Consider the following 59,502-nt stretch of genomic DNA (forward strand, 5'->3'; position numbering starts at 1 on the left):
TGAAAAAATAATTCCCCACTCATTGAATAATAAATCTTAATTTTTATTTTCTATTTTACATTTTCCATACACCACACATTTGGCATATCAGGATGATGTTAAGACAGCATGACTGTTGCAAAGGTGTGCCTTAGGCTGCCCACAATCATAGTCCACTCCAAAATGTGCAGTTTATTTTATTTATTTATCTAATTATTATTATTATTTTTTTTTCGTCATCGATGTTGCTGCTCCCAGATGAACTTAAACGGGAAACCGCTGAATGTGGAGGTCCTGAGCTGGTGTGGTTATAATGTACTTAATCCGAAAATGCACAAATGCACACACCCTCAACTGTGGCACTTGTGCTGTGTGACAAAAGTACACATTTTTTGAGTGGCCAGCCTGAGGCACACCTGTGCAATAATCAGTCTCTTTATTCATGCGCTACAAATGTCTCACACCTGTGAGAATTTTTCAGCAAATATAAGACAGATTTGTGTGAGCAATTTTCAAGAGCAATCTGCCTTTTTCTATACAAAGACAAAGTTTTACATCTTTCACTTCAGCGGATGAAAAGTGGAAGCAAAAAGTGAATTTTTATTCATTTTATCTTCATTATATATTTTGGACTTTTCCCTTTTCTATATCAACTATCAGCTCCATTTTTGGTTAGCGGAAGGTTTGGTGGCCTCTAATGTTAAAATGACAACGAACCCCACCATTTGTGTTCCAAATGCGACAAATTAACAGTCGAACCTGCTTATAGCGTTCCCTCCAAACATATACATCCCCTGACCTGTGCTAAATGCCAACTTCACCTCCAGTCTTTGTAGGTCCTTCCCGGTCACTGTCACCATGGTAACAGCATAGAAAAAAAAAAATCTCAGACCCATCAAACAGTGACACCTTACGCTGTCTCCGAGAGACTCGGTTGAGAGGCACATCAAGTGTGAAAGCAAGAGTGAGAAGTTGTTGTTTATTTAATTTCCCGAACAGTCACCACAGTGCCCTGTCAACCCCCCCTCTGTTTATCCAAATCTCACTTGCACACAAAGATATTTCACACGTACGCATGTAGAATATTTCCTTTGTCTCCATCACACCACGGAGCAATCGTGGAGAATAATATAGCCGCTATGTCGGATTCAATGCATGTGTGTCATGCTTTGGCCTCACACATTTATTACGCCGACGCTGTTGGCCTTCCCGCAACTTTGCCAGCCTGTTTGTCTGACGCACACACACACACACACAAACACTTTGTGTTGGCTTTCAGTTACAAATGCTTATCTAATGGCAACATTATTCGCAGAGGTGTGTGGCATGGGTGTGTGCACGTGCGTGCATGCGGCAAGTGTGTGGTGTTGTTGCCCTCTCAAACGCTGACCATTACTGGCAGCACATTTCCTCCGAGGTGATCTGTTCTAGTGACAGGACCGCAAGTATTTTTAGCGCGCGTACGACTAATGATGAAGGAAAGACATGGCAACGAAAGGAAGCGAGAGGAAGAAGCAGAAATTTAAACCAAAACCACTTCAATCTTGCCGACTTGATGTGTTTCCGCCGGTCGCTGTTATGCAATCATCAATACTTATGCGACCATTGTTTACAAGCTTGCACTCACTTCTCGCTTTCATTGCATCGAAACTAGGCTTAAATCTGTTTCTTTGTCTCCTCCCAGGATGTTCATGTGTAACTGCCAGTTTGATTGAAGGGTTGGAAGCATGCAACATTTAGTCCTCATATATTCTTGGCTTCTTGTGATTTTCGACGTAGCACGATTGGCTACGAATAAATAACAGATAATGAATTTATGTGTTACTATGAAAAAGTAAACTAAATTATTAATTGGCCAATTTATACGTCAAGGCGGGTAGTATGTATTTGTGCTGTGCGGAGCTAGGATTTTTTCTTGGGGGGGGGAGTGAAGGGGCCAAGGATATCTTTATTACAAACTCAAAAAGATATTGAGAACATTCTGATTAAAATTATATGTTCCTGTCAGGTGCTGGGGGGTGTGGAAAACAATTCATGGATTAAAATAAAATAAAAAAAGGTTTTAATTCAGGGCGGTGCCCTTGCGGCCCCCCTCTAGCGCTGCCTCTGTTCCCCACCCCCCCTCTTATAATGAAGACTTAGCAGATGCAATGTGTGCGTACAGGCAGCTTCAGTTTCTGAAACTTAACAGAAGACGACAAGAGTTTCCTGTTGCGAGATTTTTGCATGAGGTTAGTCTGGTTGTTGGAGTAAAAAGTATGATATTGATATTACTCATGCTATACTAATATTCCAGTGCCCCTAATTAGGCAAATCCTGCTTGATATTAGCAAATAAAATGGTGTAATCACAAGCTCAAACAAAATTGCCTGTGAAGTTTCCATTTCCTTGTTCAATCTCCCAAAGATGATAAATGATAAAGCTAACACTCTCTCTTACACAGACGACAAGAAGAAACATGGTCGCCACAAAGTGCAATACAACAAACATGAACAGTCAGATGACCAGGCAGTCGGAAAACCGTGACGTGGAGAACTGCCAACCGCCAGTGCTGTAGTGCTCACAAACAAGAAGCAGTTTATCATAAAAATGCAGAAGATGTTATTTCTCCATTTTCTCAAGTGAATTATTTCCAGAGTGAGACCTTTTTGGGTTCTCTTATTGGGTAACAGGATATAAAATACCAAGTGTGGTGGTCAGGACACTCTAGTTTGCTTAGAAAAGTCAGAAGGGCTCAGTGAGCAGAATGTTGTCCAATCTCTCTCTCTCTCTCTCTCTCTCTTTCTCTCTCTCTCTCTCGCTCTCTCTCGCTCACACACACACACACACGCACGCACACCCCGGTTTGTTCCCTGAGTCAGCATTCTGCCTCAGCTCCAGTTTCTCTACCCTTGCCCGACACTATTAGGACATCACTCTATGTATGTGTGTGTGTTTGCGCGTGAGTGTGCGCGTGTACCTTTTGTGGTCGAGAGCTTCTATTGCGTTTACATGCTCAGGTCCTTTCACCATCTTATGCAATACGATATTTTTCACTTTGCGAGTAACCCTGGCCCTTCCTCTGCAATCAGCCATTTTAGCAACGCGTCATAAAAAATGCACGTTGCCCTGAGCGATGCCACAACGCTCCCAATGGGCTTTGCATGTAGTAGTGAGTGACTGTACGCGTGTGTGCGTGAGTGATGTACTGGATACTACTAGTTCTGCAAACACGCAGCCAAAATAGCAAACTCGAGAGGTGTGAAGTAAAAAAGGAAAGGACACTTCAGCAGAGGAGTAACTGACACGGGCTGAGTCACACACGCACGCACACACACAGTCTCACTAGACACTTGATTAGGTACAATATGATCCAATACAGCCGCTATTGCCCGTCCCGTGAAAATGATAATAATAACGCAAACATTGTTGAGTTTCAACGCCATCAGAGGTCTTGTTTATTATTGTGCTTGTAGTTTGCAGAGGTGTAGAACTGCACTGCATCATACTGAGAGTGCTCACAAAGAATTGTGAAATGATCTCTGTCACTGCTTGAATGTGTGTTCTGGCTCCTGTTTTCAGATTTTGGCTCTCTATGGTTTCTCACTTTGTCATTCTGTTTATACCAACAAGCAATACCCGATTCTTGGCTTGAAGAGAGGCAGTATTCTCACCAGGCTTTTTTTTTTTTTTTTTGACCTACTCCCGATTGTTTTTTTCTTAATGGCGAGTTGTTTTAACTGTCAGGGACTCAACAGGGAATGTTGCTTTCTCCCGTTGTCTTTCTTACACCCCTGCTGTCATCATGTGCTTGTCAAGCCATCAGTCCACTTGTGTTTACTCTCCCTGTTCATCCCAGTCACACATTTTACTGATTGAAAAAAAAATTAAGTATCGAGTAGCAAAACAAATGGAAGAGGTATTGGAGCAATTCTTTTCTGTAGTTTTAACATTCTTAATGTTCAGACGAGGGTATTGGCGAGGGTGGATTATTGTAATTTCGATGATGTATGTCTGCCTTTGCTGATGTTTCTGCCGCTCTCCCAGTCCTTTCTCTGCTATGTGACCCAGAAGAACCTCCAGTAGCCTTGAATGTGACTCGACCAGTTTTGTTGATTGGCATTGCTAAGCCTGATAGCTCATTAAAATTTTGGCTAAAATGGCAATTTAGTCTTGATTCCACTATAGGCACAAACCGTTATGTGGTGGCAGCCCATTCATTTTCTATTTAATAAAAAAAAAAAAAAAAAAAATGCGGGAAAAACATGTTTTCACTTTGATTCACATCTCTTTGCGATTAGGGTGTTGTAGTGTGATTGCAGAAGTGAGAATAGGAGAGAAAGAAGGATTTAGGAAATGATACCAAAACGTTTGTCCGATGAGGCGCCGAATCATCACAAGAGCACATGCACGCATGTGAACTCACACACACGCATACAAAAACAACACACCATGTGATCTGTTGATGACTGCGGTAGTCACACCCTCCTACTCTCTTGTTTGATCACAATCTCCTTCCTGCTTTCCAGTCCAACTCACTCAAGTAGACATTTTCACAAGATGATGCTTGGGAAATTATTGATTGTCACGTGTGTTTGGTGAGCATGTCGGATAGTGATTCCCCAAAAGATGCAATGCTGTGTAATATGCAAATCAATCTATAAAACCGCGGCAGTTGGTACGTAATCGAGTCCCCAAAAAAATAATCTTTTTTATTTTTATTTTTTTCCATCGTTAAAGTACTTATAAACACAGTACTCAGCTCCGAACAATAACATGAGAGGTGACCCGGTTAAATCCTGCAATAATCGAGCCAACCAAAGCAGATATGTGGTCACCAAGGCAATAGTATTGCTCTTCTTGATTTTTTTGTGATTTTGCAAAACATTGTAAAATGAGGACTCGTCACGCTATAGCGTTTTGAACTTGCACTTGAAGTATTTCTTGCTCAACATCGCATCAGGTTCAACCAAAACTGTAACTTGCAGAATAATCCTGCTAAGAGTTTTACTAATTGAGCAACATTTAACAAAATTTGGTGCTGTGAAATATTAGTTAGAATAATGAGTTGATTTAATAAGATGACACTCCTACTCAAAACCCTCACCCGATTGGCCAATGACGAAATTCCCATCGCAGTGCCTCCAAGTATTTTGGCAAATCAGAATAGGTGATGTATCATGTCAAATAATAAATGTAATTGAATTGCTCCCTGAGATGGAATCATGGCCCGGTAAGCTACTCATGTGACGTGACCTGACCTGATCTGACTTAACCTGGCCTGGCCCAAGGTCACAGACATTTGCGGATTACCCCTTATGAATTAATTGGAGAATCAGGCAGACGATTTAATCATAGTGGTGCAGTACAAGTTAAAAACAATCTACGCTGATTGCGTTTTTTAACATTTTTCATCTATAGAATTGCACACGTTATAAAATGTGTAATTAATCTCCGTCTCACGGAGAACAATATGCTACTACGCGGCAGCCAGGAATCTGCCCCCCCCCCTCAAAAAAAAAAGAGAAGCGTCGCCTCCGTCGTGACTGTGATGAATTCTAACCTTGACATTGCACCTGCTGCAACTTGTCAGTGCTTTCTCACATACCGGGACAGTGTCCCTTGCTTTAAGCAGGCACACCTTTGCCTTCATCCCTCCTGGCCTGGGATTGGCCGACGAAGTTAAGAGGCTGAGGTGTTGCAACAAATAGCAAGAGCCACAGGGCCGGTCCATTCTGCATTCTGCTCAAGGGAGGTTAACGAGCCAAGCCAACGGGCTGTCCGCCAAACATGAGCGTCAATGCCAAAGCTCTCACAATGAGCCTGACTGTATTACCACTGAGCTCTGTCTAATTATACACTCCGTTGCAGGTACGGGGGGGTAAGTTTGCAAGTGTCAGGGAGCACTTGTAAAGCAATAAGGGAAGAGTGAGGTGAGGGGAGGGCTGGTGAGATCAAGCGAGCCGGGGAGAGAGAATGCTCTGACAGGGAGACAGAAAGTGAGGGAGGGAGCGAGAGAGGGAAGGAGGGAGGGAGGGAGCAAAGAGGCGTTTAGAGAGTGAAAAGAAGGAGAGGCAGGGACAGGATGAATAGAGGAAAGGCTGAGCAGTAGCGAGGAAGAAGACCCAAAGTGGATATTTCTTGATGCCCGCTTCTGCCGCCAACCTGATCCAATGAGTGAACTCTCCAGAAGCAGATACGCTCAGGCACCCAGCGAGGTATGTCACCGCACTACTTCCTCTTCTGTGTGTGTTTGTGAAGTACTCGGTGAGTGAAACTGTGTCAGGAACTTTGAATGAGACGCATTGTTGTATGTCGACTGAGGCTGAATTATGTACAGTACGTGTCACCGCCACAAACATGTCCAAATCTTGCTTTTGTCTATATGTGAAATGATGAATGTTCACCAGTCACTCAAATAAGATGGCACCTGTGTGTGTGAGGATGAATGTGTGCTATTCAGTCATGTAAGCCAGCACCTGCATTTGTGCGTGCATGCATATGCATGTGTGTGCGTGTGTGTAGGCGCGTGGTGGGGAATAACCGAGAGAGTGTGAACAAGCTGGTGAGAGTGACTGATCCAGAGAGAGCGAGCGAGAGCGAGCGAGGGAGGTGGAGGTGCATCACTCAGCCTGATCAGGACTTTCAGAATTAGAGCAGTGGGTTTAAATAGACCTGGTCCAGAGATAGCAAGGGGCCCACAGGAGCTGTGTTTAAACTGGGAAAGTATACACGGGAGATTGGTCAGAGTGGGACAGGAGCAATTTCAGAATGAAAAATACATAGGAAGGGTTGTTGCTAAGTTGGAGATCTTGTTCAAACTTGTACAGGTGCATCGCTTGAGTGTATCAAGTCCAAAGGGAAACGAAGAACTGGGGATCGGGTTTATTTCATGCAATGTGTGCAAACAATATATTGAAGTTGAATAGAGGCGTGGAGAGAATGCGCAAGGAAAGAAAATCTTGAAGGCTATTTTTTCTTTTGATTCATCAGTTCATCATGCTTTTGAGACAGTATATACTTATATATATATATATATATATATATATATATATATTTTTTTATTTTTTGCTTTCCTCAACAACCCAACTAATTTCCACACTATTAAATAAATTGATGGTGTCTATTCATACTATGCATATATATATATATATATGTATATATATATATATATATGTGTGTGTACTTGTATATATATATATATATATTTTTTTTTTTTTTAATTTATTTTTTTTTTTTTTTAATAGTAATACTATGTGAGCCTTACAACATTTGTGCTCTCTGACTTAATAGACTCGTGCCAATCATAACCATTTCAAGAGGTACATGATTTCCAAAACTGAGTCCCGTTGTTCAAACCGTAATGGTGGAAAAGAGCTTTTCAGGAAAATCAATACACATACGTAGGCTGAATGGACTTTTTCTTAGATGTGAGTCTGCCCAGGAATCAAACGGGGTTGAGTAGCTGCTGGCCCTTTAAGAGGTCTATTTTTGCAGAGGCACACATAAAGCCTGCCGCGCGGCACACAGATCGTAGTGTATGGGCCTCACTCGTGTGACACCACACCACACATCCCAGTGGACCGTCCGTAACCTTGTGACTAAGTGGCCGCGAGAGCGAGCGATAAAAGTCGGCGCATGTGCTCTCTCAGCACAAGCTCAAACAGGAACATCATCAAAAGTCAAAGCTACAGGTTTTGCATCTGACAAGGAGAGTCAGCCCCCCTTTTCAAGTGGAGCTCTCTGAAGCCTAAAAGTGATAATGAGTGGGAGCCCGAGATAAAAAGACACCCTTATGCACACTGCGCGCAAAGTGTGCCAACATTCCCACATACTTGTTTTGATATGCAGATAGCACCGAAAAGAAATCTGAAACATCCGTGCCCCCTTCTTAAAAACACATCATTCACCCTAGTTTACTCACACCCACACCATCCACAAAATAAAGAGTGCATCTCGGAATATTTCATACACTCAGAAGTGCGTACAGTGCTGTACGCCCACGTCAAAAAATACTTACACATTGTCGATATGTGAACTTAAAATAATCATCTCCTTATGCAATCTGCATGTTATATAATGCATGGCCTGTCATTATCACAGGGCTCCTTCACGCCCTGCTGTGCTTCTCCACCTACCTACCACACGCGCACACGCGCACACACGCACGCACACCCTACACCTTGTGTTGACAGTCATATACTCTACTCAAGCACTCTCTCCGGCTTTGATGGTGTGCTCTCCCGCAGGTCTGCTAGATGAGTGAAAAGGAAAGAAGGTGAACATTGCCAAGTATGTGCAAATGGATTGAAATTGGGTTTACGTCTATTGAAGATTTTTTTTTTTTCTTTCAGTAATTTTAGAAAGCGACTCTTATTTCGCTACTTTTAAATGGTTTCAGTGTTTGCAAAGTCCACTGTTAATATGCTTAAATTTTGTCAATAGACGTAATAATTTCGGTAAGATACATTTGTTCTTCTCTACTTTGCTTCGTTAACTGTCGCGCGTGTAAACGCTTTTCAGAGCTGTCTTTTCTTGTGTGAAGCACATTGAGTTATCTTGAGTATGAAATGTGCTATAGGGCCACTTTTCATTGCATTGCCTTATGCCAGGTGTGGGCAAGCTACGGCCCGGGGGCCACATACGGCCCGTTAAACGTTTTAATCCGGCCCGTCGAACTTGAAAAAAATTAAATGAATTAATATTGTTAATGTTTTATTTTCTAAACACTGTGGTTTTTCAAAGACATAATATATTGTTGTAATGCTTTTGTTCATTTTCATTTAAAATTGAATGTATTTTTTTTTCTCTGATGAGGTGAGCTTACCAAAACACTCCATCCATCTGCCTCTGTCAAATTTTAGAACCCATTGTGGCCCGCCAATCAAAAACTTTGCCCACCCCTGCCTTATGCGTATACATAAGGGCGTGTTAAGGATAATGGCTTTCAAAGTTTCGGGGGGTGTGGTGGCCAATGGGTATTTGGGGAGTTTCCTGAACAGCCAGTCCATTAAATAATAGTTGATGCCCATTCTTCTGGGGGGGGGGGGTGCTGCTGCTTGGCCAATGTTCCCTAGTCCGCGGTCTTCCAACAATTTGCTGCACTTGTGAATGGTGACAAATACTGTTTTCCCTTCGAGAAGACACAGGTGGGCAGCTGTGACCACACAAATCCTTGACTCAAAGGTTTCTGTATGCGTTGCTGTAGCGCACTCTTTGCTGTTTCTTCGACCTTGGCTCCCTCACCCATATGTACCACCAAAGCAACTTGATTCCTCCTCCACATCTCATCCACAATAGTTCAGTGACCTTTGAACCCTGCCACCCACAGCAAACACCTACACTCGTTCAGGACACACTTGCGTGTATGCTACAGAGTTGTGTAGTTTTTGTACATCCAGACAGCTCAGACATACATGTCACAGTATCTTGAACAGTATTGGTTTGTGTGTCACTGTAAAGAAGTAGTTATATCCGAGACATCCTGTAGAATCTATGGCGTCAATAAAAGCTCTTTGATACCCTTGAAATGCTTTTCAATTTCAAATCCTTTTTTTTTTTAATGCCACTGGATGTAATCCGTTCACACACAAACATATTTATTGACCTTTATCAAGTTCAGTCTCTCCTCTTTTAGTTTTTGCTCACCAGCACAGATGATCAAATGCTTCAATAATAAGTCCAAGTGGTTTAAAAAAAAAAAATAACAAACGTGTCTGATTTGATGTTCAGGGCTGTCTATTATAGCATCGGGGATGAATATGAGCAGTGACGAAGGCATTCCAGACAGCTTCTATGCAGACAGTCTAGACAGATTCTCTGTCAGTGAATGGCACTCCAGCGACCAACAAGAGACCTGGCTATGGTCCCTCCATGGAGTTAACATCACTGTCCTTGCTTACTGCGTGCTGACATTTTGCTGCTAAACCAGGACGATAACATAAGCCCAATTTGAGTGCCACTTTCCAGGGGACAGCGCGAAAAGAATTTAGAATGGCAACAATACAGACACACACACACATTCATTGAGAGTCGAGACACATGAATTCTTTCGTAAAATCTGCACCCATCACATTCTCAATGAACTTCCCAACATCCCCTAAATGTAAGCTACTCATCTCAGAGTAGTCATATCAGAGCCCGGGAGTTGTGTTAGTCATGTCATATACTAGTGGAGAGGTTCACGCTAAGAAGGTGTGCTTTTAAAAATTGTGGAAAATGGAAAGTGATGCCACGAGCACATCGAAAATGCTCATCACATATATAAATATATATTATTGATGTCAAAATTAAAGCGTTAACTCAAGATTAATTTTTTTTAAAAATTAACGTGATGAAAATATTTTCTCTGTTTTATTTTTTTCAAACATTAATTTGCACAACTTGGAAAGCCAAATTCCAATATAGCTGCACATGATCTCAGAACAAAACACCTTGCTTAAGTTACCACTGGGCCTTGCAAACCAACTGCTAGAGTGTGGTGCTGTATAAGTTTTGAGAATTGTTTCTAAAAAAAAAAAAAAAAAAGAAATCCTGTAAAGTTTAGATCGCATTGAAGGATCACATAGTAGTAGAAAAAATGCGATTAATCGCAATTAATTATGGATTTATTTGCGATTAATTAGTTAAAAAATGTAATCGCTGGACAGCACTAATATATATATATATATATATATATGCACGGTCGTCATGGTTGGTTGAACTTACGTGTGAAACGAACGATGGTGCACAGAAGGAGAGCAATCACGCTACACCGGCAAAAAGTGCAACAATGAAACTACCTTCAGCAGACATTTAAATGTCAAGGAATGACAACAAGCTGTTGCGCCCACTTAAGAAAATGTCAGCTTCACAGATTTGCAGAATGCTTGCTAACTGTCATGGTGAACTCTGCAAGAACCTGTGCATGTCGCTTGCATGTTTGCAACCATTTATTGGGTCACTCCCAAATGCCACAGTTGTCTGTGGAGGATTCACAGGTTGTACGTTTTGTATATATTTTTTTCTGCTTCTGCGGGCTGGCTGACCCCAGTGCAATTAGATGAGTCATATTTAACTGATACTGCATAAAAGACAGCTTAACGAGTCATCGCTGCCCTATTTATAACCTAGAGGCTACAAGCCGGCACTACCACAAGGTGGGATTTCCTCCCAGAACTACACTAAGCCTGCCACAGGCCGTACCTGTTAGGATTGTCTCGGATTAACCCAGCTATACATTACAAGCTTCACTCTCTCCTCTGCATCACTCAAAAATGTCCCCACTTGCAAGGGAACACACATTCCCTGACCTCTTAGTGTAGAACTTCATTGAATCATACTGAGTGATTTTGCAAATATCTTGTAGTCCGTTATTTTTTTTCATATATTTCAATCTGATGGTCCACTAAAAATACTGCAAAATCAATAATTCAGGTGTTGGTCATCATTTGTAAGGGTAGACGCTTTTTTATTATTTCATTGCAACAACTAAAATAATAATAATAAAAGTAATAATAATAACAATAAAAATAACGATAATAATAATAATACAATAATAATAATAAATTAAAAATACAATAATAAAAATTTAAAATAATAATAATAATAATAATAATACTAATAATAATATTAATAATAAAAATAATAATAATAATAATAATAAAAAAAAAATAATAATAATAATAATAATATCATGGTGGACCACATAGTGCAGAAGTGCAGGTATCAATTCCTGATCCTGCCTTCCTGTGTTGAGTGTGCCTGCGTGGGTTTTCTCACATTCAAAAGACATGCATAGTAGGCCGATTGATCTTTCTAAAATCGTTACTAGATATGAGTGTGAGCACAGATGGATGTTCGTTTTTGTGTGCCCTGCGATTGGCTGGAAACCAGTCCAGGGTGTAGCTCCCATATTGCCTGAAGACAACTGGGATCTGCTCCAGTATGCCCGCGAACCTGGTGAGGAAAAGCAGCTCAGAAAATGGATGGATGGACGGATGGATGGCCATTAATAATAACACAACACTTCATGCAAAACATGATGCCAATGATGCTTTTCAAGAGGATGGCATGTTCTGTTTGAGTTTCTTTGTTAATTTGATGCCACTTGCAGCACCTGATATTTGCATTTAAGTGTTTGGAATGAATGTGCAGATGAACGCCCCCCCGCCCCAAAAAAAGAACATACATGTATGACTCAGTAGTCTTGCTCGTGTCCCTGGGCACATGCAGATTAACGTGTGTGTGTGTGTGTGTGTGTGTACATGCACGCGCGCGCATGTGCGTGCGTGAGTTGATGTGTTTATAGTAACTCTTGAGCCATAAGCCCATCCTCATTGTGGTTGAGCCGGCTACAGGCTGGGCTTCCTGTCGAAGAATGGGTCAAATCTATCTTGTCCCTCGTCTTTCTCTTCCGCTTTGTTGAATTCAGCGACAAATTTTTGCTGCATCAGATATCCATCGCTAGAGATCCCTTGCATGACCTCAAACGGGATCAGATTCCTGATACAGGACGAGGAGAGCAAAAAGGAAATGTAATTATTTGTTCAGGAGTGAGTCAACTTTTGTGACCGAATGTTCTTTGCATTCAACTTTCTCTGGATCGTGGCCAAAGAACTAAACAACCAAATTGTTAAACTCTGGTTGAGATAAAAGCCAATGACTTTCAAACATAAATAGCCAAAGAATTGAATGTCCAATCAGCCAATGTGGCACCCTCGTGGGATTTTATTATTATTAAGCTTACAAAATAAATTGAATGGTGTCATTTTTTCATGTTTCATTTATTCAATTTTATGTCACCCAATTTAACATATCAAGTGAATCAATTCTTCATTTGACTTTTCTAACATTACTGCGTTACTTTGAGTGTTAACTCATCATAATCTCTCATAGTCTGTTGATCATAAAACAATTTATTACTGCCTGCCTCTTTGGGCTCGTGCGGATCATTCAGTCCTGCAGAATTTGTTCCATTCCAGCAGTAGCTCTACAAAGCCTCTTTGTCCCACTTCATAGCCAAGTTTGTTTACAACCGGTTTGCTGTCTGCTGTGACTTGGTGTGTCGCTTTTTATGCCCCAGGCAAGGAACATTGATTTCAAACTAGTTCACCTTGCTCCTCTTTGAGTATTTAATTAATTATTAATACTAATACAAATTTGAATTCACTCCTCTCTTCTTTCCTCACAGTAGCAACTGTTTGACTTGACAATAAGGACTCTATTTTCATGACTGGCATAAATCCTGTGAGGCGCGTGGCATGACTCGGTAGGGAGGCTGGTTTAATCCCATGCTGGTAATTTCACAGGCAAATACAGGCTGACGGATGTGAGAGAGGGAGGGCTGCGCAGCTGTGAGGGGATTTTTTTTTTTTCGAGCTTCTGAAGCTCTCTCTCTCTAGTACAGTTTTTTCACTTTGCAGAAACGGTCAATTCTTTCAAACTCATTCACTGCCAGCATAGGTAAAATGAATGGACTTTTTTGACGTATATACCCGTCAATGGGAGTGAATGACTTTTAAATACTGTTCTGCAGTATTAACTTCAGAAAGCTTCTCTAGAACAAAAAACATACACGGTAGGATAATTGAAGCCTCAGATTTGTGCACAGGTGTCAAGTTAGTGGCTAGAAAGAGGACCCAAACTCAGGGAAGCAGGATTGTGAGCGGACTTGATTTAATTCAAAGTAAAGTGGCAAACAGAGTACTTGGGGAAACAAAAACATTAACAAGAATCAAAGTAACATAATAAAAGGTTGACTTGACGTGGACTTGGGGGGGGGGAATAAAAAAGCTACAAAATATGGAATGGGCGAAGCATAGTGAATAACTGACAATGTCACAACAGAAGACAACAACCGGACAAGAAATGAAAGCAGCCAGGGAACTAAATACAAACAAATTGACGAGATAACAACGAACACCTGGACAAGCCACAAAGGGTTGGAGGGAGCTGATTGGCTAACACTAGGGAGTTGACGACAAGCACGTGTGGACACAATAATCTTAACGAGTCAGACAAAGAAACATAAGTAAAACCTGAAACTGAATGCTAAACCAAAAGCATCCAAAACAGATCATGTCAACAGGTATAAATGTGGATGTGAATGGTAGGTGACCAATCCGAGACTTTTTGTGAGGTTAAGCAAGGCAGAGATTGGATTACAGCTAGCACAGGTCTTTGTTTTCTGATATTTCAGCACAATATTAATGCTAATCCTTTGTGTTTCAGTGGCTTTGCAAGAATACATCCATCCAGACATTTTATGTACTGCTTTTCCTCACATGTAACAAAAAACATTTAGGAATAAAAACTCTGCCTCGTTTTTGACTAACACTGGCCAAAGATGTGTGCTTTAATGCTGGTTGTTATGATGTAATAGCAATGTAATTTCTGAGGTGGTACTTGTTGCAAAACGTTTGAGAACTACGCTGCTACAATTGTGCAAGGTATTTTGCCTCTTGCTGGCTAGGTTGCGTAACAATGTTTACTGTCTCACCTGGCGTTTGTGTGATAGGTTGTCTGTGCGCTGACTGATCATAAAAAATTCAAAGGCAACTGGGGAAAAAAAATTAAAAGCACGAAAGCAGTAAAATTAAATGACCCATTTTTGGAAAAATACATTAAAAAACAGGTGGTGATGAACAGGGTGAGTGTTTAATGGTAAAGATAAAAATCCTCCTCTGCTATGTAAGCATCATTTAGAACCAACACATGGAATGATTAGATTCTTCAGTGAACCCGACATCAATCAAATGACTAATCATATTTCCACTGACTGGCATAGAATTGACGCAACAACACAGTCATAGCGAAAGAGGAAAAGAGGTGCTCATTGAAGGTTATTTAGTATTTAAGAGTACTTGACAAATTTATTAAACCATGACCAAATTTAAAATTTGCACTCCAGCATTGGTAATTGAAAAATGTTTCTTTAATGGCAAGCACGACGATATGTAGAAGTTCTTATTGATATTTGAATGGTAAAATAAATTTATTACTGTTAGCACAGAATTTTCTTTGGCCTCAACAATAATGATGTTCTACCAGGGGTTTTGCTGATGTTTAAACGTTTACAGCGATGAAAGCAATTGGATTCCATTTTAACATCTCAACAAAGAAAGAACTTCTTAAAGCCTCAAACGCCCTTTACAAGAATATGTTGTATGCGATTCCACTAGTCGGCATTCCGATTAATATTGCGTTTGTAAAATATGAGTTACGCAGCAAAATGCTCCGATTTCTATCCAACAGGGCTCAAGTAATGACCAAAAACAGGTGAGCTGTGATTGGTCGTTACTTGAGCCCAGAGCAACTGTGACGTAATTTTCAGACAAAAGCAAGTGGATGAAAATGCAAAATGGCAGCCCCTGGGAGATCACTAAAAATTGGGTGGATTTTTCTGCTCAAATGATATTCCACAAACGCAATATTAATTAGAATACCGTGTTAAGACCAACGACGTTGCATTGAACATAAAATCTACAACACAATACAGCTTCATTTGTACAGCGCATTTCACAACAACTGCAGCTGTAACAAACAAAACACTTTGCATTCAGTGTAACATAAAATAGCAACAATTTCAAAACAGACAGTGAAAGCTGTCAATTAATACACAAATTAATAATAGTAGCACATATACGGTAGACAGCAAAAAAACATCAGAACAAAAACAGTGAAGAGCCTCATTTTGGGTTGAAAGACAAAGAATAGAAATGCCTTCAAACTAATTTTAAAAATGGGCTAGAAAAGTCTAGATCCTCCTCTTAGCCCTTTGTACCTCCAGACAGACAGACAGACAGACAGACAGATAGATAGATAGATAGATAGATAGATAAATAGATAGATAGCCAGCTAACTAGATGGATAGATAGATAGATACTAACAGTCAACCAAGAAAATGCACCAAGCCTAAGGCATAAAAGCATACAATAAATAAGTTAAAAGTTCCTGACAATGGTAACAAGAGCAAATGTTAACAACATCCGTTTGACAGTCTAATGGCGGCAGGTTCAAATGACCGCCTGACTCTCTCTGTCCTCGAGCACATGGAGAGGAATCTGTCACTGCGACTTCTTTTCCGAGCCGCGACAGTGTCATGCAGAGGATCGCTGCTCTTACTCCTACCTCCCAAAAATGAGTGAATATTTGCCCTACTGCGCTATAGGACAAAGGCTCACTCCGTAAAATGCTCAAATGTAAAGTAACAAACCCACATAATGAACACGAGAAATAGCAGAGCAGACACACACGGACGGGCAGCCCACACAGATTCGCAGTACATCAGCTTCATGCAGCAATCACTTAAAAATGAAAGTAATGCTCACCATAAATGTCAGACGAGACGGTTGTCGCCCTACAGTAAAAATATGTCAGCGTGTCCTTAAGAGCTGAGATCGTTCCAATCCTCCTCCACTGTCATTCCGCGCTATTCAAATGCACTTAAACTGTCTGCATGTTTCATCGGAGGATGAATAAAGTGTAAATATTTTTTGCTGCGTTCAACTAACACAACTCCTTTATGATGAATGTATCCTTCTCCAAAATTATTTCACAAGCTTTGGTGTTTTCCCTTTGGTTATTCGTGTTCCGGCTTTGGTTTATTGTATTTACTTGACTGTTTCTGACTTGTAGCATTCAATGAACTACATTGCTGTCACTGATTTAGTTTCATTTTAATAAGCCACAGCAGCCGTGCCGATGCACTTGTCTTGACTCAGTCACGGAGGAAAATCATTGAAAGCTCTCCTGCGGCACTTATTGGTGCGCATGAGCCTGCGCGTTTGTCACATCAAACTAAATGCATTCGTCAAATGAGGCACTTTGTGGCGGGCAAAAGATGCAAAAGTAAATGACAAACTTCAGAGAAAGAGGGAAAAAAAAGTGTGCATGCGTTATGGATGTCAAGTTTCCTTTTGAGTCACAAGCGTCAGAGAAAGGCGAAATCTGAGAACGTGGGAAGAATGAACCTGAGCATATTTTGGTAGTTTGCAGTGTCTCATCACTTTGTCACTCTGCCTTTCAGCTAATGATTCATTTCATTGGTGCAGCGCAAGATAAGATAAGATAAGGTTCCACAACTATTTCTAATGAGTGGCCGACAGTCAGCCACTAATTTTGCTTCTCCAAATAGTCGCTAGGTGTGAGTCTGAGCGTGACCCTCGTGAGGAGAAGTGGTTCAGATAATGGATGGATAGATGATTGTCATCGCAAAAAAAAAATAAAAATAAAAAAAATAAATACAATTTCATATCTCAGGACTTTTCAAAGCAAAGACGACGTTTCCAGGCACAATTTTGTTTGTTACCTTAGTTGTGAATCACGAGTCTCCAAACTCTCAAAGAGGACGAGTTTATCTCTCGGAACTCTTCGTGTAAATTTGACTGAAGACTGCTTTACAATAGATTTGTTCATAAAGCTTTGACATTTGGCGATTATTACACCACAATTATAAGTGTACATTGTAGACATATTATATTGATGATTTTATTGTCTTGCAACATTAAAAAAATGTCAAAAAATATTACTCTAACAAAAGTCACCAGACACGACTGGGTCACATGACCTTGCTGGCCCGCGCTCAATTCCTGTACCAATTACTCAAAGCTCTCATGACATGTTGAAATACAAAATCAAAAGAAATCCATTTATTATTTCATTTGCTGTCAATCACATCCTGGTATAACACCATTACACTGAATTTTAATTCTTCCTATCGTAATTGGAGTGAATCGTATCATATTGTATTGCATCGGAATAGCATCGCGCTTTGTGAATGAATTATGTGTTATTCAGAGGCAGCGTATCGAGATACGCATCATATCAGCTTCAGCGATGAAGATTGCACATCTCTAATAAATCAGTGGCTAAAATTAATGAATGGATCGATAGATGACCTCGCAAGGTCATGGGTTTGGCTCTTCAGGCCTTCAATATGGCATCTATGCAGTCAATGCGCCCGTGTAGTTGCGGCCGCGCAGTATTAAGTGCAGCATCCTTGGCTGTTTGCCTTTGCCGGTGTGTGTACGTGTGTGTGTGTTTGTATCCCTCAGAGTGATTAAAGCGAGTGGGCGGCAGCAGCAACTGGTCTGCCTGTGTGGCTCGGCATGGCAGACATGTTTCTCACTGCTAGATATTACTCATTTCCTCAGTCGTTTGCACACACACACACACGCACACACACTTGACACACAACAGAGACGAATCGGGCTCTCAGTTATTTCCCTTGATTTTGCTGGCTCGCCTGTGCCATTTCACACACAGAGAGCACAGGGTTGGGTCGCTGTATGTGTAGCTGCTGCAGATGTTGACAAGTGTCAGTGTCGCCGAGTAAGGAGCTGAAGAGTGGGTTGACCCTCTGGGACGTTTGGGATATGAATGGCATGCTACGCTGGGATGTCTGCTCAGTTTTGCAGTAAGGTCAGTCTCTCGTCACAAGCTCCATCCAGCCGGCTGCCTGCGCCCACGTCAAATTTGCGCTCACAATGGACGGCTGATTGACAGGCCTTACAGAGAGAACCGTGAAAGCAGAAAAGGCGGGATGAAGTGGCGCAATTAGATACAAATCTTTCATCCTTACAAATTGAATTGAGGCATTTTACTTCTAAGTAGGCGATATTTACAGACAAAAAAAAAAAAAAACTCTTGGGATGAATTGTGCTGATTTTTTTTACCAAAGAAATCAAAGTGTAATGTGAAAGAGTACATAACATTGCTATGATCAGCGAGATTTGAGACGGTTTAGCACTCCCACAGCAAAATGACTGCATCGAAAGAGCAGCTCTATATGCATGTGCGCACAGTGTAGGAGTCTTCTTCTTTCAGAAGACATTTCTCAGCAAACTCCTCCACATGCACAATATTCCTTCTTTGTTTTTTCGCATACTGGTTGGCAGGTTTCAAGCAGGTTTATTTAGGGAAACGTTTTTTTTTTTTTTTTTTTATTGGGGTTATTGAAAGGACAACGATGTTCATTTCTGGAGGAAAGAAAATGCAGATTAATTAGTTTAGTTTAGTTTAGTACAGTTTAGTTTAGTGAATACGGATGGACCTGAAAGTGCTACTAAAGAATATTTTGAAAGGTGATGATCGATTGGTCATATTCATTCAATTTAATAATTTAGTAATTAGTAATTTAATTTTTGGAGTATGATGTTCTCCCTGCCAGCGTTTTTAAAAACGATGTAGTGTTATTTTCTCCATTTTTTTATTCATATTTGATTGTCCATCCAGCCAACAGTTCTGAACAATTTGTTAGACCACACCCTTGAGTGGTCACCAGTCAATTGGAGCCGGACACAAATTCAAACGATATAAAACACATTAAGAGGTAAGGAAATGAAAGCTATTTACTGTTGATAATACACTGCTGAGAACGGAAAGTCATTCCAGGTCAGAAAGCTTAAAAAAAAACTAACTGAGAAAATGTAAAAATGTGCCATGCTGTTATCAGGGCAAAAGATAGTTTGAAGAATCTAAATTCTAACACATTTTCTATTTTTTTTTTTTTTCGTTTACCAAATAATTCCAGCAATATTTCTTTGCAATGTTGAAGACTCATGTACATATTATTGAATAATTTCTGGAAATTAGGGCCATGCAAAGATACGGACAGCCAATCACACTGACATTCACAAAGTGGGAACTCAGTGTGAACTGAACCAAAACTGATCTATATTTGATTGCATTGCATTTATTTTTGGAAATGATACTGTTTGTAAATTCTTTTTAGTTGTGATGGACATTTACCGATACCAGGTTTGATTTTTAATTTAAAATTTTTCTTTTTTTTTTTTTTTAAACAAATCACATTTTTTTTCCTATTTTAACTTGTGCAGAGGCTGTCAATACCAGTCATTGATACTTAAGGCAAAAATAATCGCTCTCCTCCTTTGCGGCGATTTGACACATCTGCAAATCATCTTCTGCGTGAAAAAAATAGATCTTTGTTCACAGACTTTTGTCATTGTGCAAAAGGACATTGTATAAATATCAATAGCACTACAGATATCTGCACTCGGAATGGTAAGTACCTACCCAAAGAGGAAATACTCGTCCTGGTATCGGTCTGCAAAAAAATTTGTATCAAACATTTCTAATTTAATGTTTTATCTTTTGATTGTCAGACATTTAGAGGGACAGGATGAATTTACAGTACAAAATTGGCTGTTAATATTACTTTGGCATCTGCGGCACTGAATCTCACACCCACAGCGAACTGCCAACTTTTCAGCTTTCCACTCAGATGCATAAACAGCTTGCTTGTCTCCAACACTTAATCTGTTTTTGGACCTCGTAACTTGTTTAGCAACAGTTTACCCGCCGTTCGGTGGAGTATCCCTATCTCACCTCTCTAACCGACAAGATGCGTGAGCAGATGCAGTTGCCATGGTGACAGTATGGCGGGTGGTGAGATGGCAGTACTGTAGATTGTTATCGGGTGAGCGTGGGGCCATGAGGCAGCGTGGCGCTCTGGCTGTGGGGACGGCGGGAACAGCTGAGATGACAAGGCCGTAATGAACCGGCTCATTTTGATGGCGGGGGGGGGGGGGTGTCGGTTGGTGAAAGAGAATTAGACGAGCTCCCCCGCACGTCTCACTGAATGAAACAAGACTGCAAAATGTGACACATTCGAACACTCAAACACACACAAAAAAACCTAAACAAATAAACACATTCGCACATTATCCCATATCCCGAGCAACATGGCGTGCAGTCACACAGTTCTCGCCTCTTTTGACAAATATTTCGTTGGCACAGACATGCTCACTATCCACAACAACTGGTGCCGTCTCTGTCAGCTTTTGGGTGGGTGGTGACCAGCTTTGACTGTCACTGGGGGAGCGAGCACGGCCGGCTGTGGGAGTATTTGTGTGTCTGTGTGTGAGAAAGTGAAGCGCCTTCGAGGGGGGTTGGGGGGATATTATGTTGGGATGGTGGCCGGGTTTGGAGGGCGGTGGGGTGCCTGTCGTAAACTTCTATAAACTGTCGACGGGCGTCATGGGGATGGTACATTAAAATATATCAAAACACATCTCCGTAGTCCAATCATTAGGAAAGATTTTGAGATGAAAACTCCATTTGTGTACATCTGCGTGTGCGTGTGCGTGTGTGTGTGTTTAACACACAAATGGATGCATCCGCTTCATTAGCTGGAAAGTGTATTTTTAGCCAACATGTGGGAGTAATGTGTTTGAATGAAATGAGTCAGTTGGATAGTTTCAGTCCCACCACAGTGCATTCAGGTAATGACTAATTAAGCATCAAAAGTAAAAGTTCCGTTCTGACCTTTTGAAATTTGGCAACATCTGATGCCAGCACCATGCACGTTGCCCATCCTCATGCATCAAGTATTTATAAGCTCTAAAGTTTGGGAGTAACATGCTACATTTACTAAGTACAGTTTGGGATTAATTGTACTTTTGATTCTACTTTTATATTTGCACTTAGGGAACGGCGCTTTGAATTTGCTACTTTTACTCTCGACTTGCTTGTGCCAATTTTTTTCTTTTGGTTTGTAAGAGACTTCTGCCTCAGGCGCTGTCACCTGTTTTAGCAATCCAACGTCATCGCTAGTGAAATTTGACTCCATCTCACCAATCAAATGAGGCTCGGCAGTCGTATGACCGCACTTAAAGCCTCCGCCGCCCCTCCCGCACACAAGCCAAGTTCTGAAAGTGACTCATTCACATGAAGCATGCCACGGCAGAAACAAAAGAGGAAACAATGGCGCGTAACTCAGTCAGGAGACATCTGTTGACTTTGACGACTACAAAAAAAGTTGTTGTCAGGGTGCTGTCATTTGTTTGTACATTTGAATCTACCTGATCTCGACTTCAAACTTGTGCTCTTTCATGCGTGTTGCAAACAAAATAAATTCAACACCATTTCTTGTGGCTGAATTGAATTGTTTTTAAATTATTGTTGTAGTTACGGTGATTATTCACCAGTTCCTTCCTACATCAGTGGTCTTTGCATTGTTACTCAAATAATTATTTGGAGGACTATTTCGTTATTTTCGCTTGACGAATATGAAACAAAAGTGACAGACCTCCTCCCGAAGCACCATTTTTGACAATTCTACTGACCTATCTATGTCGTCCTCTGCAGGTGAGCGCCTTCAACCCTGAAAAATCCACCGTGATCTAACAGTGATGCTGTGCCACAGCCTTCCCCTCTGTCTGTGCCCCCCATTCTCCCGTGAGGCCCATGTGACCTAGCCTACGCCCACACGTAGGGGGCACCCACTGCCGCTGGAGCCCACCCATGAATCCCAGCCCTGACCGCGGCAAAGAGTGCCTCCCTCCCAAGAAGAGGGAGTCTCGGCAAGGGTCGTCAGAACACTACCTACCCCCGCCAGATGAATTTAAGCCCCCTGTGCCATTTCGGAGTCGGACCACCGCAGGGCGAGGGGAGAGCAGCAGGGAGGTCGGGGAAAGGCAGCGAGCTCTGACTACCCCAAATCCTCATCTGCTCCACACGCCTCCACCCTTACCTGCACCCGCAGCCTTGCCCCTGCCATGGCCCTTGAGCTACACATCCTCGGTGTCCCTTCCGCTCTTTCAAGGGCATGTTGTGGAAAGGAGGGGCTCTGGTTCTCCCGCCTGGAGAGATGATCCCCTCTCAACACCACTGCCTCACCACTCCAGGTGGCTTCGAGCCGAAGGGCCCCTTTCCTCCCCGTCCTCCTCTTGCTCTTTTAAGACTCCCTTCCCAGCTGATTCAAGAGAGATGTGGTCTTATATTAACAGCGGCCGGCGAGATTACAGCTCGTCTCTCTTCTCCCCGTCCTACTTGTTTGGCCATACCTCGCTCTACCCTCAAGAGCCAAGTTTAGTTGAAGCCAGAAACAGGTACCTGGGCAAGAGGCCCAATGGGCTGGATGGGCCAGGCAGCAGGACTGCCTCTGCCTCCAGACATTTGCTCCCAGGTGATTACGGACATGATAGTGGAAGAACTAGACTGAACACGAGTCCGCAAAGCTCGCATACTAATGGTGGGCGTAGACAGCAGGAAGATTTGACCCCTCACGCTCAATCCGGGGGCCCGTTTTTTTCGGACTCTAAAGCTCAGGAGGGCCACGAGCCACATTCCTCACTGCAGGACAGACATCGGCAAAGAATACCGACCAGCCCTCACCCTCTGGGACAAGACCCCAGGGCGGGTAGAGAGGGATTACCGGACACGGTGGGGGCCCTAGCGGCTGAAGCTCACCTCTACTACTCTTTGGGATCTGTCTGCCAGCCGAGCCCTCAGGCCTCGCAGTCCTACCCACCTTACAGTCCCTCAGGAACACCATTGTATAATTTGCAAGCAGAGCCAGGCCCAAAGAAGCACAATCCAAGGAACTCCCCGAACTCGCCACAGGGTCTACTGAACAGCCATGACAGATCACAAAAAGACCCCGACAGAGACCAAGACAAAGACAGCGAAAAGACTCTGCAGAGGGACAGGGAGCGAGGTAAAGACAAAGAGAAGAACCCGAAACATTACAGGGATCAGTTTCACACCTCACCCCCTGCACTTCACACATCCCCCCCTGCGCTCCTACCTCACTTCACCAAGGGTTCGCTCATTGAGCTGGCCAGCGGGCAGTTGAAACAGGTGGAGGAGCTGCAGACTGAGGACTTCTTGAGGAGTGCTGATACATGCCCTGAGTTCCATCTCAGCACCTGCACGGTGTTGCTCATTTCCCCCAGCAGTGCACAGGGTGTCAGTCAACTACAGGTCCACCTCACAGATCGCAACACTCAGGTAAGCAATTTAATCAAAAATAGACTTTTTAGGTCGCTATTGATGGCGCATTTTTTTTTCCCCCTCTCGATCAAGCGTCTCCTGGTCACTTGAAGTCCTTTCAAGAAGGGATAGGCAACTGGCAGATTCTGGGTGGCCCCTTTATTATTCTCCTCCTTTTTGGGGGGCAACATTTTTTATTCATTTATTTTTACAAACCCAAGAAATTCTTCAAAAATTGCAACACCAAAAAAACGGGAAAAATCAATAATATTTAAAAAATATTGGAAAAGAACTGTAGGGGTCAAGTGCAGTTTTCAGTTGTAATATCACCAATCACCACTAGATGACACACAAGTCCTAGTTGCTCTTACACTGGGTCTTATACTGCCCTATAGTACAATGTGAGTAGGCCTGATAATTATTTGCAAATTTGGAATGATAAGCAGGACAGACATAGTACCTCATTAGTATTAACACTTTGAGGTCGTTGATTTTTAAGAAGTTTTTTTAAGAACAAATGCACCAATGAGTTCTTACACATAATGTTGATTTCTTGCTTAGCCATTTTGTACTCTCCTGGAATGGCAATTTTTGTGCAAGAGAAAAAGTTGTCATGCCTGCCTTAATGTTCCAACATTTGACAACAATAATTTACTTTAAATATCTGATCCAACTTTTGCTTTTCCGAAGGAGTTATTAAAGGTCCTGGTGGAGTATCCGTTCTTTGTCCAGGACCAAGGCTGGTCTTCTTGCAGCCCTCTGAGAACAACTCAACTCTATGGCCTTCCCTGCCGCCAGCTTACAGAAGGGGATGTCTGCCTTGCTCTCACTCCCACACCCAAGCATCTCCACCGGACACATGTGCGTTCCTCCTCCAGGGTCCAACGCACGCAACACTTTTCCAGGCCTGCGGCGGGAGGGTCAAGCAGCTCACACAGGGAGAAAATGCCACCTCCTCCGCCTCCTCCCCCACTTCCACAACACCCGCCTCCTTCCGGGCCTCCGCACACTCCGGCTGCAAAACCTCAGACTCAGGAGCTCGGGCGCCCTCGGAAACGGCGCTGGTCAGCCCCTGATGTCCTCCCCTCGACAGGAACTGATGAAAGCCTCCTGGATTTACCTCAAGGCTCCAAGCTGATGAAGTGGCAGTAGAAACTTGCACATGCACACGTTCACCAACAGTAAGCACATGTATAAGCGCCATGTCTCTGTTGCTCCCACTAGGGATGCAGGTATGGGAAAAAAAGAACAATCAAAAATTACGGGTGTTCACACTGCTCCCCTAAGGTGGAAATATGTCTACTTGTTGCACCCCCTACTCCCCCCCACCCTTTTTTTTTTTTATTTCCTTCCCTTGGCAGTGAAAGGATCCGCCACTGAAAGATATCTGGGTGGCTCCTTGCAGACACACTGAAGACATTAGTGAGACAATCAAGCACTTGTCCGTGTTCACTCTGTTTATGTAACGGTCGTCCCACACATATATTTACCGACAGTGTGTCCTGCAGGGTATCAATACTTCAATCAGTGTTATGAAAATAAGCGCTATTAAATATATATATTATATATATATTATATATATCTATATATATGTATTTATATATATATAATATGTATATATATAATATATGTATTTATATATATAATATATGTATATATAATATATGTATATATAATATATATATTTTATATATATATATATATATATATATATATATATATATATATATATATATATATATATACACAGATATGAACAAAAAAGTTACTAATTATCTTACATGTGTACAGTGAGTATGCTAAACAGACTTAATGCAATTTTGTCCAGATATGTTGTGTTCGACTTCTCTTTTTTTTCTTGCTTCTCAACCACTGTGTACGCGTTGGTCTGGGCAGGCAAGATGAATGTAAGAGCGCAAGCAACTCTTTGCCTTCTTCAAATCTTATCACCTTCAACGAGTTGTTTGTCAAGGCATTACTCTCCAATATGTTCTTAACATTATGTCTGAGAAGAGATGGGAGAACACTAATGAAAACAGCGTTTGAGACAATCACGCCCGCACGGACAGATGTGTACCGTATCCTACACACTGTTTTTCCATTAAAAGCTGAATAGTGGAAAGAGTGCAGTGAGGCAGAAGAGTAATGGTGCTAATAACACGTTGGAACATGATGCTTTGTGGATATGCTCGACCCCTGTGTACTGTACACTTGTGTTTCCATTTCATTGTTATGTACTGTATGCAGTATGTCTGAAAGCAGGGAAAATGATGAAAGTATTTTAAACTCTGATACGGGTATCTCCTCTGATTCAGCACACTCTTTCACTTTAGTTTTTTTGTGACTAAACCATCCCTGTTAATTATTCCTTCTAAATGTCATAGCTACAAAATGTATATTTTTTAAAATTGTGAATCTGTTATATGATGGTCGCTAGAAATAAATGGAAAAAAGCTTCATAGACTTAATTAGCACTTGTGATTTATTCCCATTGCACAACTGGGGTTTAAAAACGTGTGTTATGTTTTAAAAATCTGTCGTCTAACTGAAAGGCAATTGCAGCAAAGCCTGGCAAGTCAAACTCAATCCGTCGACCTCTACTTGTTTGGCTTCAGAATTGCTTTGATGACACATGACGGACACGGTGATGAAGGTGCAGAGGGTGTCTGCTTGGAAGGTGACTCACCACATGCAACACTTAATTCATCTCACTGTTTCAACATTTTGGTTGAATGTAAAAATGTTTAACCAATAACTTGACCGGCTTCACTGCACTAAAACGCAAGCACCCTTAGAATGAACATAATTGGAAATGCATAGAAAAGATGCAAACATAATCACACATTAATTTCCCTTATATATATATTTGGTGGCGATGTCTTCCATAATATGGTAAAAGGGGAAAATGAACCTTTTGCTGGTTTATTCCCCCCCTCCTGTAGGATGGTTGTCTTTCTGACCTTCTTTCCCTTTAAATGTGACAGAACTGTCCAGCTTTTCATTTATCTCCACCAAGTTGAACTTCTGCAATAGTTCTACAGCAAACACAGGTTCCACCTGGACAGGGCAGAGGATTTGTGTTTTACATAATCAGTTTTGCAGCGACCTCTACCGGCGAGAATAAGTCACTACAACTGATTTCGCATTATAGCATTCATGAAATAAATACAGAGAGGAAAAAAAAGGATTTGTCTGATAATGAGTCAAATCAAGACATCTGTGGGTTGACACACCTGTAGCATGATGAGCTTTTGGGTTTTAGGTGTTGTTGGGTCTGGGTACTCCTCTCCAAAGCAGAGTTCAATTCTATAATTGGGTGGTGCTGCCTTTCCTTGTATACACCCCTGAACATCTATAAACACATTTTTGTCAATCAGGCGTTCAACAAATGTTTTCAAAAGAAAAGCCAAGTTCCCTTACCATTAAGAAATGTTGATATTTCGAGCAATTTGCAGGTCTTCTCCCGCTCCAGTTTGTTCGGCCTGTCTGTGTGCGGGGCCGTGGGGCCGCTCCAGTACACTCTGCCCTGGCAGAACCGTTTGATGAACACCCCATCAGGGGCAGCCCATAAGAGTACACCCCTTTCCAGGTGGGAGAGAAGACTGTTTATCGCTTCCACCGTGCATGACGGCATGTGTTTGTTATTTGGGGAAGGGAAGTAGAGCTGTTGCGGGGTGCAGGGCCCGTATATGCGCTCACTTCCTAAAGGGGCATGACCCTGCAGGATGAAGCACCCGTCGGGACTCTTGGTGGTACACTTCACCACGCTTCGGCCCCGGTACAACAGTGTCAGATGCATTCGAAAATCTGTGAACACAACATGCAAATTAGCAGGATGTTCAGTGATATGTGGAGTATTCTTTTCGCCTCAACCTTTCTTACCTGATATGGTATTTACAGCGGTGCGGAAAGTCACTAAAGCAGAGTGCTGAGAGTGACTTGTTAATCCTGTGAGCTCAGAATACTTGCGTTTCATCGTTCGATCATCTAGGATAGTTGAAATAAAGAGTCAACATTTTTTTGTACCGCTTAGCTCTCTCTAGCCTGTAGTTTCTCTCCATGCCCAATTATATGAACCAAGGAGTAAGCCAAAGTAAATTATCATCTAAATAAACAACTTTGTCCCTCTGATGGAAGCTTCATGTTATCATCATGTTGCATTTGAATGACTATTCGTGTGTGAGTGAATGTCTCCCTGCTTGGAAAATGGTCAGTGACAATCATAACTTGTCAATATTTACAATTGCAATTCATTAATGGCAATCAACACTGACCTCAGCCAATCCACTCAAACTACGTTAGCAGGCATGTGGAACGGAACACTAGCCCATTAGGAACCGTATTGAAGCTTGTAATGTAACAAATAGAGGAGCAAGTGTGTTGAGTGTTTCTATCACTTCTCCCAAATCATTCACCACAACAAACATTGAAAAAAAATAATAATAAAAAAATTCGATCACAATAGTTAGCATACAAGCTAAAAGTTAGCCGAAAGTCTTCTATTTCTTCTAACGACTACTCTCTCTTCTTCTGCACTGTGGAACTGCGCTGCCACCCACAGGTCAGTCCTGGTACTACAACAACTAACTATTTTGATCGCCAAATGTGGGTGGAGATATCTTTTTGTGTGCGTGTGCGTGCGCGCGTGCGTGTATACGTGAGCGTGGAGTCTCGTGTACTTCGAACACTTTAACAATAGTACTCGTGTACTTCGAACACTTAAACAACAGTACACGCCTGCTAATTTTACAGCTTTATGAGTGTGTCCCTCGCATTTGTGAAAAAATAAAAATAAAAAAGGATCGGTGTGAACGACCCAGCTTTTGACTAATCTGACCAATGTCAAAGATTTCAATTACCTTACCAACAAACAAGCACACAGACCTTGAATGAACAATATACTTTAGATTTTATTTTCTTCATAAACCTTTATTTATTCAGGTAAATTAAGAACTGATATTTTGTAATGCCCACCTGTCTACAGGCAGCAGAGTAAAACTTTCAATTTCACTTTCTCACATGCGCACGCACACGCACACACGCACGCGCGCGCGCACACACTTTCAATTCCAACTGAGCAAAAATACATTTGGCCTTGCTACAACTTTATGGTTAGTTGGCATTGTAAACATTTACTTCGCTCACATATAAATGAACACCTTTCCAACTCGATCGGTCGTAGCTTTTTTGACTGTTTGTGTAACTAGGTGTGTAAAAGTGAGTCTCTTACGCGGTTGATTTTTGGCTTCTGGCTCTTCTTCGGAAGCTTGAAATGATTCCTTTTTGACAATAAAACACAGAGTCACACAATTAATTAAACCCAGTAGTATATCTTCAGCAGAGCAACAACAAGGAGCATGAACTTTACAATGTGACTATGGCTACATTGGACGTTTTTCTGTCCCAAAATGAACTGTGTGAGAATTACCCCGGCCATATCATTGCAGATCATTCCGAATCAATGGAGTTTTTTTTTAAATATTGGAAAATATTTTTGCTGACCAAGTACAGGGATTGATGACATTTTTGCGCCATTGTTATTTGTAGGTTGTTGTTGTGTTGACCAAGACGAACCTTTTTGTCTTGGAAAATGGGGCTCCTTGGTGATGTCTTAACTTGGGTAATCATGTGATCCTTATTCTGTGTAGACTCTGTGAATAACCAATAAAAAGGAGCGCCCCATGAAGTCATATATCATTTCAAATATTCCCCCAAAATATTCCTCACCATCTTGGGAAGCCTCTGCGCCCCGTTGGTAGATGCGATAAACTTTATAAGGCTCAGCGGCGTCCAGTTGGCTGAGCTCAGGGACCACTTGGAAGTCTGTGCTCTTGTGCAGTGCACAGCGCAGACGAGTCTTCCACACGGCGGGGTTGCCCTTGTCCCGTCCTTCCCTATGTTTGCCCTTGTGCAAGGTCCAGGCCTGAACACATCGGTAAACATGTGTACACAAAATTCACTTCCATGTTAATTCGTTAACTTGGGTTCTTGACAGAATTTAAAAACATCCAAATATCTTTTGCAATGTAATACAGGAGCAAATGATTTCTCAATAATTAATTAATTACATTTTCAGTACAATGGAGGTTGTCAGTTCAATCTTCACTCACATTGTCTATGAAATGAGCTATGTGAGAAGCTAAATTGCCTAGAGTGACTTTTTTTCCCCCCAATTCAATATGCTAGTGAAATTTACTCAAAAACCCTTCTTGCAAAATGTACTTAGAATGTCTGAGTGAAAAAAACTTGACCAGATTTTCAAGTAAACATCACTCCCCATTTTTACAGTGTATGCTGCTTATCCGCAAGACCAGGGGTAGGCAAACTTTTTGTTTGGTGGGGCACAATGGGTTCTAAAATTTGACAGAGGGACCGGACCAGGAGCAGATGGATGGATATAGTGTTTTGGTAACCTCACCTCATCTGAGAAAAAAAATGCATTTAATTTTAAATGAAAGGGAACAAAATCATTACAACAATAAATATGTATTTGAAGCCCCATAGTATTTAGAAAATAAAACATTAATAAGGTTTATTCATTTAATTTTTTTCATGCTTGGGGGGCCGCATTAAAACGTTTAACGGGCCGCATGTGGCCCCCGGGCTGTAGTTTGCCCACGCCTGCTCGAGACTGTGCCTAGAGCCTATTGGCGTTATTAATATTACTATTATTTTCATTTGTATCATTTTTATAAGTATAGAATAAATAACTGCAAACAATAATATTTCAAAGTCTTCAAGACATTTCCTGTACTTTCTGGGTGATTCATTACTTCCTGCTGTTAATGTACCAAAAATATGTTTATGAGATCATTCTGTCGATGTCGATGAGAAGGAAGCGAACGAAAAAAAACGAGCTTTTGCCATTGAGGTACAGTTCGTTATATAGCAAAGCAGCGTGCAAAAAAATAGTTGAAATGTAACCTTGAAGAGAGCAGCGTCATCTGTCTGACTGTAGTCCTTCTTGGCTGCGTGCTTCCAGGGAATCCGGAACATTGTTTTGGACCGGTCTTCCCAACACAGACCCTCAAAAGCGCCACTCTCCACCTGAGCTATCAGCCACTCTTTTAAGCGCGTCTTGGGCCCTTCTTCCATCTCAGCACACTTGGCTTCTCACGGTTTCGGGTCCGACTCGGTGCAGTCGCTCTGCTAGCCGAAACGGATTCAAACCAAGTGGCAAAGCAAAGCTAACAAACTCAAGTTGATCCAAAAATGAACGAGAGGGGCCCGGCGCACGTATAGAGTATTGGACAGCACACGGTCTTTTAGTTACCGAAAGCGAAAGTTTAGTGGGCGCTGAATACTTTCGGTTTCCCATTCGCAAAAACGGTCTTTTGTCATTTCCAACATAAAGGCACATATCACATGCGAAGGTCACTTATCAGAAATGAGAGTAGATATTTGTGCAATTGGTCGAGGTGACGGGATTGTTGGATAGCGTTCGACACTGATTGTTAATTATAATTATGACAAGTCAAAAAATATCTTGTGTGCGTGGAGGGTGGGATCAAAATGTATAAATGGAAAAATGGGAGTTACACTCAATATAAGAATAGAACACGAAAATAAAACAGTTTCACCCTTAGAGCCCTTTAAATTTACTTACGTGGGCATAATTCAACAAACATTTGCAGTATGCTGTTTGGCCTCTAGGGGGCAGTGTGTTTGCATTTACTTACCTTCTCTTGTCTCGTACCAGCAGATGCCAGTGTCACCACTCTTTAATTCATTCGGAAAGAACGGTGAATTTAAATTAACATGCACACTAAAATCACTAAAATCTTTCATTTGACCTTGCACGAATATGAACTATTTTTGTATGCGGTCCATTAGCCCTATTCCTATACCAATAATAGAGACAATCTTGATTGAATGAAACGCGGTTGTCACCCTCATAAAATAATGGCCTAAATCATAAAATAAATAAATAAATAAATAAATAAAAACTCCGAATCTACTGATATTTTACTATGTACTGATATTAATTCCAACTGAAGAACGAGGAGGTAAAGTCTAAATTGTTTTTGATAGTCACACTTTCAGGTAAATAAACACAAAAATTACAATAACCATCAGCCGTACATTAGGTGCGCAATCTAAAATTATCAAATTAATAATCAGTATCCAAAATCTCCCTTAAAATACTACAATAACAATGGTACATTTTGATTTAAACTGTCATGATGAGAGTTGTCTGTAATATTTTGTCGAGAGCTAAACAGGGCCACCAAAATAAAAGAAACTGTCCTACACAACATCGCTGCAAAATACAACCACCATAATCATCGTACTGTTAAAATTAAATATCCCTCTGACTGATTTTTGCCATTGACTTCTTCACTGCATGAGGTTGACAGGAACACGCATTTCATCTGTGAAAAAATTGGAGATGCAAATCTACCATACAGATTTCTTATTAGATTTTTCAACTCACTTGTGCAATTCATGCACATTAAATGCCCAAAGAACATTTTAGACGTCTTTGCAAAAAATACACCGCCTTGAATATGACAGTTTTTATTACAGCAGAGAACCTGAGCACGTCAGGAGCACAAAACACTGCGCGCACAATCCCCACAATCCATGCCATTCCCCACCTCCTCCCTCAGACAATTTGTGAGAAAAAAAAAGCTTTCAAGTTTATGTAGCAGCTCCGACTGATTAAATAAGTCACTGTTTCCATGACAAATGTGCGCATAGTCACGTCAGAGTCATTTTATGCTTATGTATCCAGCCATTTTCTATACTGCTTGTCCTCATTAGTGTGGTGGGTGAGCTGGAACCGGGCCCAGCTGACTTCAGACGAGAGGCGGGATACACCCTGGACGAGTGGTCAGTCAATCCCAGGACCATTTTATGTTTCCTTTCCCTTCCAAGTTCTTTGTGTGGGAAAGCGTCACAAACACACAAACCTGACTGACTTCTCAGGAAATAAATACACTATTTTCTTAGTTTGACAACATTATTTACAATTCGTTTGTACAGTTCATTAAGTCCTAACTTGAGTCCAGGTTCTCTTGTAAGAAATAAACATCTACAGCAAAAGAAGGAACTAACACAACCGAAAATAAACAAGATTGTTGATGGGGAATGAATACACGGCTTAAAATGTTTTATATACACAGTAGAAAGCACAAGTGTGTGTGTGTGTGTGGGGGGGGGGGGGGTGCGTGTGTGGGTGTGTGCGCGCGTGTACATCTGCGCACACGTGTTTGTGTGTGTGTGTATAATTTAAAATTCCATTTCAGCCACACAACACAGTGTTTACTTGGAGACAACCCTGAAGATGAAACAAGAGCTTTTTGCGCACAGGAAATTGTCTTGGACCGCATGCGCTTGTGCCAAAAGTTGTCAGGATTGTGTCTGGCTACGCGTGACATTGCGTGTGGGGGTAGGGGGGTGCGTGTGTGTGTGTTGTGACTCGTATGTGACAAGGTGACCGGTGTCTAGTGGCAGCCACAAGCTCTGACCACCATGTTGCGGTACTTTTTGAGGATGACATTGGAGCTGTCGTCAAAGTAGAGGACTGAGATGGCGTGGAGCTGTGTGGGAGCACAACAAGGCTTTGGAACCGTGTCCGGGTTGATGAAGTGAACCTGTGTGTGCCAGAAGAAGAAAAAAAAAATAGGCGGTCATTTTGGGGAGGTTTTGGTCCAAAAGTCAATTCAGCATTGTTTTGACCAGGTGTGAGCAAACTACGGCGCGGGGGCCACATGCGGCCCGTTAAACATTTTAATCCGGCCCGCCGAACTTAAAAAAAAATTAAATGAATAAACCTTGTTAATGTTTTATTTTCTAAATACTCTGGTGTGTCAAAGACATATGTTTTGTTGTCATGCTTTTGTTCACTTTCATTTAAAATTAAATGGATTTTTTTTCCTCTGATGAGGTGAGGTGACCAAAACACTCCATCCATCTGCTCCTGGTCCGGCCCCTCTGTCAAATTTTAGAACCCATTGTGGTTTGCCAATCAAAAAGTTTGCCCACCCCTGGTCTTTACAGTGATTAGACTGTAAAACCTGCTCAAGATTACTCACGAGAGTTTGCACAATGGCGTGGTTTGTGGCGTTCATGTATGAGTTGAGTGGGAAGGCGCACTCGCCCTCGCAGTAGTACGCCGCGTATCCTTCAGGGGCGATGATCCAGTCCTGGGCATGGGACAGGAGAATGATGTACAGAGCTGACACAGAAGGAGGCCGAGATGTGACATTCGATTGCGAGGAGCACGTACCTGCCACCCGAGATCTCGGAAGCTGACGTACAGCTCGTGCTTCTTGCACGCCTGCTTCTGATCAGTGCTGCTGTTTTCTGTGGAAGGAGTGGTGGAGACATTTGTCTTTCTCAAACAACAATTAGGCACAGTTGAAGCAGCGCAGATTCAAATCCAGACATTTCAACATTCGCTTTCGGAAATCATCTTCAAATCCAGCAACAATTTGCAAGTGGGCCACCCAGATCAGAGGTCACGTTACGGCAGCTTAAAGTTTCGCCCGCCAAAAAAATAATAAAAATGCCTTCAAACACATCGTTTGGTTTCCAAAACCTTGCGGAGTTCATTCGCCAAGCAAAATGTAAGAAGAAACACTTTGCAACGTGCAAATTCTGTGTTACACTGCTTCCTGAAACCACTGGCACAATGTCCAACTTTTATTGGCACATTGAGCAGAAGCGTAATGTGTAGTCAAATAACTTAAATTAACTCCATTGGGAAAGATAGAACCCCTTATTCTAAGACAATAAGCAAAAAATAGTTCTCATATACCCGCATTTGTTTTTTGCTAACATTCAGAGCCAAGGGCGCCAAATATTATAGCCAAGTTAGCTTGCATAGCATTTTTCAAAAGCAAGAAAAAAAATAAACAATGAACATCTATGTTTGTATTTTTCAAGCCCTGAGGTGCTACTTAGGACGTTCTTATGCAATATAAATGTTATTCATTACACCTGCAAATAAGTTGAACGTTAGATGCTTTTATCGTTTGGCTCAACAAAGAACCTGAAAGCTAACACTGCGTTAACTTGTACGAAGTCAATAACACTGAGTGAATATAGTTCATAAAATTTGTTGAGTAACAAATAGGATACTGGTCATTTCGTTCTGATTTATTAGATTTTTTTTTTTTTTTGCAATGCCCCCCCCAACCCATACAAATAAATAAAAATAAATAAATAAATAAATAAAAAAAAATATATATATATTTTTATTTTTTAAATTTTATTTATTTTTTTTGTCACTGCAGTTTCCCACATTTGCGTTGCAGAACAATAGTTGACTTTCACTCTAGTTCTGCTGTCCTGTGCTGCATTTCTGCCCAAGAAGATTCCAAGTTTTCAGTGAATAAAAGCGACTGGTTCTCATCATCCACTTAGGGAGGATGCTGGTCAAAAAAACTTCCAAACAGGCTCATGTGTTTGTGGCCCCGGTTGCCCCGCAGCACACCCCAGATGTGCTCTGCCATAAAAAGCCTTTTACCTCCTCGTAGAGAACATGGGCCCAAATGCTCTTGTAATGTTCGTGTAAATAAACAAAGGCGGCCGAGGGATACTCAAATCTCTGGCATTGCGGTCGAATGTTTCAGCCGTTCCCATAAACATGAACCTCTCACACCTCCAGTGAAAGGTCATGCAATATGGATTGCATGTTTTGTCTTTGTCAAATGTTCTGACTGTTAGTTATGCGTAAAAATGACTGCTATGTTGGTTGTTAAAAACATTTTGAAATGATTGAATTTACTTTGATAAATGGACAAACTGGCAGGTTCCTGGCAGGCTTCTCTGCAGATGAATTTTGAGATATGATGTAATGTTTCATGTAATGAGTATAGCGCACAGATTGATTTTGTATTTTTTTGCATGTAACCGTATCATGTTCTGTGTGGTTTACTCCTTCTGAACGCAGTTTTGTCGATTACCTGCAATGTTGGCCACTCGCAAGGCCTCTTGACTCTTGGCCCCTTTGGAGCGATTCGGGTTCCGCTGCTTGGCGCCTCCTTGTGCTGAGCGAATGCTTCGCAGGTGCACCTCGGTGGCTTTGAAAAAGGCCACCATGAATGGTTGTTTGTTCTGCGGCCCACTCCGACCGATCAGCCCTGCGGCTCGAGGGTTTATACTGTCGCCTGTAGAGGGTGACACAGAAAAGAGTGCAGACAAATCATGGTCATTGACAATGAAATTAAGTTGGAAATGAGATGTGTGCTTCTCATTTGGAAATAAAAACCCACTTGACATATTGAAAATTACTTATTTAAGTTCCAGCACCCCCGCGACCCTTGTGAGGATGGATGGAAGTTTTCCTTGTCTGTCTCGTTAGGTTTTTGTGTCCCCCTGTGCTCGTCACCCCGTTGTCTCAGCAACTTGTGTTTTGTCCCCATGTTTCCTCATTTTGTCAGCTTGTTTGAATTTAGTTCCCTGCTTCTTTTCAGTCTTTATTGGGTTAGTACTTCTGTTAGGTTTCTCTGTCGCTTCCAATTTGCCGAGTTCCAGTTTTGATTTGCTACTTTGTGTTTATATACATATATGCATACAGCCAGAATGGGGGCGGAGCAACCCAAAACCTTTGATCCTAGAATTACTCTAGAGTCAATAGTGAACATCAAGGCCTTCACTTCCTGTTTGCATGTTGTGCGTGCGTGTGTGTGCGTGCATGTGTGTGCATGTGCCCCCGTGCTTGCACAGATGAATGTGCATCTGATCACCGTTTGGTGGTAAATCAAGGCTCCTGGTTGTCGCCGCCGGCAGACCATTTAGTGTGCCTGTCTACACATGCTCGCCCGTAACTGCTCATAGGCAATTTCAACACACAACACACACTCATAGTTTGCACGTTCCCTCCCTTATCATGAAAGCATCTGTTTTCCTGGCCAAGCATGTAAAATCCCGCCAACCTGTGAGAGATCATGTCATTAATCACACTCATGTCATCAACGCTGTTTGTTGACAGTGTTTTCCGAAGACTAACGAACCAGCATGGCGATGACAACCTCAAGCGGTTATATTCACAAAAAATGTGGCAACGTGACATCCTTCCTGCAAGCATGCTAACCAGGCTGCCGGTAGTTTGGGGTTTGACGGTATTATCTGATTCCCGTACTTTTATTTTGATAGGAGGGGAATCGCACCTTTTAATATTATATATATAAATATATATATATATATATATATATATATATATATATATATAAATATATATATATATATATATATATATATATATATATAAATATATATATATATATATATATATAAGTGCTGGAGAGTGATGAATTTTTTTAACTAATTAATCACAAAAAATGATTAATCGCGATTATTCACATTTTTCAACTATTTCTTTGCGAAGCTTGTAACAGATATTTACTTGAATTATATATATATACATATGCTTGTGGCACTCACCATTTGTGCCCTCTAGAGCCAACTGCAGGCCCAGATTTCTACCCGGGTTGAGGACCCAGTGGTTGCTGGTGGCCGTCACATCAAAAACCAGCCATCCTTCCTCCGCAGCCCAGATGACTCGTGAGTCCAGGAGAAAAAGGTCTGACTCTCTGTGCGGAGAACACAGAAGATGAGAGTGTCACAAGCGGCAAACCACAAGTAGCAGTCGAGAGATTTTGAAGGAATGTCAAGCAAAGAGGGAGGCCGGGAGAATGGAGCAGGGGGCGCTCCAGATGGCGATGCCCAAGGGAACACTTCATTTCTTTAATTGACAATAATGACTTTATAAATGACTGGCCATTCATACACCACACACAGTCCATCACGGGCTGAAGTTTTGTAGCAACATGAGTCATAAGTCCAAAGGCGGAAAGACGGTGAAAGCCAGAAGGAACTCCAGGAGGAAGAAAATAATTGTGAAAAAAGTCCAAGTCTGTGAGAAATTCAGCAAGCTGGTGCAAGGTCAGTCACATTGTTCAACCAAGGACCTTGTGATTTTGTCGCCTTTCTGGAGAGTCAAATCTCTTGTTCTTTATGCAGCCATTCATGTCTCTTGACCTATTTTCTAACCAGGCAGATAGTGTGTCACAGACATTTGATTCGTTCATGTAGACGAACACACCACTTGTGTTGTTCACTATAGGACACTTTTGGACAACAGAAAAAAATCAATAATGACAATAGAGTCAGTCTCTATATTTGAGGGGGGGTCAAATTGGACACACCAGTACATACCGTAACACATATTGAGACAAAATAAAACTACTCACCTGTCAGTATATTCCTCCAACACTTGGTAGATGCTGATGCGAAAGGTTTCGTTATCAAAGCGTTCATGAATGAAGTCTTTATAAATACGAAACTCAGCAGCAGTGACAGCCTCGCCTTCAGGAATCTGGGACAGGTCAAATCGGAATTCTCGATGATGTCGTCGCACCGGTAGGAATTCCTTGTCGTGCTCCACTGCAAGAAGGAAACAAAAGTTGACTTCAGAGAACTCGGATCGCATGCAGATCAGGAATTGTCGTTGAATGGCAGCGGTTGGAAGCTGGTGAGTTTCTCGACGGTCGCTCCTACATGAGGGGCGAGACGCGATACATCTGGTGAGCACCATGATAAAGACGCAGGCACACTCTGACAAGTTTACGAGGGCAGCTCTTGTCCCTCCATCGGAGAGGCATCCAGTCCACCCCTCATCTGGTTCTCGTGAGTTGAGAATCCATGTTTGGAGTACTTAGTTCAACTCATCTCCACAACACTAACCACCCCATTGAAACCCCGTTGGAAAGTGACCCAAACTCCCCCCTAAGCCACATCACCCCCACCACCCCTCAGCATGTTCCTCTTATGTCCCGGCAGGACGTCTCTGGGATCAGAGCCTCAACTCTCGATAATTCTATCCACTTTTCGTCTCTGATTCACACTCAGGCAGACCTCACACACAGCCACAAACATTTTGGATCAGCGCTTCTCAAAATGATTCCCAGGTTATCTTTTCATTGACTTTCCAATTGTCAGACTAAATTGCATCCGTTACATGTTTTGTCTTCATTAGGGTCACAAGTGAGGTTGAACCTGAATTGATTGCCAGTCGATCGCAGAGAAGACTAATCTGCTCTGGACAACACAAATGTGCTGTATATATAATCTGTCATTTTTGAAACACAATACTTTAACGCATTGACTGCCATTGACGGCTAAATACGTCAAAAATCTTTTTTTTTTTTTTTTTTTACTTGGCTGGTAGTGAATGAGTTAATGTTAATTTGAGTCACGCGCAGGATCCATATATAAAATGTGGGTCTTGAATTGAAAATGTGCAAAGCGTTTTCAATGTTTTATTTGCTCTAATATAGTGTGTGGCGTTTGCATGTTCTCCCTGTGCCCGTGTGGGTTTTCTCTCTGGTTTCCGCCCACATTCCAAAAACATGCATGGCAGGTTGACTGGACACTCTAAATTGCCTCTAGGTATGAGTTTGAGCGCGGATGGTTGTTGGTCTCTGTGTGCCCTGTGATTGGCTTGCAACCAGTTCAGGGTGTCTCCCGCCTACAGCCCAAAGATAGCTGGGATAGGCTCCAGCACCCCCGCGGCCCTTGTGAGGAGAAACGGTACATGAAAAGTGTGTATAAAATTTGCATTACATTCATTTACAGAAATCTTCCCAACTTCTACTTTAACTTTCTCCTCCATGCCCCCTCTTTGTTGATTTAAGCTCCACCCATCAGATGTTCTTTACTACATAACAACTTTCTCGGCAAAGGCAGAGCGATTTATTTTTCAAACCGACATCTCACTTACGCTCAGGCACATAAACGCCGCAATTTAATGAGAATTTCTGATGACGGCACACATGTTCCAAAGCAGATGTTGGCAATGTAAGTGTGGCATGATGTCATCATTACGCATGTGCCACTACACATGCTTGACACATGCCTGTGCAGAGTTGTTTTACTCTCAGTGCACCTGCTGCTTCCTCTGCTCTAGTTGCTCTGATGTTTTTTTTTCTTCCCCCCAGCAGACTCCACCTCTCATTTCTTTTATGTCGCTTATAAACCCAGTCAACATTCGGAGAGACTCCAAATATGTGCTTGCAACTTTAAACACTGTCTGCACCTTAAATATCAACATTTATCATTTAGAGCTGGTGTGGGCAAACCTTTTGATTGGCGGGCCACAATGGGTTCTAAAATTTGACAGAGGGGCCGGACCAGGAGCGGATGGATGGAGTGTTTTGGTAACCTCACCTCATCGGAGAAAAAAAAAATCATTTTAAATGAAAGTGAACAAAAGCATTACAACAAGATATATGTATTTTAAAAACGACAAAAAAAAATTAACAAGGTTTATTGATTAAATTTTTTTTTCAAGTTTGACGGGCCGGATTAAAACATTTAACGGGCCGCATGTGGCCCCCGGGCCGTAGTTTGCCCATGTCTGATTTAGAGCAAAGCAGCTCCCAAAGTAGCCCTGCTCTATAACAGCTGAATTCTTTTGAGAGACATTAGCCTCCTCAGAAATGTCAAGGTACGAGTTTGTGTAGTTTGCGGCAGCATCAGATCCAAGTGGAGCTTTAGCCGAACCACAAACCTGCTCTGACAATTACAGTAGCATGGCACTCATTAGATGTGGGAAGCAAACGTTCAGAAACATTAATGACTTCCTGAAGGCAGGAGTGTTTAGCCATTGCTCCACCTGTGCTACAAACGCACATTCACACGCACGCACACCGCAAACAAAGTAAACATACCCACTCTTACTGCATAAGTGTGCAGAGGGTCCACATCATGCACACACATGGGAAAAGTATCACAAAGCAGTGCCTGTGAAGCAGACAGCCTTGTGCGTCACGGCACAGATAGACAATCATTATGGCTTTCTGTAATCCATAATTACAGATGCAACAAAAAATGCACGCACACACAAACTAAAAAGCTTTCATCATTGAGACTGCTATCTGATTTCCTTTTCATCCAAGCTTCTGATTAAGCAGCGTGAGCACACATCATTTGACGTGACGTGACCACATATAGCAAAGCAAAACAAAGATGATGAATGATGCAATATAACTCCCGATCTGTTTGAGTTGTAAATGCACCCGGCAACCGCAGTGCCAAGACATCATTTTCATGCTATAAAGAAATGATTCCTGTCGTCAACGACCAGCGTGTTTTGTCTAAGGCCCACATGTCTATCACGTGTAGGGCTGTAATTATACACCAAAATCAAAATGAAATTAAAAATAACTTGATTCCTTTGCTGACACTCTCAATTTAAATGTGGATATTAGCACATTAGGTAGTTTATATACAAATTCTTTAGACCCATCACCGAAACATAACTGATCTCTCGACCGTATTTTCCGGACTATACTTTTTTCCTAGATTTAGAACCATGCGGCTAATACAATGATGTGGCTTTTCTGTAGAGTTTCTTTTCCACCAGTAGGGGCGCTGTATAGTTCAGAAAATACGCTATAAAAATCTAGATTTTTTTTTTCTTTTGGGTCTGTTCTGTTTTAATTAGCAAAGTTGTTGCCGTGTTCACAAGGCACTGTTTTAAGAATCTGTTATGGTACATTTATGTCATTCACAGCACAAAATTGTTCTGTACATGCAGTAAACAACTCTTTTTTGTCTACAGAAAACTGTGGCTTATAGCCTGGTGCGGCTTGTATATTGTTTTTTTGTTGTTGTTTTTTTTTTATGTATTGTTTTATTTTATTTTCCCCGAATGAGTTGCTGCGGCACATATACAGGTGCACCTTATAGTCTGGAAAATACGGTAATCAGGTTTGACCAAACTCTAGTATGTCCTTTTTAATAATAAAAGTAAAAGAATATAACATTTGCTTCAAGGATCGCTGTGTAACATGTGCAATGACAAGACTCATCTCCAAAGCGCAGAAATCTGTCTTGCTTTTGTGTCATCAGGGTAAATAAGTGTGTACTATGACAGTTCTCCATTTAAGGATCCACTACACTGAGATAAGAAGCTAAAATAAGCCACTCAGCACCATCCAATGGTTTTTTAAAGCAAACAATTGTCTGATTCTCATCTGTGTTCATTTTTTAAGAACAAAAATATTGTATCAACTCTAGAAAAAAAAAAAAATCATATTGTTTGTCCGTCTCCCCTTTCTCCTTCCTCACTCGTCCCTTCCCAGACACCTCGGCCTCCGGAGCAACAGCAGACAGATCTGACGGCTCACATTAGCCCAAGTGTCTGCTCAGCACCATCACACCCCTCCGTAGCACCTTGAACACTTCCGCTGCATGGCAGGGGGCCCAGGGGGATCTCACCCCTGGCACTGCCGCACTTGGGCTTAATCGTCACCCCCCCCCCGCTCGCCCCCCTCACTATTTTAATGCCTTCCGATCCCTTGAGTTGTCTGTTCCACAACATCCCTGTGAAGTTAATTAAGTCTTACAATACAGCTGAATCCCATGATCAGTCAAATGTTGATCATTTTCTGATGGCAGAAACTGGAACATTCACAAGCCATGCATATTTGACTGACACGATAAAACGATCCGCATCTTTTTTTTTTTTTTTTTTTTCTTCCTCTCAGTTGCCCTGACAATGTTTTAATTACAATCCGGAGAACAAGTAGTAGTCATAGTTTCCACGAGCTTGCGGGAGAAATCGGGATTGCAGAGAAGGGACAAGTTGCTCAAGATGTTTATCCTATAAAGTTTAAAGAGGGTTTGATCTTTCAGTCAACCGCAGTCGGGCGATTACTGTGTCAAGACACTTCCTGCCCGCTGCTGACGACTGATGACATCATGCCCGTGTGATGTATTTATACTGGAAAAAGGTCAACGGACTTTTACGTTGGAACTTAGTCACACTTCAATCATTAATTAAACTCATTGCAGCATTTGTGCACAGATTCACAGAAGCGCATGCACGTGTGTGTGCGTGTGTGTGTGTCCGCCTGAGGGCGTGCACGTGCCACTCAGACTACATGTGTGCAAGTTGAGGCAGTAACCACAGGAAGAAGAGTCTTTTACTTGTGGTCAAACCAAACCTTTATGAGTTCTCTAGCCTGCAGGCCGTCTGCAGATCACAGGTCTCGGCCTTTCTTGTCTCTCAGCGCAATCATCAAACATGCTTTCCCTCTGCTGCTATAAAGCATCGAACGAGGTTCCACCTCATGCTTCACTGGGCATCACTGAGATTTACGGTATACTCCACATGGAACAGCACGGAACACAGAGAACATGCCGGACTGCTGCTTGTTTAGAGATGATCAAGTGCAACCGCATGTTTCAATGACTCTTCCTGTATCTGCAGATACGTAAATGTAACAGAATGACATCCTCATAGAGGAGTTGTCTCTGTTGACCATTCATGTGCTAACTTGCCCAATCTGTTCTAGGGAATGTTATAATGGATGCAGTAGGGCGGTATGTTCAATCAGAGGTATGAATTTGCTGGAAGGGGATTGGGCAACACCAGCCACTCCTCAGTGAGACCGAAATAAAAACGCTTAGACTGTTTTTTTTTTTTTAAATAGTAGTATTATTTTGTCGTTTGCACAATGTTGCATCAGTGAATGTCATAAATTTTAAATCTGACTTGAGATTTTGACAACAAGCTCGCGAAACTCTCCATTCATGATTTACTACTTTCCTACCATCACCTAAGTAACAAGATCGCGCCAAAATGGGTTTTGTCTGCAGGGTGACTGTGTTCTCCCTTAGATACAGGGTAATAAATTCTGTCTGAGAGGTGGTCAGAGTAGAGCCACAGCTCCTCCCCATTGAGAGGAGGCCAATGAAGTGGCTCGGGCAACTGGACGCCTCCCCGGTGAGGTGTTCCAAGCATGACCCATCGGTAGAAAGTCCCAGGTAACACCCAGGACATGCTGGAGTGATTGTGTCTCATGGCTGAGACTCACCCCAGAAGTGTTGGACAAAGTGGGAAATCTGGACGACTCAACGCAAAGCTAATGGGAATGCGGGGGAATTTTAATATGAATTGGCTGGCAACCAGTTAAGGGTGTGCCCCGCCTACTGCCTGAAAATTGCTGGGATAGGCTCCAGCACGCCGGCGACACTGGGACATCATCATCATCATCATCAAGATATATCAGAATGACAAGCAAATAATCAAGTGAGAAACAACGAGACAGGTAAAGACTGAGGGCGTCTGGGGTCAGAGTTCAAGAGGATGACTAAGATCCGCTATAGGAACAAGGTGAATAGGGGGCTGGATTTAATGACGAACAGAAGCTTTAAACCTGCGCTGGTAAAGTGAAATCATCCCAACTCCATTACGGAGGAGCTCAACACTTTCTTTGCTCGGTTCAACAGCAGTACCCCAACCTCCCCTCACCACGCCATCACCATAACTGACCAGCTGGTGACCTCCATCTTGCAGTGGTTTTGCCAAATTCCAGGAACCATACTTAAACAAACTCCTACTACGCAATTCCCCCAATTGTAGCCAAATTTGAAACAGATGGGCAACACAATATTACCAATCATTTAGTCTACGGCTCTGCGCCATTAAATGTGGGCGAAGCAATTACAACGCAAAACTCTCATAACTTAGCTCCAAAAGGTCACAGATTGATCAAATCTGTTGTGTAAGATGAAAAACCTGCACTGAAGAGGTCCATATGTAACTTTCCTCAGTTAAGTTACCAATGATTCATTCATCTGACTTCCGTGCAAGCAGCACGGGTATCGCTCCCATTCAGTAACAGTGCAATAGGTAATCGGTCAATCTACAGCGGGTGCTTTGTGATTGACTGACAACCAACCACAACCAACCACCTGGAGTCTATCTTGGGATAGACTGCAGCTCCTGCAACTCTGATCAGGATGAGTAGCATAGAAAATAGATAGATCGATTTAAATTTGGTTACAGCTAGGGGTGAAAGAAAAATCGTTTTGAATGGGAAAATGAGTCATTTTTAATTAAGGCAACACACGCACCTCATGTATTGATACATATCAATCCGTCGTTTATGACCGATGCAGACCAGATATAAATCGGCAAGATGTTGCTGATGATTTGTTGATTATTTTAATTGAATTAACTTGAATAGTTAACAAGCTTTGGAGAGCTTTTCTATAATTACATATCCCAATAAATATGACAAATGCTGCAGATGCACCACATCAAATTGTAATCGCACCCAATCAAGCTGAATTGAATATTTCCACTTGAAAAGGTACCATTCCTGAATCGTATCGTACCCCGGTCTCAAATCGTTTTTTTGTTGGAGCGATGTGTGTCTTTCCAATAAAACACAGCACAGATTCTTGGTGACAGGAAATACCCTAAAATGACGTGTCATACATGAGTCAAGTCCTCCAAAGGCATTCATTGAATCACTTTCTGCCGGGTGGAGCATGGTGGCCCACGTGGTAAAATTTGGCATTTTTATAGCTACTACCACACCCGTCGCCAAGGGTGGGCCACAGTAGCCCGGGACCGCCCACCAAGTATCTTGCCTGTAGAATGTCACACTGTTGCACTCGATGCACGAACACAGTTGTTTACGGTGGAATCATAATTGGGCCCCACAATCAATTTTATATGCCCCTCTCAAGACGGACTGCTGGCAATGAGTTTGGCTACAATCCAAATTCTCCAATTGAATTCAAATTTATAATGGGTATTGGTGCCCCCTTGAATGTCAGCTGTCATGCTAGCAGCGCCCCTGAAGAATGGAAAATTATTGTCGCTCTCACTGCACTCCACCTGCTCCAACCTTTTTACATTTGTATCCGGTGGGTTTTATGATGGGAATAGTTTCTTATTTTCCTCACTAAAGCAAACCTATTTTTTTTTTACTGGCACTGCCCTCTGCCTGCATGAAAGTCAGGCGAGTGAATCACTACACCAACAGCGACCTTTCGCGCATGTGTTTTTATGTTCTTTCATTTTGTGGGCCTCGGCAACCACAACCAGCTCAACCTTCCTTCCTGTCTCTTCTTATGAACTTTTGCATTTACTTTGCACTCAAGCCAAGATTCTGCAACCCCATGCGACATTGTGACCGTCTCCCAAACATATTTTATTTGGGCCATATTTGTGGTGTTAATAACACCAACAGATTTTCAACGGCCAAATATGGCATCTTTCTTAATTTCATTAAATTAATTTGTACATGTTTGTTTACAGAAATGGCGAGCGGCCCCGTTGCTAATGGAGCACATCGAATTTAGGTTGAGGAAGTGTGCACCTCGCCAAAAAAGAAATGCCCCTCCCCTGTAATTTCTTTCTGCAGCCGGGTCTGACTGTCTGCAGCGTTGGCTGAGAAAGAACGCTGATAATTTTGAACAATTCAACACAATATTTCAGCTGCACACAGTCATTTAAGCTATTTTCTTTTTTTTTATCACAACCCAGTCAAGAGACATGGAGTCAAAGGTCATATGGATGTAGCCTATTAATATACCTAAAAATATTTATTCATTTTTGAACAATTGGATCTTTCAAACCAAAATCAATAAAATGCCCATGATAAAATGAGTAAAACCAAGAAATGGTTGAATATTTGCTTTAAGATTAATCATTTTAATAATAAGAAGAATAACAACATTATAGCCTTCCCGTTTTAAGGCTACAAATAACCGATGTCACGTTTCCTCGCCATACCATTAAAAACATTTGTTGCTGCTCTTGCGAGCTTTGATCTGGTCAGCAGAGTCTGGTCGGTATTATGGGGCTTCCGCTAAGGCAATGTTCTGCTAGGAACTCAAACACACATAACACAATGCTTGTGACCAGGCAGGGAAAGTGGCTGTGAAATAGTGTGTTTTATTATGCACAAACGCATAAATGTGAGAGCACATCCTGTTCCCAGAGATTGAAAAAAAAAAGTGCCTGATTTGCTTTGAAGGAACGCGATGGTTTTCTGATATAACGCTTTGCTTTTTCACTCCACCCGATTTCTATTACCACCTACGAAGAGCGGCTCTATCAGCTTTCGCTTAGTAGTCATTGACATGCTGGGGAGTTTGATATGCTGCAGGTCACTGATAAGCCAAGGCCGGAGTAACCCAGATGAAAGAGAAGTGGCAAAACTGGTGTGAATAAAAATGGACTGAGTTTTCTTGTGCTCTTTTTTTTTTAAATATTGTTTTTATTCGGTTTGTTTTATGATTGAGCATACGTTGTTGTGTGAGAGACAATTTCTGCCGGTTTACTTCCAAATGTGTACAGGGCAGAAAAACGAGAACCAACATTCCTGCCAATGAAGAAGATCTTGTCGTTGCGTACTCCCAGATGCCATTTTGGACGCCTTGGTTCAACAGGTGAATCGGATCCAGAAGAGAATTTTTTTTTTCCTGGAACTGTTTTGACAGCCGCTGGAGATGTAAGATTATTTTTCCTTGTTTTCTGGTATTGATTTATCCACCAGCACGCTGCATAATAGATCAAATCGTGGCGGGCATTAAAAGGAATGACCTGACACATTTCTACCTACTGTAACATTCCATTGCATCTGCTCACTCCCCACTCTTCACAAGGCCGTAAAACATGCCCTGAATAACACTAATGAGCTCAAAGAACATTCCTTTTGGGCATCCGAAAAGTGCAAGCATGTTTCTTCCACACTTAAAAGGTGTATATTTTTAGTTTTATTTGGCGAGGTCTAGGAGTGATTTCATGAACTGAGGAAGGGATTGCAGTCAATCGCTCGCGTGTGTATTCTGCGACCATTTGACGAAGTTGAATTCGAGCCACATTGTTGGAATAGATGGACAAAAATATGTGTGTATTTATGAGGGTGGGAAAGTGAGAAATCGAGGGTGTGTGTGTTTGGGCTTCAGAGAAAGTGTGTGGATGTGTGCAAGAAAGAGGTGGGGAGTGGAAAAACACACAAAAGAAAGTGTTGAAATGTTTTATGTCTGAGTGCACGGGAGGCTTAAACCTCAGGAGACGAGGGCCAGAGCTTGTAGATTAAATACAACGAACCCCATCGGGGGCTGTGTTAACTAACCGATCCGGAGCTGATAGTCAATACTATCAATATTAGTGTAGGAAGGAAACGAGGGACAATGGGTGTCATGTGGTCTTCTTGCGTGCGGGATGGATCGGAGACAGGGCCAGACATGATGGAGGAGGTTGCAATGAGGGACTCTGAAAATATCAAGTTTCTCTGCACAGCTGCTCTGGCCTGCAGACAGTGGGAAACATCTATATTAACCTCTGCTCCACGTGCAGCCCACTGCGGAGGAATGCGAGGAGGAATAGGCGCATAGGTGGGGAGACAATGGATGAATGCATGCCTTTGGTATGATTGGAGCGTGCAAGTGCCGAGAGTTGGTGACACAATACTGTGGCTCAAAACTTCGATGAAATCTCACCATATGTATTAGTTATGAATTTCACTGCATGGACCTTGCAACAGCTTCAGGTGGCAGGAATAACAGGCAGACATGCAAGCGCAAACCCCTAAGGGAGTGAAGAGGTGGGATGGTGCAGGTAGCCAGGTGTTGGCCTGTCAGGTCACCACGGTAACGCAGAAGATAATTACCTGCTGAGTCGAAGCTACACACTTCCTCTCTGTCACAACACACTAGTATCATTTCAGAATTGCAAACTAGCATTTTGCAATAGCCAAGAAGCGCAAAAGCATGTAGGGTATTTTTTTTTTGCTCATTTTTGGAAAATACATCACATCTGGCACTGATTACAGCAGCACAACACAGATATATCTGCTGTCGTGTGATGACATGATCCATGATGATGACAAGCTATTACTTTTTAAAAGGCTTGTTCAGAAAAACAAATCACCCACTGAGAGCGCAGACACACGAGCTGCTTTCTCTGTCTTCCATTCCAAACACAGAAACATACGAGCGCACCGTGACACGCATATAAACAGAATGAGGAATTACAAATTAAAGCGACAATAAACTGAACAGCATTCTTTTGAACTGCAGTGAAATACACAATAGAATTATTATTAATTCAAATAATAATAACAATAATAATAACAATAATAATAATAATAATAATAATAATAAAATAGTAATAATAATAATAATAATATTATTAAATTACAATGCGAGTCCATTGAAGTCATTACAAAAATCAGCTTCATCGTCTGTTCATAAATTTAATAACAACTAATGACAATCGTGACTGAAGTCTACATACACTTATTACCACACTCATCTCAGGGTACGTTTATTTGAATTGCAGGGAAGCTGTGACTAAAATCTTTTATGTCAATGTGTTACAGTAAAAGACGATGACTCTCAGCATTCCTCCTCCTACACAAACACAGGTGACTACGTTGGTTCTGTTTCAGTCATCCTGGACACCAAAGTCAGACTACTTAATTGGAACTCTGCGCGGGAATGTACTATAGCTTGGCTATTAAAACCTGAGCTGAGTGAATGAACTACGGTGCACCGTTTCAGAAGCACTGGCCAAAAGCCCTGAAAGCTGTTTTGTTATAGATGAAATACTTGTTCAATACTTAATTAATTGCGGCTGAGCAATAATCCTACCATAGACCTCTACAATCACTTTAAACCAGCGGTGGGCGGTCAAGGCCTTCGAGGCCTTCTCTGCTGCCCTAAAATAATCAAGAAATCGTGATCATATTCTTCACATTCATATTATATCCCAGTGTTGTATTTTTAGGTGAGAGTTTTTATCCAATCAGAATTCACCTATCTCATGTTGCCAGGCAGATTTCAATAATACCAGTAGCGCGCACTATTTGTCCGAGTTCTTCAGGTACATTTGTGCAGGCGTCTCTTCTGTGTGAGTGTTGGGGCGCATACAGTTGATAGACAGTTGCGAGAGCCAATCAGATCACGAGTTAGTTACAGTGAGGCTTCTCACTGGCCTTACGCTGAAAGTGATGAACACGTCTTGTGATTGGATACTCACTCGTGAGAGGGTAGCGCTATCAACAATATATTTTGGGTTTTTTTAAACCACAATGGCCGAAGGAGGGATAAATGTGGATTTAATTGCAGATACACTTGCAAGGCAATTTTCAAGACGGCCTTTTCAAAAGAAGCTAGGTCAGTCGTCCGTAAGTGTGTGTATGTATATTATTTCTCCAGCTGTGGTGTCATAAATGTATTATAAGGTATTATGAGGGGGATTTATTCAAGTCAGACTAAGTAGGACTTCACCAAAGGCCTCGGTGTGAAATGGACGGCCCGCCAATGCGTTAAACGTCAAGTACCCATCTACCGACCCTGGATCTACCTTACATTCTTGAACAGGGACATCATTCTTAACAGTTTCTGTTAAAATCAGATATGTATTGTTGAAATGAGCCGACAATTCTACAAGGCGTCCGTATACGCTGCATAAAAGGTATGCTTTGTTAAGTGCCCTCTTATAGCTTCATGTGCAACATGCGCGACGTGTTTGGGTGGCCCAGGCTGCGTGCATAGTGCTGTGCATTCTAAACGTATGCTGTAAGCCATTTACACAGCTGGCCTTTCAAACGGAGGTGACTCAGCGAGAGGACGTCCCTGGATGGGGGGTCTGTCCCAAAGCCCGCACCAACCCTCGCTGGCCTCTCACGCAAGCTGACTCGAAAGAATTCTTCCCCCTTCTGGGTGACAATCAAAAAAAAAAAATGATACGGTAGAGCAACTAGGATTTCACGGAATATATTGTCGGCTTACTGGAAATAAATACACTTTAGTCTGTGTCATCAGTGTATTTAGACCGACACTAAAAGTAAAGTATAAACCAGTGCATTAAAAGATGCTTTTCAGGAAATAGGCTAATGCACCTTGGGACAAATGCCCGGGTGACTTCCCAAGAGCCGAGGGACTGTCTTTAAATAAAAGCCACACTCATTCTACTGTCAGGCAACCTAAATGAAAATAAAAACCGCAATGAGCAAACGTGGAAAGAAAGGAATTTGGAGAGGAAATGGACAAGCCGTCTCATTCTCCCTTACGCTCATTGTGAAGGCAACCAAACAAAGTGTACCTGTTGCTTCTAAGCAAGCTTCCAGGAAGTTGATTGTATCAAATGTGGCAATAAAACCCCATAGGCACGTCCAACACATACGGGAGTGCCCCCCCCCCCAAGAAAAAAAAAATAATAAATACCACATGAAATTCATAGTGGCCGAGGCATGTCGTTGCTGACATATCTCACAATCAAGTGCAAGCGCCTCTCTCATCTTTCTTGCTTCTTCCTCATCGTACTTCTGCATTCACCCTTGGCTGCGCACTTTGCGAGGCCTTTTGAATTTAGGAGTCTTTTGTGGTCAAATCCATCTGTGTTGCAGCCTGTCAAAAATAGTCACAATGCAAGCAGCTCCCGCAGTAATTACACAGTGCAGCGGAGAAGCCAGTGTCACCTCCCTCTCTCCTGCCAAGATGCTCCGACAATGAGCTTACCAGGAGTCTAAAAGTGCAGCCCTGAACTGCATTCGCTTCACGGAGTTTATATTGACTTATGAACGTTTTACTTTGTACAGAAATCCTTAATGCAATAGAAAGATATCCTCTTCGTTTACAGCCTCTTTGTGTGACCAACTGCATCTGACTTAATTAAGGATGGCTCATAGTTAAGCGTCATTGTTCAACAGATAGGGGCGCCTCTGAATCACAGTTTGAAGGGACAACCCAAAGCACTTTGATCCCGTTTTACTCATTCTTTAGACAACACATGTTTGACATGGCAGCGATCTGCTCCAACATCCATGGTGGCAGCACCTGAACGTTTGCTGCTGCACAGCTGTTGAACAGAGAAGCCTGTAAACTTCAGTGGGAGTATTGCTGTTCTCCTTCTCGTGCACACCACACAATGTCTGAAGATAGCATGAGGAAAGTGATCAGTCAAGATGGTGATTTATGACAAGCTGCATATGCAGACTTGCAGATACTCGTGTTTGTGAAATTTGAACTGACACAAGTTAGTGCCTTTTGGCGTGCCATCACTAAAATGTGTATTATGGGAGTACATTTAGACTTGCAAAGGAAACGAACCAAAAATACTTATGTGAGGAGGAGAAGACATCCTACCTAGATTGACAAAGCTCATGACCATGTCTGCATCATTCAGGAAGTTGTTGTCTTGCAGGCTGGCGATGGGGGGTGCCTGCGTGGTGAAGATGGGCTTGTACGGATAAGAGTATCTGTCCTCGTCCACCTCCGTGGACATGGCGTTGTACAGGTCCAACATAAACATGGGAGCAGAGTTGTGCTTGCCGTGGAGGTGCGGTCGCGGCCGGTGCGGCAGCCCCAGGATGGAGAGGATCTCCCGCTGCATCTCTCGGCGCTCCTGGCTTCTCAGCCGGCGGTGAATGAAGCTGGAGTGAAACTCGTTGTCCACGGAAAAATTCGTAAAAGTCGTGTCGGCCACCACGCAGTAACTCCAAATTAAGAGCAAAGCTGGAGCGCGTCTATCCAAAAGCGGTGCCATAGCAAAAAAAAAAAAAAAAAAAAGCTGTGCGTAAAAGTCTCTCGCGCCGCTGCCAAACGCTCCAATACGGTGCACTTTTCAATATCCTTGATCAGCTGCCCTCATGTTGAGGGACATTCCCCCGAATGGATCAACTCCTTCGACTTTTCGTCCTCTAAATGACGGCTGTTTATTTTTTTGTTGTTTTTTTTTTTTAATCAGGCGCGCGTGTTCATCCGTCGCTCGTTTTTTCCTCGCAACCTGAGGAATTGCACACTACGTGTGCTGTTGACTACAAGTGCACAGTGGAAGTTGACGGCTTTAGCCAGGAGAACAAATTCTACAGACAGCTGTGATGGGAGGAGCAGGAGAAAGAGATAAAGAGGGTGGCAGCTGAATGAAGACGTGGGATTTTTGTTTCCATGTGCAGGATTGGTTCGCACAATGTTTCAATCATTGCACTTGAATGAATGTTGCTGCAAAATAGTCATGACTAACGATGTTGATATGACTTTTTTTTTGGGTCTGTTTTGTATAATTCAGGGGATTTAGTTTCGCTGCCCCCCCCTCTTTTTTTTTTTTTTTTTTTACAAAGCTTAATTGGGTCTTTGGCGCAATGCAAATTGGCATATGCCCCAAAGACCTTGCTTTGTGGACCCAAATTAATTTTTGACCATATTCCACACTTTGTGCTATGTGGCAGGAAGTTTGTGACAAAGGCAGTGGTGAACAGCCACAGATTACAAAGGAGGGTTGCAGATGTTTGGCAGCTGCTTCCACGCTCCATCTGCCCCCAGTGCCCCAGCACCTCTTAAACACCAAACTTTTAAGGAGCGCCGCTGACCCTCTCGTGAGTTCTGTTCTGACACAGTTGAATGTATTTCAGATGGCTATTGCAGGACAGAACTCTTAAAACATTAGAGAGTGGAGTTTCAAAGGCTCCTCTTCAGATGCTTTAGGGCCGCCGCTCGCCAGAAGATTTTTATGACAATAAAATTAGAACTTCAATCGCACAGCAAGCGAGGCTGCCAGACAGCTTTAGCTTTGATTGTAAACAGAGGGGGCGGGCAGAGAGGGTCTTCGAGTCCTGTCCACTTGGCTCACCTTCCCAGGCACCATCTCAATATGCGTCTTTTTGTTGTCCTCAGAAAACGATTTGCTTCTACTTTTCCAGTCTCATTTTGAAGTTGCGCACCAGTTCTGTCCTGCACACCCGGATAGCTGCAGATGTTTACAAACAAGACAGTGCTTCAAGGGTCTGGCTATGTTTTTCATCCTTGGAACACTGATTTTCATTTGCTCTCACATTCTCTTCTCTCCATTTTCATGTTGGCTTGTTGAGTTCAAACCTCTAACTTCCCCCAGTCTTTGGCTTAGTTTTTGCCGAGCCGGGAGATGACAATCATGGACGGCACAAAAAGAACAGACCTCCCTTTGTTTGCGACTCACCAAGCCTGGTGACATTCTCAGTAAACAGTGGGCACTAGACTCAGGCTAGACCGAGTGTGCCTCACTCAGAGGTCCTTGACAGGGGGACAGAAAGCAGAAAAGGAGAGGAAACTGCGCTTGAAGTTTCTATCAACAACCCTCAAAACGCTTCGTACAGCTGCATTACAGACCGGAGTCTCCTCTGTCACAAATTATCTTTTCGGCTGTGGGCAGACACGACCTTGCAAGACAACACACAAATTGACAACAGACATGTTTATTTTCAGCCAGGCATCATTTTACTCACAGAACCGGTGTTATCTCAGCATTTATCAGCATAGTGTTGTCTAGAAAGGAGAGGCTGCTGGCTGGATGTTGCGCATATGTTCGCTCAACAAGCATGTTCATCTGTGAGTGTTTTACAAATGTGTATTCACTTCTTTGGCTTTTTACTTACCACTATTTATCATAATTCATATCAAATTGCTATGTTGTTATTGGTTAAATTTAAGGTTTTATTTGTGTGTGGGGGTGGTATTATTGATGGTTGCATATCAAATAAATTATTTGAGCAGATTTGGTTTCGTTAAAAAAAAAAATAACATGCCTAAAAAATGTTTTCCAATAACCCAATGCTTCTCAATTATTTTCTGTTACACCCCCCCTAAGCAAGAAGAAAAAAAATTAGACCCCCATCCCACCACCCACTCTCCGCCACAACTATAAATAATTGCATTTTCGTTGCAAGGCAAACCTACATCGTAGAGTTCATACTTGCTGCACACAATGGGCAAGGAGAGCACCACTGCCAACTACTGGAGTGGATGTGCAACTACACTTTATTGTAGTACGGCAAAAAAGCATCACACGCGGCCACCTCAGCATCGCACCGTGGCCCCCCAGGGGGGCCCGCCCTACTGTTTGAAAAGCACTGCAATAACCTAAGTGAAAGTTGGATGTTTCCATTATAACGGGAGAATGTACGCATGTTCTGTGATTGAATGAGTGGATAAGATGATTTTGTTGGACTGGCCATGCGTATTCCTGAGACTTTGCCATTGTCTCCAGCTGCGTTCCGCGTTATCAGAAAATTCACGAGTAGCTCCTTCCAATATCGTCAATGTGGGAGTATATTGGGTGGGGCTCAGTCAGGCTTACATGGCTTATCTAGTTTCATCTTCATATTTACCTCAGGAGAACAAGGTGTGCGGGCCGCATGAATAAGAACAGATTTATGGACTTTGAGGTTTCAGAAACCAACAGGGCCTTGGAGCACGCGATCAGAGGCAAGATTAATATTTATTTCACGTGTTGCCTTAGAGGACAGCGGGCGGCAGTCCTTTGAAGACCTGTGGACTGAGGGAGGTGGATGAGGTCCATTTGGGTGGGTGGAAGAAGAAGGGGGGTGGAGGAGATGTTTTGAGAAAGTAGACCCACAGTCGATACAGTAAAACTTCATTCAGGGTCAAATGAACGCTAAACGAGGGGCTAATGGAGGGGTCTAAGTGCAAGGACAGAAGAAGAAGAAGAAATCCAGTTTTTGTCGACAAATCTCTCATTGTCAGTCCCGGTTGTCCTCGTCTAAATCTTTGGGCGTAATAATGTTTCGCAGTGGTAAATGTTACCACTAGTGTGTCGCACTTCCAGGGGCCTTATGAACATATGAAACACAGCTGTGGGACAAGCAAAAGAAAGGAGGCGGGAATATGGAACACTCCGAATATCCCATTTAGGTTTCATGTTTGATCCATGCTGGTTCAACGATTTTGACATAATTTTAAACGGTTTTCAAATCCAGATGCTTAAAATCCCATTGTCTAATCTATTAAATTACGAATATTTGCTGCATATGGGTCAAAGATTTAAAAGCTCAACCAAACTAGACTGAATAAAAACATCCCTCCCTCTAATAGTTTTTTTTTTTTTTTTGGAATTCCCAATTTCCGTTTTGGAATCAAACCGAGCCTTTATCCCCGTCTTTCTTGGATTTCCATAATGGCTAAATTTGCATCACTGTAACAAATGTGATCCATGACACCATGATTATCTTATTAGAAATGCTTGAATTGCAGTCCTTCCGTGGCATACTTTTGCCAGTATCTGGTATGTCATTTATTTTGTCCATTCGTCTATAGCCTAATATGGAATGCCGGAACACCGTGGTGATCTAATTCTTGGCTCTCAGCAGCCAACAATAACTTATCCATTATGTCACTGACATTTTGTGACACGATTCTAGTTAAGCTTACCCTTAAAGCCAGATTTTGCTTGAGCCATAGCAGGATGTTATTACTTAGGCACCTGTGTCATCAGTTTGACACCGGGCTGCTCTCCACACCAAGCCACATGCTTATCAGTATTTGTCAGGTCCTGATAAAAGTCTGTCCACTTGCGTCTACCTATTTGGGCAGAGGTCCCATTTAGATTCTTTTCTCGTCATTGAAAGGCCTTGCCCTCTTGGATTCTTTCTTTTATCACTCCTTTAGCGTGTCCTGACCTGTCAATCAGAACGGATCCCGAGTGACCAGCCAGACCCCCTTTAGGGGATACTGGACTGAGGAGCCATTAGAGTAGAGGCGGCATCGCCAGACTGGCCCAAAAGATGATAAGAAACAGAACAGCCCGAAGAGGAAAGGTAGGGGGCCAGTTGGGGGAGTGGGAGGTAGATTTGCTGAACTATGGAGGTTGTGAATGGAGGGCAGCTCTGTTTTCTATTTGTGAGGATTAGGTTGACAGATTTGTATTTAGTTTCTCTGGGCCAAGCTGCAGTTAATCCCCCTCACCTGCAGCGAGTCCACCCCTCCTCCTTCTCTTTTCCTCTGACCCCGCAGCCCCCAACTTCCCTCTATACTTCCCCTGTGCCCCGCTCACTCCTGCCCAGTACAAACACTCATCCCGAGACAAGCACATGACTCGTTGCACTCTGTCTCCTCAGGTTAGAGCCTAGCACTCGACACAAATCTCTCCTGGGCAAAAGGAACAGCAGGGGGCTCAGCTTTTCAGCAGCACAGGGAAAAGAACCCCCACAACTTGAGGTCGTTCACATATACGTTTTTTTTTTTCCAGCTTGGGTGAGGAGGTTGTCCCTCATCACTTAGAGATAGCAATTACTCAGAAATTAAGAACCATTATTACGGAAGCAGCTTGTCAAAGCCACTCAGGGTGAATGAATACTTTTGGTAGAGCTGCACATTAGGAGAAATTCAGGGTCAGGTCAGGGGCACAGACCTCTTCTCTTTGGATCTGGGTTCTCACACACTCTGACTCGGCCTTCACACTGTGAAAGATAGACTGCCCTGCAAATGCACAATGCTGCGGTTGGTCCTTATGCGAGTGTGTCCTGATCGTATGGTTTATCAAAAAAAAAAAAAAAAATGGTGTAAAATTGGACAAAAAGATTTGCAAAAGTTGGTCAGTCAAGTAATTTGTAACTAGTAATGATAAATTGAATCAGTTGTTCTGGTTTTTATTACTTCAATCATGTACTTAACAAATCATTTTACGTTAAATAAGATGTGATGTGTTGTTTATAGTTTGTCCACAACAAGATTTGAACCCTGAACGTCTGGTTTCAAAGTCCTTGCAAATGAGCTACTGCCACAACATAATATTGCAAACAATATATGAAAGTAAAGTAAATGTATAATAAACGCAAACAGGAAAAATGCATTACCAATCCTTAAAAAAAAGCTACGCAAAGCTGTAGAGAAAAATGCTTCATGCTTGCATATCAGTAACAAATATTATATAACATTGAAATATGTTGTATTTGCACAACCAGTACAATTTCAAATAAAGAATATTGCCACTAATACACGGAATATGACACATACTGTAAATATTTGTGTTGGGCCAAAACCTCATATTTCACAATTTTGGATATTTTATTTTTTTTCACAAATCTGTACAATAGTTCATCTCACATGTGTGGTGTTATTATTATATTAATTAATTTATTTTACAAATTACTCATTTCCATTCGTGCAGTTGTTGTTGTTAGTTTAACAAACATATCAGAAGCAAACTCACGCGCACACACAAATGAAGAAGAAGAAAAAAAGAACACGTTAAAAGAGCTGAAGCAGGCAGCATTGAGGGCTCGCTTGTTGTGCTGTTTGTGCTACACTTTACTTTTTGTTCGTGTTTTCTCTCTGAAATTGATCAATTTTGGCCACGGGTCGAAGCCATGACCGACCGCCAGCGTGGAGATGAAGAAAGTAGTTTGTAAGAGAGATTTTATTTCTCATACTAGAAGTCGATATAATACTGCAATACAAAGTTTGGCTAGCTAGTTAGCATTAGCTTGTAAGCTTTGGTTGTAGCTCGTTTTTTTGTTTGTTTATTTTATATTTTATACGTATGTTTTTTTCACCTCTCTGTCTTGCTTGATGCTAAGTTGCTCTTGGAATTCCTTGAAAGTATTAAACATGTGCTGCCCACGTGTGTTTTACTGTACAGTATTATTAGACAGAATGGGTATCATGTAATTTGATAAAGACTAACCATATACAGTATATGTGTATGTTCATCAAAGGGAAGTTATTTAAAGTACAAGTATTCATATTATCATGCATCACAGTGAATAATTTACTGCAAATATAAACATAATGTTTTGCTAGATTTGCTTGACTGCATCATAATTCTACTTGGCTATCCAGGGAGGTTTTGAACAGAATTGAAAATGTAATTCTGGAAATAGTGACTCGTCTGTCCAAGGATGAAGCACCAGCCCTTGTGCTGCCCAACAGATCCAGCTGGGACAATGTCAGGTGACTTTATTTGAACAGATTGAAATATGTGATAATCACGCACCTGACCATAAACTGGGTGCATAACATGTAAGATGTCTAAACTTGAAAAGATAAGACAATAATGTTGTGCTGAAAAATCAACATGTACTTTCATGGTTTTTGTAGGCAGTTGGGCCAGGCAAGACCAGCAGCAAGTTGTTGAATTTCCTTCAAGAGAAAAAAAAAGTGCTTCTGTTAGAATTTGCACAAAGTAGAGTTCAAAATGACCATATGGAGTAGCCAGGTGTCAGCAGCAAAAAAAAAATGTACTTGAGGCCACAGAAATTGAAGCTGAAATAACTTCCTGCGGCTCAGAAAATGACTGAGTAATTAAAAAAAACACAGCACCTAATGTGACTAAGCTGTTCAGCAAAGCACACTGTATGGGGCGGAGTTGGGTGTGGGGGGATATTCTCACAGGTAGCCCTCAGGCTGTGGGGAATTCTTGATAGCTTACATGTGGTAAAGCAGATTTTCAAAGCCGTACAAGTATGTAAATTAGAATGTCCCACACTCTTGATTGTATGGTACTGAATATGTTTTTAATGGCTGATACCATTGATTTGTTCTTGAGAACCTTAATCGAGTCCCTCTTTAAGTTTCGACAGTGCCATTGGGCTTCAGATGAGTTCCACAAGTGCTGTCAGGACGATCAGAAGTGACTGCCCGAAAACCGCCGCTACATTTTGTAAGATAACTTGCGCAATTCATTCTTCAAAACTGTGTTTTTATTTGTACAAGTGATACGTAAGGTCAAGTAGGCAATAGAGAATATTTCTTTTACCACCTGATTGCCCTAAATATTTTCAATCCAGTCCTTTCCAAGATGAGTTTTAACCTTCAATACATTGCATTCCAGACTGAAGTTTTTTTTCTCCTCTCTTTGAAGCCCAGATTCTCAAGATTCTCTCTGTCACGTACAAACTCGTGCAGAGCAACTCATTTGCCACCAAAAGGTCGTAATTTCAGCTTCAGTTCTTCCTAATCAACTTCAAATCCTCATATCAGCTTTTTATTTATCTTTATTTTTCCTCATAGAGACATCTATTACAACCATCCACAGCTGTTTGGCTCTCAGAGGATAGTCGATAGAATAGTGGATGATGTGTCATGCATGCTAAAGATTCCTCGAAGATCTCTTGGCGTGGTGAGTGTATCCATATTCACAAGCTTGCATTTATTATTGTTAACAGGGAGAACAGCAAAACATTCGATCATATTGCATCTAGGTTACAAAATGCTGTTTCTTATTTATTTCTTATTAAGAAAGGGTTGTTCGATATGGGCCACAATTCATATGACAATATTTTTTTGGAT

General features: G+C 42.0%; 4 protein-coding genes across 6 annotated transcripts in view; 2 read left to right on the plus strand and 2 right to left on the minus strand.

Moving 5' to 3' along the window:
* The first annotated feature begins 6,019 nt into the window (after window positions 1-6,019).
* Window positions 6,020-25,216, plus strand: LOC148339775 (uncharacterized). Its single transcript, XM_088290598.1, has 3 exons — window positions 6,020-6,176; window positions 22,051-23,694; window positions 24,367-25,216. The coding sequence occupies exons 2-3, from the start codon at window positions 22,207-22,209 to the stop codon at window positions 24,826-24,828; spliced, it is 1,950 nt and encodes a 649-aa protein (XP_088146724.1). The 5' UTR covers window positions 6,020-6,176; window positions 22,051-22,206; the 3' UTR covers window positions 24,829-25,216.
* irf10 (interferon regulatory factor 10) lies at window positions 17,092-30,936 on the minus strand. Of its 2 annotated transcripts, XM_088290600.1 has the most exons (9): window positions 30,601-30,936; window positions 29,404-29,599; window positions 29,251-29,327; window positions 28,907-28,955; window positions 27,559-27,663; window positions 27,097-27,483; window positions 26,910-27,028; window positions 26,637-26,733; window positions 17,092-18,446 (listed from the first exon to the last, which is right to left on the minus strand). In XM_088290600.1, exons 1-9 carry the CDS (start codon window positions 30,769-30,771, stop codon window positions 18,421-18,423), a joined length of 1,227 nt encoding a protein of 408 aa, XP_088146726.1. In that variant the 5' UTR covers window positions 30,772-30,936; the 3' UTR covers window positions 17,092-18,420. The 2 variants fall into 2 exon arrangements, with proteins under 2 accessions (XP_088146726.1, XP_088146725.1); XM_088290599.1 differs by lacking the exon at window positions 17,092-18,446 and having other exon boundaries at window positions 26,141-26,733.
* A 1,292-nt stretch (window positions 30,937-32,228) lies between these two features.
* Window positions 32,229-52,313, minus strand: LOC148339777 (bone morphogenetic protein 7-like). Its single transcript, XM_088289700.1, has 7 exons — window positions 51,589-52,313; window positions 37,878-38,070; window positions 37,069-37,217; window positions 35,589-35,792; window positions 33,908-33,984; window positions 33,714-33,824; window positions 32,229-33,272 (listed from the first exon to the last, which is right to left on the minus strand). The coding sequence occupies exons 1-7, from the start codon at window positions 51,986-51,988 to the stop codon at window positions 33,123-33,125; spliced, it is 1,284 nt and encodes a 427-aa protein (XP_088145826.1). The 5' UTR covers window positions 51,989-52,313; the 3' UTR covers window positions 32,229-33,122.
* Window positions 52,314-57,499: 5,186 nt separating this feature from the next.
* The window catches only part of spo11 (SPO11 initiator of meiotic double stranded breaks), a 6,499-nt gene continuing 4,496 nt past the window's right edge, over window positions 57,500-59,502 (plus strand). For both annotated transcript variants that reach the window (XM_088289648.1, XM_088289649.1), the window contains exons 1-5: window positions 57,500-57,619; window positions 58,054-58,164; window positions 58,785-58,873; window positions 59,075-59,141; window positions 59,224-59,332. In XM_088289648.1, coding sequence (XP_088145774.1) covers window positions 57,582-57,619; window positions 58,054-58,164; window positions 58,785-58,873; window positions 59,075-59,141; window positions 59,224-59,332 — 414 coding nt within the window. In that variant the 5' untranslated portion in view covers window positions 57,500-57,581. The remainder of the gene's footprint in view (window positions 57,620-58,053; window positions 58,165-58,784; window positions 58,874-59,074; window positions 59,142-59,223; window positions 59,333-59,502) is intronic.

Source organism: Idiotropiscis lumnitzeri, chromosome 3, assembly GCF_059441095.1.
Source record: "Idiotropiscis lumnitzeri isolate Australia: NSW breed Sydney's pygmy pipehorse chromosome 3, RoL_Ilum_1.0, whole genome shotgun sequence".
NCBI classification, from domain to species: Eukaryota; Metazoa; Chordata; class Actinopteri; order Syngnathiformes; family Syngnathidae; genus Idiotropiscis; species Idiotropiscis lumnitzeri.

Bases quoted from the DNA above. Each gene is read 5' to 3' on its own strand.
- LOC148339775 (XM_088290598.1), top strand. From the start codon at position 22,207: ATGAATCCCAGCCCTGACCGCGGCAAAGAGTGCCTCCCTCCCAAGAAG. The intron at 23,695-24,366 runs GTAAGCAATTTA...GCTTTTCCGAAG, and splicing joins TCACAGATCGCAACACTCAG to GAGTTATTAAAGGTCCTGGT.
- irf10 (XM_088290599.1), bottom strand. From the start codon at position 30,771: ATGGAAGAAGGGCCCAAGACGCGCTTAAAAGAGTGGCTGATAGCTCAG. The intron at 27,029-27,096 runs GTAAGGGAACTT...ATGTGTTTATAG, and splicing joins AATATCAACATTTCTTAATG to ATGTTCAGGGGTGTATACAA. The intron at 26,734-26,909 runs GTGTGTCAACCC...TGCCCTGTCCAG, and splicing joins AAAAGCTCATCATGCTACAG to GTGGAACCTGTGTTTGCTGT.
- LOC148339777 (XM_088289700.1), bottom strand. From the start codon at position 51,988: ATGGCACCGCTTTTGGATAGACGCGCTCCAGCTTTGCTCTTAATTTGG. The intron at 37,218-37,877 runs GTGAGTAGTTTT...TTCTCCGCACAG, and splicing joins TTGGAGGAATATACTGACAG to AGAGTCAGACCTTTTTCTCC. The intron at 35,793-37,068 runs GTGAGTGCCACA...CACCCTCTACAG, and splicing joins GGCTCTAGAGGGCACAAATG to GCGACAGTATAAACCCTCGA.